Raw genomic sequence first — 53,032 nt, forward strand, 5'->3', positions numbered from 1 at the left:
CTCTGCCACGGACCAGCTCAGCAGCCAATTTCCCATTTTTATTTTCATTTCAAATCTATTGTGGTCGTGTTACAGCCAAAACATATGAGAATTGTGTCCCAACTCCCAGAACTTAGGGACGTGAATGTAAGTAAAAACATCTTGTTTTGGAGCAAACAACTTGCTTGCTTTTTTACCTCCACAATTTCACCATTCACACCCAGACGCCCTCAGTTCTCTCCATGAAGCTGAATGATATGCAATGCACATAGAGTGGCTTTTTTGCACCACATGCGTGAAATTATATGCAAGAACAAAATACATTAAAAAAATGCAGAATGCCAATGAACACATTTTCTCACCTATCTATCACACTATTCCCACACACAGTCACACCTTAAAATCGAGTAATGATAAATAAATCCACTGTTTGCTCTCATAGGGTGTGAATTATTATCTCTCTTGCATGCTATGTACTGAGTGAATATGAATCTAAAATATACACGATCAATCAACATTATGATCCAGTTGTTATATATATGATTTTTTTTCCTCTCATAACCCAGAGACGGGTGCTTACAGTTAAGACATGTCCGCAGCGGTGATGGGCATGTCTGGACAATGGTCCCCCTCCCGTGCCTGCACTTAAGTCAATAGTGGTGTGTGATCCTACATAGTTTAGCATCTCCGATACAAAGTTTTTTTTTAATTTAGTGTCGTTAATATAGAAATACTTTTATATTATTTTTTTTCTTTTATTAATTAATATTATTGTGAAATTGCTAAATCGTGTTTTTGTGATGTTTCCTGTTTCGTGCTTTCCACGTCTTTTGCTTGGTTCCCGGGGGTGACGTCGCCTTTAAGAAAGCGGAAGTGAGGCTGCGGGCTGTTGACGCGCTGAGGATATGGGCAGGAAATGCCATTCAAAGCGAGCAGAAGCGTGATCGCTTCTCCGGCTCCTCGGCGCACTTGCCAAATCGAGGTACCTCCGAAAATGCGCCCGTGTTGACGCCGCTGCCGCCAGCGTCCAGGGAGCGGCCACTCTCCCGCGGGGTCGCGCGCTCGGTGTGATTCTCTCTTGCGAGTCCGGGCGAGGAGGCAGCCTTCCCGGCCTGCTCGCCTCGAAGGCTTCGTCGAGGGACACAAAAAGGAGGTATTTGGCTATTTCCTCTTTCTCTCCGTTTGGCCATGAGGGAATACAAAGTGGTTGTTTTGGGCTCGGGCGGAGTCGGGAAATCGGCTCTGACCGTTCAGTTCGTGACGGGCTCCTTCATCGAGAAGTACGACCCCACCATCGAAGACTTCTACCGGAAGGAGATTGAGGTGGACTCGTCCCCGTCCGTGTTGGAGATCCTGGACACGGCCGGCACCGAGCAATTCGCCTCCATGCGGGATCTGTACATCAAGAACGGACAGGGCTTCATCCTGGTCTACAGTCTGGTCAACCAGCAGAGCTTCCAGGATATCAAGCCCATGAGGGACCAGATCATCCGGGTGAAGCGGTACGAGAGGGTGCCCATGATCCTGGTGGGCAACAAAGTGGACCTGGAGGCCGAGAGAGAGGTGTCTTCTGGGGAAGGCAAGGCGCTGGCCCAGGACTGGAACTGCCCCTTTATGGAGACATCGGCCAAAAACAAAGGCTCTGTGGATGAACTGTTTGCAGAAATTGTCAGACAGATGAACTACTCCACTGTTCCGGCCGGAGGTGACCAGTGCTGTTCATGTGTTTTGCTCTAAAAACAAAACAAAACAAAACAAAACACGCAATCAGATATTTGTGCTTTTTAAATCATGCCTTTTTACTTTTCAAGTATCTCTACTCACACTGTTGTCTTATGGTTTCGCACAAATGGACGAAAATCAGCGTTGAGGCTTCGCACAAGTGGATGAGAATCGGTGATGCGTAATGGTAGAAGTAATGTTACAAAGGGTGCACAATATTTTGGAAATATTAGTGGAAGCGTTCAATCGGTCATTTCATCGAAAGGCTTTTTTTCCCCCTCTTTTCTTTTAAATATCATCGCCCTCGTAAAATAACAGCCAAAGTCATATTTTAACAAATAAATATCGTTTTGCTTCAAACATCTCATCAATCTGGCCTCCTGCTAAAATCGGCTACATCTTTGGTGAAAGAGAATTTCAATTTTACCCCAGAACTGAAACGATTAGTAAATATAATATCAGGAGAATTTAGTTCAGATTTTCATTTTTTTCTGAAATGAAATGACTTTGGCCATTAAATAAGCAAGGTGATGAACGTGTTTTTTTTTTCAGGCAAACATACATTTTACAGCAGCATTTTTTTGTCAAATATAATTGTTATGGTTGTTTTTTTTTGTTTGTTTTTGTTTTTTTTTTAAATGACCCCCAATGAAGTTTCAGTGGGTGTCACTGATTTGTCGATTTCCATTATTCGTGGCCAGTCGCGTTCCTATCACTGTAAATCAGATCCCGTATGTGTGTGCATTCCAGCACCTGACATAATCCTCAATTTTTTGCTGGCAACAAAAAGCAGCAAAAAAACAAGGAAGTTTCATATTGTCGAGATCACAAATTGAAAATGATTACAAATCACGCTACTTGAAATGTGGATTATGCTCAAAATGTTTTCCTTAACTAGTGTGTCCACCCCACAATCATTTGCAAACAGTAAAAATCCGCAAATAATTGACGCTGACTGATAATAGACTTTATTTTTTTTATTTTTTTTTTTTATTTCAATGGAATATTGAAAATCCCTTTTAAGAGCCAACCTTTTAAAATTTCTGGATTATTTCCATTTATCCCTGTAAATTCTCATGGAAAGTTTGTAACTGAAAAGTCACAGAACTTTGCAACCTTAATAGTCTGGAAATGTGTTTACATGGTAAAGTACTTGAATGTTTTTTGGGATTTTTTTTTCTTCCAAATATAGCTTTCTTTGTACAATATTGACACTTCTCTGGAAATGTGCCTCAGTGGGAATGTCTTATCGTGAAACCTAAGAAGACTTTTTTTTTTCTTACGTACTGTTTTAATAATCTCTTGTGCTCAGTGGTGGAGTCAGTGTTATGTCGGTCGCTTTTAAGATAATTTTTAGGGGGCAGAAAATGAGGTGTGAAAGTCTATAAGAGTCACTGGACTAGGGATGGGCATTTTGACATTTTGGGAAAATTTTTCGTGAGCCCAATGAAATAATTGCCTCAGTCATTTTTTTTAACGTTTTCGGAAAACAAACCAAAAAAAACAAATTCAACAAAGCAGAAGACTCCAGTTACCGTGACTTCACCTCTAGCCCAAGGTCAACGGCTCCAGCGCACCTGTGCTAGAGCACAGTCCAATCCCCACAAATGAATTATGCTCATCCCTAGTGCACATATTAGTATGGATTTCGTTATTTCGAACGTTTCCGATATCTCGGAAATGTGTTAACAGTGGAACTTGGATTTCGTGCACAAGGACCTTAAGTGCGTTGCTGTCGCTGCATGCGGTCCCGTCACGTCACGTTGACCGCATGTTAAGTGCCTTCCTTGTGACTGTGCCAAGTGACGAGCCCTCTTTCCTCTGCAGTGCGTCTCCATGGCAATCAGAACTTTTTGTTTGTTTGTTTGTTTGTTTTCCTTATTTTTTTGAAGCAATTAGTTTCCAAGTTTTCCCAATCAGGCCCAATGTCGAGGTACTGCGGCGAAGAAGCCTTGAAACGATGGTGTTCAGTTTTTTCCTTGAAGATGTGATGAGAACTTTTTAATGTGATGATTTTACCTTTGGACAAAATCTGTGATGAACCTTGTCAGTTTTGAAACTTGTAATACAAAAAAAAAAGGCATTTTATGTACCCCGATGAGTGTTTGTCTCACTGAATGCAAATGATACTCACTGGGTGATTTACTGGGTACAATTCAAGGCTAGCCACTGTGACAGCTTGGGTTTGTGGTATTAATATTTTATGTAGATTGTTTGGAGAAAAAAAAAAATCTCACTCAGACTCTGGAGGGAGGAAAAGCAAAACAAAACGGCGCATTAAGCAAAGCAAAATAAGCTATTTTGTGGTGACAAGGTCTGGAAAGAAGTGGCATCAAAAGCTTTCACTTGTGATTGGAGTACGACGACGCTAATGCTAATGCTAATGCTAATCGACCCGCCAAAACGTGTTTCATCAATAGAGAATATTGATTTTTTTAAATTATTGTTTTGTGATGTTCATGAACATGGACCACAGCAACAATTTCCCCGCACGAGCTTTAACGTCGCCGTAGGCGCGGGTGTGTCATATCCACCTAATGTTTACATCGATGCTAATGACGGTGAGGCCGCTCAATTCCCAGAACGCGTTGCATGGCGCAATCGATTCATTTAATGACGTCACAAAGATGTTAATCCTTGTCATGTGTGCTTGGTTATATGTAAAATTGTGACATCCAGGTGAAGTCTTACGAAGGCATTAATGTAAACCGAGAAAATGCATGTTCATGGGTATGGTGACTGGTATCGGCTGCCGTTGTGAGTGTTCGATACCGATATCTGGGATCGCTAGTAACCCATGTCTACTGAATATAAACTGTGGCGCACCTTCCAATACGACGGCGTGAAATTTCGGGATTAGCTTAAAATGCACTAAAACGTAAAATACCTCATGTTAACCGTAAGTTTATCCCGCCAGTTTATTCTTTGATTTTCTCATGGCCTGCTCGATGCTGAAATCTACCTTTAGCATTTGTGACCTGAGAATTAATAAATTCCACCCCGTTTATTTTGTTTACAAAGCAAATAAATGAGCGAGGCCATCTTGGCTTGGCTCGGCTCGTCCGCGTCAAACAACCCTTCATGGACTGCTTTTCCAGGAAGTGTGTTTAGCCGAGGAGAGCCTCTTCATTCTTCCCGCCGCATGTTTTCTCGGCCGAGGAGCCCAAGGACAGAGAGGCCTCTTTGTTGCGTCCGTGGCCACCGTCAATCGGCCTCACACGCTATCCGCCGACATCTCTGGCTAAGGCCTCCTCAAAGCGGCCGTTGGGTGTCTCCCCCTCGTTGCACAGACTGGAGGTCAGAGTGCCAGCGGGAATGAAAAGACACGATTCGCACTGTGGAGAGAAAGCTCCGCTTCTCTCACTTCGCCAATGAAGCTTTTGTCCTCTTAACTGTCACCGTCGCCGCCGCCCCTTGTCAATGCTGCCGCTTGTCAAGACGATATGGATTCGTACTGCAGGTCGGCTGTGTTTTTCAGACACGCACCAAATGTGAGCTGCGTTATTTTGAAGGGAGAAATGTTAGCCATAGCAGGTCAAAAATAAACATCATATTAACGCTAGTTTGAAACATTACCCGGGTTTAAAAGATGAATTTGAAACATTAACCCTGTTTTGAAACCTTACTTTCAACCCCTAACCTCTTCTTTATTAGAATTTGAAATTTTGGTATAGATTTTAGCAAGTATCATGAAAGTTGACTTTTTTTATTTGCTTTTGCGGGCCACCTCAAATGATGTGGCGGGCCAGATCTGGCCCCCGGGCCTTGAGTTTGACACCTGTGGCATACAGGAAGTAGAGGGTAACGGAACACTTCCTGTGTTGCAACTAACTGTTAGTTCCTCTTTTGGTAAAATAAACGGCATTCATAATGTCAAATGTCGCTCCTCTTTGCAGGACATAAACTGCAGGCCGTGTCTGGCAGGTAACTCCAAGTAGGATGACCGTGGGAACGAACTTTGGGATCCTGGAAAAAAAAAAAAAAAGACGGAAGAAGAATGAGGACAAGTGTTGTGAGAAAGGGTCGACCGAAGTTCATTGCGGTGGCTCTGTCGATTTGATTTGACTAGAGGCATCAGAAAGCGGGTCCCATGACTCCACCTCTGTGGTCACGGCTGCACAAGTGTCAACTGCCTGAGAAGGCAATGTGCAAAAAGATCACTTCAACCTCGCACCGCCTACCAAAATACCGGATTTAGCACCTGACACGCAGTGGCAGTTGTATACCCAAGTGGCCTCATTTTTAGTGGACAACGTTTTCTATTTATCTGTTAAATCCTGGAAGGGTCCACAATTTTTCAATGTTCAAGTTTACAAAAGAAAAAAAAGGACCGCAAGGTATGTGATACTTCATGAGATGTTAATGAGAAGCGTCCTATAGATGAATAAGTGATATTAATAATTTTTTTTCTGCTTCTGTGGGGGTTTTTTCATGCGCTACTGTTGCAACAAAAATCAAATGTACCAGGCCCAGGTCTGAACATTTCACAATCAGGCATTTCCTAATGAACCGGACATATTTGTTGCTCAACAATCACATTTCAAAACAAATTTCCTTTTTTTATGGCCAAACTGCATGAACTTACAAACTCTCGTTTATCATAGTTGCGTTGATGAAATGAAATGTCGATTTTTATGGATTTGTTATGTATTGCACTCCGACTTCTTTGCCTTATGCTGTGAAAGTTTGATGTAATGTCACATTTGGTCCACTAGAGGGCAGAAAGATTCCGAGCACAATTGCACCGTGTCTGAAGTTTGAAACTGAGGTTCCGTTATTGTGCAATAAGTACAAAAATGATACGCATTAAAATATTGGAATTGTAACAAAAGTATTAAATAAGTATTCAAAAAAAGTTAAGTCAAATTCTGTAATTAACGGTTTGTCTTTCCCCAGTTAAATGTGTACACGTATTGCACTGACATATCTCTAAGTAACCATATTTATATGCCATACAGGAGAAAATGAGAATTCAGTAGCTTCACAAAATATGACATAATTTCTTAATCTGCTCTCAGGTAATTTTACCAGCGCAGATTAAGTGGATCAATTGCAACTTTCTTTGTGTGTGTGTATGTGTTTGTTTGTTTAAATGGCAGTGTGTAACAACAGATGTATTCTGATATTTCGGACAAAAATATCCCTGTGGCTTTGCTTGGCTTTCCTCCCAGACGAGCACGCTTGTCTTCCTGGAGCCGCCATGGGGCTCATGCAGATTCCTCCTGTGCCTTCCTTTGTCCGTCAACTAAGAATAAAGGTGACCTCACAGGTATGACCTACAGCTGGTAATATAGTAATGGCTGCTGCTGTGGTTGGTTGACATACTGTATTTCCTCTTATAGTGGTTGATCCCGATTGACAGAACTCATGTAGTAGTTTCCCGTCTGAGTGCATGATGGCGAATGTACGTTTATTAGTGTCGGGCGGAACCCATGAGGTTACAATTGTTTCGTGCTAATAATCACCAATAGATGGCGGAGGAACACTAACAAGGCAAACGACTCGATGGAGAATATAATGAGAGACAGTAACAGTATGTACTGTAATAGTACCGGTACGTACTGTTACAAGTTTAATAGCAGATATATTGATATGGTGGCTTTCAAAATAAAACCATCAGGAAGTCCCACCATTTTGTCAAGCGTAATGAACAGAGCATCTCAAAAGTCTTGTTTTCCGCATTTTATTTCCGCCATGATTCCTACAGATGTGAGCCAATGAGGTGATTAAAACTGCACAACAAAATAAAATAACACCAACGCCATTATCGAGTTTGTTGCCACACCGCTTTTACTTTTGCTGGAATTTCCAGGCGACATTCTATGCTAAGCATATGGAAGACGATCCAAAAAGTGTCCTGTCGGCCTGAAGGGGAATGATCCATGCCTACTGTATGTATTTCAGGATAGCTCTCGCAAAGGTGGGGGCCGCACAAGCTGGACTGCTACTGTCACACTTCCATCCAGTTTACCAGGCAAGGGGGGGAGTAGAAAGGAGCGACCAATGCTCACACTCCAGAATCCCTCCAGCTGTCCTCTAGGAAGCTTTGCAGCCAGTGGAGCTTAAGAGGAGCCTTTTTTTTTCCACGTGCTTGCGTCCAGACGTTGTACCAATATGTTCTACAGGTACTACACAACAATGTGCATGCCTTGATGAAATCCAAAAGCGTTTCATGTGCATACAAGTTTTTCCACTTCATATTTTGAATACAGTCATTTCCTGTATAATTTGCATGATTTATAAACGACCAGAAATACGGCTTAGAGTTGAACCTGGCTCTTAAATTCCAAACGGCTCCATCATATTCTGATGAGCAAGGGTCTTTCTTTATAATTCCCCTATAATATATATCGATGTAAAAAAAAAATCCAATGCTGGACTACGAAAAGCGCAAGAATTTGAATAAGAAACGAGGTAGCCAGTATAACCTTTTTCCAGGCCATTTATGCTAAGCTAACTAGTGTCGCATCACATGATTCTTTTTGTGTTTAGTTTGCTCTCAGTTCTCTGTCTTCATTATCGTTAAAACTGTACAGACCATCTATTTTATGAACCGGTTTATCGCACCCTACTAAATCCTACCCTTCGGTAGCATTTAGGCTGCACTGCAACCGCTTTACACATTCAAGAAGCAATAAAGTCAACATGCCCAAAGGCCAGACTCAGCCTGTGAGTCATTAATCATGAAATACACCGAGTGTATTTTATCAATCGTCGCTATAGGTGGTGCGGATAGCTCTGCCTGTACGGATAATTGGCCGCCTATGCTATTCAGTCGCTGTCTTTATAAAGCCGTCACATTGCCCTAAATGGCTTTTTATGCCACAATAAAGACAACGAGATGCGTCGTAAGAGTGCTAATGGGATGGATTCTTAAAGCCCTCTGTCTACTGAAAACATAAATGTCTTGAAAATGTGACATGCCACAGAGAAAAGTGATTTCAACCGCCCTGCCAAACTTGGATTTTTTAAAAAATTCACCAAAGGTGTAAAATGAGGCTTCAAAAGTGTGAAAAAAAAATCAAGTCATCTTTCTACTATCATGTTGGACTTCTCTCACACCATATTTTAATGGTGGGTGGGGGTGTGGGGGTGACCTATGAACTAGTGATGGGTCCATGAGGCCTCATGAGGCGTGTCGACACACTGACACACTGTGTTGATACTGTGCTGATACTGTGTCACTGACCACTGCCACCTGCTGGACCTTCAAGATCCCTGCAGCCAACCCACTTAACAGACTGAACCGACTGATACATTTATTTGTATATTGAACATATAAACATACAATTCGGTAATAAATTGGCAAAAAGTGAAGGTAAGATATAAAAAAAGGAAAAGAAAATAGTCATCATCACAAATATGTGTTCAAAGGAGTAGAAAGAAGTAAAAAACCTACCCCGAGTCCTACCCCTTCTAATATATGAATTGATCATTTTTCAAAATAGGAAAGAAAGTCTACATATCAACAAATGCTTTTACTCTTATGTATGCTGTACTTATACATTTTTACAACTTTAGGTTTGTATATACAGTACATAGTATGAACATCATTTTAAATGAGCTTAAGCTCAGCTCCATGAAATGTTTTGCGCTCAACTTGTTATCTAATGTTTGTATTTGGTGAAAACATTGGCAGCACCAACTAAGCTTCCTGACCAGATGTTCCTCACAGTGTGAGACAGAAGGTCAGGTCAACCCGGGTTTTAATCGAAAGCAGCGATGCCCAGAGTACACACAGCATCTTATCTACAGACTCGCTACGTTTTGTGACGATTGCGTTTTAGCCACAAAATTGACAAGACTCGATCATAGGGTCTCACTGGAGCAATTAAAGCAGAGAACTTAGCCGCTAGGTGAATGTTTCTTACCTCCGGGGACTCCAGACAAGAACGAAACGTCACATTCTATTTGATGATTTTGACTGACACACTTTGAAATGGGATCAACGTTGAGGGTGGCGTCGTTAGCCCCGGAGGCGCGAGTGGCACTTAGGATGATGGCTTGTCACAGGAAGACATGAGCTTTGTGATCGGGGGACTAAATGCTCTCTCCCTTGGGTCAGTATAAGCACTGAACTAAAAGAAAGAGTAGATACCCTTTCTTCCACAAAAGAGTTTCCCTTATTTAGTTATCAGCGGGAGAACATGAGTCGGTTTCACCAAAAATCGCGGGTTTATGACCAAAAAAAAAAAAGTTGAGAAAACAAACTTTTAGTGAAGAGAAACATGTCAGTTAGAACACTGTCTCGGACGCTAATAGCTATCCATCCATCCATCCATCCATCCATTTTCTGAACCGCTTAATCCTCACTAGGGTCGCGGGGGGTGCTGGAGCCGATCCCAGCCGTCTTCGGGCAGTAGGCGGGGGACACCCTGGATCAGTTGCCAGCCAATCGCAGGGCACACAGAGACGAACAACCATCCACGCTCACTATCACACCTAGGGACAATTTAGAGCGTCCAATAAGCCTGGCATGCTTGTTTTTGGAATGTGGGAGGAAACCGGAGCACCCGGAGAAAACCCACTCAGGCCCGGGGAGAACATGCAAACTCCACACAGGGAGGCCGGAGCTGGAATCGAACCCGGTACCTCTGCACTGTGAAGCCGACGTGCTAACCACTGGACTACCGGGCCGCCCCGCTAATAGCTAATAAACGCTAATAACACAAAAAAAACAAGACTGCGAAAGGGCTTCGCTGGCAAAATAATTATTCATATAGCGATTAAAAAAAAATACAAAGAAATGCGCCTTTTTGCCATTTACTTCACCATCCTTTTTCACAACTATGAAACAGACTTTTCTTCGACTTTATACCATACATACTCTGAGTATGAGGTGCCCAAACATCTTAACTTCCAACATGTTTGCATTTCTTTTCCTCTTCATCAACGTGACAAGCTGAGATTCACCTCGTAATCTTTATCTTCAACTCAAAAGCGGTGCTCGTCTCCAATCCGAAGCAATGCGACAACACCATCTCCAGGGATATGTTAGTCTGAAAAAAACATACTTGACATATGTGCATATCAGTGACAGTAAACGGTAAGATTCTCCATCGCAGTGAATGAGTTGAATATGTTAAGAAGAATATATTAATATTCTGTAAATTGAGGGTTCCCCGATTGGTTCGAATGTGTTTTGCTAGATAAACTTGGCTTGCCCTGTCCGACCAATCGGACGACAGAAAAAATCCTGACCATACATTGGGTGAACAGCTAACTGGCCCTCTGAGGGAAAACAGTCGTTGACAGAGTAGACTGACCTGGCATCACTTAGAGACTGAAATGTGATTGGACAGATTAAAAAAAACAAAACACCCACATACTGTAAACTAGCCCATACTGTATGTCCACCATTTTTTTTTACAAGGCAGATTTCTATTCTCCATGTCGCAGAGGCGGCCTGACGGCAACTGAGCTGCCCTTTTTTTTTTTTTTTAAATAGCAACACAAGTATTTGCCCTCATCAAACACAACCATGAGGATATAAATAAACCGCATTGGCCTGGAGGTACACGAGTGTTGAATGAAGCATGAAATCCTGCATTGTCACATTACAGCTCAGTGGTGGGTTGGGGGGGGGAGGAAAGTAAAGGCGCCTCTTCCTCAACTACTTAGTTCATCGTGCTTTATTTTCCTCGCACCTTTGCTTCACTCGCCGAGATGTGTACTCCCCCCCCCCCCCATCTGCCCATGTCTGACTCGCCCCTCCTTCGATTGGTACGCCATTTGCACCATGGGGCCGCGTGTCACAGATGGGACGAATTGTATTGTAAAGGCGCGTGTCGAGAAGCCGAGGCGTTTGGTCTCTGAGGGTATTTTCGAAAAGTATCTTATGGGGACGGCACATGTCGGTTATTCCGTACGCCACCTTAGCATCATACCAGACTTGCTTTCCCTGAAACAAATCTCCATCAACTCCCTCGAGCTTAAAGCACACCTCCTCTCTCTCTCTCTCGCTTTCTCTCTCTCTGGCGTGTGACACCACCGAGCAAAACGCCGCAGTTGTCCCAGTCAGACTCTCTCCATCTCGCGCTTCACGAAGCTCCGCCGCACGCTGCTCCTCGCCTCTCCTCTCCCCTCAAGTGAGCTACCATGCGTCTTAGTTTCTCTTCCTCTTTCTCACTGCTCATCTGACAACATTTCAGGGTCCTTTCATCATCAAGACCGGTGCTCTCGCTTGCGCGCCGGCATCGCTAAAAAAAAAAAACAAACCTCTTCCAGAGGACTTCTGGGTCAGGACGCAGCTGGTCTGTCGGGTCTGAGGAGACTTCGAAGGTGGACACTCATCAGTCAGCAATTTTGGTCCGAGACCCTTTAGTGACAACTGACTGCGTGTAAGGACACTTTTAAAGGAAGATTTTGGACTTGTGTTATGGTGATGCAATGATCTGCGTTTGTCCATGAGAGGATGTTTTAAGTTTTCCAGCAGCAGAGCTTGTTGCTGCGTTTTCAGTCGATGTACAAGTGTGGCTGGGCAGTGGCACTCTCTTTGTGTTGTGATTGACAGAAATAGAAGGAGGATCCCCTTGATCTACTTTTATTGTACGCCAACTTTTCCGGGATAACCGAGCTGTCAGGTGCGTTCCCAAATTTTTCAAAGACAAGTAGCAAAACCTCTGAGGGTGACAACGCAAGTCGAGCAATTCTGAGCTCAGGGACTACACCGCATGACCTGCATGATTTGACTCGGAAGATCAATCAATGTGACCATCTGGTTGCAATACAATAACCCCCCCCCCATGCCTTTTATGATTTTTTAAAAATGTATTTATTCCCGGCAGTCAAAAGGGGCCCAAGAGAATGACAACGCTGTAAGACGCCTTCGATACCGCTTACTTATCGATTTTGATAATGACACCAACCTTCCCGCGGAATATTTCCCATTTTATCCTGTGGAGGGAAAGGAATGTGCGATCGTTCGCTGGAGTTGTCTTGATGGCGGTGAGCAAGTCAAACCTATTTATGTCATATCTTGAAGGATGTCATCGTGTTGGAGGCTAAACGCCGACCCAAGTGCAGGGAAACGGCGAGGCAAGGCCTGGAAGCAAGATTAATCTCCCAAAAATGACTTGAGAAGAACAAAATAAAAGGCATGCGAGATTAAGGGAATATCGACACACTTAATCAGTGGTTCTAAACCCGGGTTCGATTGAACCTCAGCGGTTCGGTGAGTCGGTCTCAGGGGTTAAAACACACCCGACTGAAGATGGCAGTTAGTTATAACATGCCTGTCTGGCCATTACCAGCTGCAGATGATCACATGACATTGCTTGTCCAATCAGGGCTGCGGAAAATTGAGTTCGCTCAGTAGTCAAAGTGTGACCGTCGTGATTGTACGTCATGCGTCAGTTCAGTTTTGTGCTGTCTTGTCCAGGGAAACCAAGACAACAAGTATGATAGAAATGATGAGATTGATTTGAGAAAAAGCGTTCACAGATCTGTCAAGGGAGACTTCTCCCTCTTTGCGTCTTGTGCTCTCATTTTATCTGATTGGGAGGTGGTGAAGGTCGGCGCAATCAGCATTTTGAGCAGCTACACAGAGTACAGACTAGTGCATGCGCAGCTAACTTTGCGTATCCGCAAAATAACTGGTCAGCATTCAATCGTACGAACCGTTACTTCCATTTAGCGCCGTTATATGTCAGATTTCCATGACAGTGCACAATAGAAAAAAAACATACTTACAATACTTATGTCTAGAAATTGTATTTACTTTTTTTAGTTTTTAATAAATGTCTTTTTTTATGTGTTGAATTTATTTTTTAAAAAATCATATTTTTATTTTTCACTAATGACGAATGCGTATATGAACCGGTTGGGTTCAGTACCTCTAAGAAGGTTAAGAACCATTGCACTAAATTGCACTGCACAAGTTAAAGATAAAAAAAAGAGGAAAGGCGGATGATAACAACAGAAACAATTGACTGACAAAAAGCAGAGAACTTCATAGGAGGTGCATGAAGCCAAGACACGAGTCGCAGAAGGGAATTGATTGGTAGACACAAGGACGAGAAAAGATGGAAATAAAACCTAACAAGCATGACGAGACAACAAAATGGACACACGGAAAACATAACAAAGCAAGATACAAATCGAAATCCAATAGCTAGCGCTAGCCGTTAGCTAGCGCTAGCCGGTAGCCAGCGCTAGCCGATAGCCAGCGCTAGCCGGTAGCTAGCGCTCTGAATTTGAACAAAAAAATAAATAAAATCATAAATCCGAATAGACTATTAAGATATCAGCAGGAGACGGTGTTTTAATTTGGAGAGAGAATATAGGCATTATTAATAGACATGTGGAGACTACAATTAGGCAAAAAAAAAAAGAAGATCTAATTCCTTTCTTCTCCATCTTTTCTCACCTTTTCAGGTAGTCATCCTTTGGCAGGATTGCTTTTCTTAAGCCCTCACACACCAGAACCAGACAGGACGGCATGGCTGTGACATCAATTTGCGTTCTCCCCGCCCCGCAAGAATGACACTCATGCTCCTTTATTCGTGCCCGTGACCTCCATATGAGATTCCGCAACCCCGCGCCGAGCTGGCCCGGGCTTTCGGCTTCACGTCGTGATCAAAAGGAGGAGCGACCTCAGTTTCGGAGCGGCTCCAGCGGCTGCGGCGTTTGTTTGTTCCCACAGCCATGCAGGTGTCTTTCGCGTGCACGGACCATGGGCTGAAGGCCCCGCGCAACGGCGAGCACAGTAAACAAAACACCACCAGCCCCAACACCACCAGCCAGGCTCGGGCCCGCTTTCGCACCGTGGCCCTGATAGCTCGCAGCCTGGGTTCCTTCGCCCATCGCTACCAGCACAACCTCAAGGAGTCCACCGCCAAGCTCACCGGCATGAAATACCGGTAAGTTTGTTTTTCCTGTTCGATTCTAGCATGGTGGGGGAAGAGAAAATGAGGTGATTGCCGGAGGCCTGATTGTGAAGATGAGGATGAGCGGTAACGGGCTTTCAGTGAGAGGATGTGGGTGAGTGCCCACGTTGTCCGAGGAACCAGAAGAGAATCTTTTGGCAGATTGGAATGATTATTCATGACGTGAATGTGAAAACGCTGAACGACATTGCAGAACTTGCATTGTGATTTCCAACCAACTGTGCTGTGAGGGCTCATCGGGTGTGCTCGGGGAAAATTGTCGAATTTCACGTGATTGGTTAAAAAAATGCACTTTCGGGTGTTTGGTGAATGTAACAAACAATTGCACAGTTGCAAAATAGGAAGTGGAACAAGGAGCCGCTGTAGGCTAACGCTGAGACGAATAACACAGATGTTATTTTCAGGTTTAATGATCATCTTTTTTTTTTTTGCTTTATGGAGAGATTCTCCAACTTTTTGGGTCTGTTGACTCTTTTTGAGAAGAAAAAATACAATTAATATCGCAACTGTATGTACTTTAGAGCAAAGAATTAAGAAAAAAAATCCCAACTTTTACAAGAATTAAGATGTGTTATTGTCAGGAGAAAAAGTGGAAACAAATGTTTATACAAGATAATGTGGATAAATTGTCTCTGTCTGTCTCTCTCGCTCACTAACGAGCAGGCAGGTTTGTGAGATAGCTTACTAGCTTGCTAGCTAGCTGTATCTTTCTCGCGATCTAATATGATGCATTTTATTCTGCAAAAGAGGACAAATAGAGGTTTTGTTCATGATCAAATTAATATGATGTTGAAACAACCAAATTTATGCAGGGATGTAAAAATGTTAGTCATGTTTAGTTGGTCCAAAGCTAAATTGGGGGGATTACATATTCTAATTAGGGCTTTTTTTCTGCACACGGGTTCACATAGGTAGTTATGTACTTTTAAAAGTGTTCAGAAATAATTTTGCGAGCCGCCAAGCGAATTTTCGCGGCACCCCGGCGTGCTGTAAATGCATGTTTAAAAAGCAGAACGTGAGGTTTCTTCACAAAGAGGTACTAATTTGCTTGGCAAGCCTTCGATTGAGCAGATGATTTACGTAATAATATAGTGCTAAGTGTAATAGAGCCATGCGGTAGAGCCCTCCATGTGCACCCGAGTGGGAGTTGTAAAGAGGCTGAGCCGAGTAAACAACACTCTCTTATCTCAATGAGTGGGCTCTCAACTTGGAACATGGGGTGGCTTCCAACTTTTAACACTGTTTTCGGGCCTCAGGACCCAATAAGAGGATGGGGCTTGTAGTTAGACAGACACAATGACCAAAATGACAATAGGAGACAATCAGAAAAATGAAAAGTGGAAAACTTAAGTCAGCTGATAGAGCATATGAAAAGCAGTGGCGTTTTTTGACTAAATTTGTTGTGGGGTGGGGGGGCTGGCTGGGGACAGGTGTTTTGTAAGAGACGTATTTGTTCATTTGGCAGGCAGGACTTTTTATGGTAGCCTAAATTGCTGTGGTTTACCATTCTGCCCCACTGTCACGCGGTGTTCCACAGGCTTCTATTTGGGGGCCCCTGCTGTTTTCATTCTGTTTGCTGCTTATGGATTCCACCTTAAGAAAGCATTGTATATTTCCTGTCACAATTTTAGATTGGGGGCGGGCCGTGCTGTCCCAGCTGTCTTTGGGCAGTAGGCTGGGTACACCCTGAACTGGTTGCCAGCCAATCGCAGAAACAGCAATCCATGCTTTTGTTACAAGCTTATCTTGGATTGTTAGTGGAAGTCTTTGCTGGCTGTCAATGTACACACACTTCTGACTCATGTTTGCAAAACCAAATCATATGCAAGCCATTTATTTGTAAAAGCCAATGTAAAATGTGTTTGAAATAATTTCAAACTGTCGTGATCATGGTTGGTTGTGTATTTACAGTTCAAACTTTTAATAGCAAACAGTCCAGTTTACAATAAAGGCATGCTAATATTTAACGTGTTTAGTTTATAACAACCATATCATATGACTATTATAAACTCCTAAATCTAATGCCTTGAGAAACTCTTTCTCCTCTCCGAAAAACAAAAACAGGTTGACCACTTCCGAGAGCGTTTTTTATTTATTTATTTCCTGGCAGATGCGCCTGTGAGTGCTTTTTGGGAACTGCTGGCACTGACATACTGCCTTCCATAGATGAGCCAGTAATGTATTTGCACTGGATATGCGAGACACAGCGGGAGCATCCGAAGGCGTAGGAAGTCGAAGCAAAAGAAGATGCCGAGCATAAACTAATTATACAACCACCTGCAGTGTTTTTTAGTTGTCATGGCGATCCCAAAATAGGGCATCTCCAACTGCAGGGTCCCTCACGAGCAACCTTCGGTGGCAGTTTGACCTTTGCTTACTCATGGGAGAATACACACAGCTAAAAACTGGCCCAAATGTGACGTAGCAGAGGAGGATGCTGTTGTTAGATTGAAAATTCTCTGGTTTATTTCCATTTTCTTGTAGTGTGAACTGAGTAGGGCCCGATGAATATGATTTTTTGGGGGGGAGGGGGGGTCAGATGCACATTTATTCATGAGAAAAGACTGGTAGCTCAAATAGCAGGGTGTCAGTTGTAAATATATTGTTTAAAAAAACATTTTGGTTCTTGGCGTAATAATAACTATATAATAACATAATAATAATTCATGAACTTATAAGGACATTCATGCTTGTTATATAACATATCCCCGCGATAAGCAATCGTTCACTGTAATGGGTCCCATTCCTTTTTTGCTCTTAAAGGCATCAACCGAATACAAAGTACGGGACTGCTGTCAAAGCCGTCTGCCATCACTCACTGTTTGTATTTGATTTTAATAATGTTAACAAATGGATATGTGCATACATGCCCCGCTGCTGCTTGGCTGCATGCACGCTTGCGCATGGACAGAGCCCATCATGTGGCTTTTCGCCCCGGTGCACAGTTTCACTGAGCAATTACAGACAAAACTGTTCTGTTTGATTGCCTGTTTGGCCGTTTCTTCCAGATGGCACAATTTCTGTTTTTAATGTCTCATTCTTATTAATATTTAATACAGGGCACCGATTCAGTTGTGATTTTAGTGTCTATTAAAGAAGCTTTTTTTCAGAATGCTTTGACACACACCGGAGCTACTAAAGTGTTTAGAATTGATTATATAATTAATATAAACTGTAAGTAAACCACCAACCATGATCACAAAACAGTTATTTTAAACACATTTGATTTCCTTAAAAATAAATGGCTTGCGTGTGATTTGATTTTGAAAAGAAAAAAAAAAAAGCACCAGAAGTGCATGTGTACGTTCCCACCCGGCAAAGGCTCTCAATGACTTGCCATTAACGACCCAGGCTAAACTTATCTCCACCATGACATAAAAAGCTCATCCCTCAGTCGAGATGTATCACTTTCGCATACTTCCAAGACACCCAATTACTGTCTTTCAATTAGCCAGGTCTTTGGTGCCATCTTGTGGCATCTTTGAGCATTATAGAAAGGGCACCAAAAAAAAAAACTACGCAAATCGGTGAGTCTTACAGTGAATAACAGAGAGAAAAAAATCCTTCAGATGATGATGTTACCGCGAAAGTACTTCCTGCCACTTTAAAAAGAAAAGAAAAAAGAAAACAAATGTAAAGTGGTGTTAGAACACTGAGCACCTGAGCTCTGATCACGCGAGCCTCAAGCAAACAAGCAAAAACCTTTCACACACTTTGCGTTCTAATTGCAACATCGGTCGTTTTACGCAAACATGCAGAATGGCTTTCCAGTACAGTCAACTGGGTCTTGCTTTTTTTCGCAAACAGACTGTAATTACAAAGATAATTGGAAAGCATGGCAAAGATACGAAACGCAACTGCGGATGCCCTGAGAATATAATGACTTGTGCAAGCAGGCTTTGTTGCTGGGAATTATTTCATCTATCGATCGAGCCCGTTTGTCCATCCGCAGTTTACTTTTTAAGTTTTGTTTTGAAACCACACATTGGGAGATCTATTGACATACTTTCTGTGTGATAGCTTTCCAGTACAGTTGATGTATTTATTTTATTGATTGAATATGCATATTTTTTTTTGTAAGGCAAGACCTCCCACTGAAAGTCACAACACAGTGAATCAAGCACTTCAGATCTGCCCACACGTTCTTCAAAAAAGGATCAACCCACAGGCCACCAGCTCTCAAATACAGCGACTCAATGTGGGGAGATTTGTAGAAAAATGGCTGACGTGAACATGAATAGGGAAATTAGGTATGAAAGAGGGCGGCACGGTAGTCGACGGGTTAGCACGTCGGCCTCACACTGCAGAGGTGCAGCGTTCGATTGTGGAGTTGAAATGCTCTCCCGTTGCCTATGTGGGTTTTCTCCGGGTACTGCGGTTTTCTCCCACATTCCAAAAACATGTGTGGGAGGTGAATGGAACACTCTAAAATTGTCCCAAGGTGTGAATGTAGATGGTTGTTCGTTTTTTGCGTGCCCTGCGATTGGCTGGCAACCGGTTCAGGGTGCCCGAAGACAGCTAGGTTAGGCTCCAGCAGGCCCTGTCACCCTCGTGAGGATAAGCGGATCAGACAGTGGATGGACGGTGTTAAAGGACTTTCAATTGCATTCAAAGTTAAAGCTGTTTTGGAACCGAATACAAAGAATGCTGCCATATTTCTGCACGCTCACGCTCACGGCAAGCATGCGCACTGTGTAGGAGCCTCTGGGGAGCAGAGCCTGTCATTCTCTGTTTGTCGTTCTTTGTCATATAGAATGTTTTTTTTTTGCGTAGAGGGCGTGTGATGTGCTTCGACTTGAGGCTCGGATTTGCAGCGCTATTAGTCTGTTGCTTGTGTCTGCCCCGGTGCCTTTTTCTCCCGACTAATATGTTTTTGTCATTTTTTTGTGTTTTTTGAAATCGCTCAATTTCCCAACAGCATTTTATATGTTGCGATTGGAGAGATGTTTGTTTTCATGAGCATAGTGTGGTGGCCATTAGGGAAGTGAGCAGGAAGCGAAGAGGCGAGTATTGGAGAATCCTTTTCTGGCCATCAGTGTCGACTTGTGTGGGTTTGTTTTGTCTACAACCCACCGCACCCCCACCCCCAGCCCACGGGGGACATAAAGAGTTTTATCTGTTTACTTGACGAAAAAGTTCAATGCCATGTGGATAAGGAAAACTGATGACAAAAACGATAAGAAAGGCCTTGGTGTGACCATATCACACCTCACCAGGCTAATTTCTCTGAAAATGTAAGGACAATATCACAGCCAGATGTTGATTTATTCGCTGGATATCGACGTTGGAATGGAATCATGTCGTAAGGGAATCTCCATACTGGATAGCGGCTGGCTGGCGAGATGCTCATAAGCGGTGACAGGTTTTGTGTGAGTGGGCGTCTTCATGTGACTCATTTGTCATCTTTCTTCAAGGCTTCTTTGGGGCGCCATCCAACCGCGAGGGACGGAGGCGCAGTCGTTGGCTTGCAAAGTTGTTGATGTCTTCAGTTTGCTCAGTCAAGTTTGCCCTTCACGCTGAGTCTTCATCTGTTCTATGTTTACATAATGTTTATGTCTATGATTACATACAGTCAGCCTCGGGCTTCTTTGGCATTGCGTGAGGTCTCGATTGCTACTTCTAAATATTTGTCTTGGTCAGCGCATCTTGAGAAATAAACAAAATGTTCCCAAAATGTTATGATCAGGTGAAAATGTGATCAGTGACTTGGAGTCTGTCTTTCTAAAACTTCAAATGAGAAACCCGAGAAGGGAATATTGAACTCGGACCTGAATTTTTGCAGCCGTATTAAATTGATAATTTATTGATTGTTCAGGCGGCCCGGTAGTCCAGTGGTTAGCACGTGGGCTTCACAGTGCAGAGGTACCGGGTTCGATTCCAGCTCCGGCCTCCCTGTGTGGAGTTTGCATGTTCTCCCCGGGCTTGCATGGGTTTTCTCCGGGTGCTCCGGTTTCCTCCCACATTCCAAAAACATGCATGGCAGGCTGATTGGACGCTCTAAATTGTCCCTAGGTGTGAGTGTGGGTGTGGATAGTTGTTCGTCTCTGTGTGCCCTGCGATTGGCTGGCAACTGATTCAGGGTGTCCCCCGCCTACTGCCCGAAGACGGCTGGGATAGGCTCAAGCACCCCCCGCGACCCTAGTGAGGATCAAGCGGTTCGGAAAATGGATGGATGGATGGATGATTGTTCATTTTGTAATCAAAAATGTCATTTTTAGAACACTGAAACTCAGGCTCGCACCCAAAGTCCGCTATTTGTTTACTTTTTTAAGCAGCATCCTGAATCAACTCAAATTACTAATTGCCCTTTTGCTCATTGTCCAAAATTTTTAAAAATCCAATTTAATTATTATAATGAATGCAATACACACAAGCCTCATCTCCACTTTTTTGAAAACATATCCGATTGTAAGAAGATAGTATGTGTCGCACCCAGTAAAGCAGCCATGTCAACCTACAGGAACGTTTTCCTTTATAGCTTAAAAGAACTTCCCTCACCGTACACTGGCCAAAGGCAGAACCCAGTGTGGGTTTTTTTTTGCTCGCAAAGTTTTAAATCCATCTGTGTTTTTTGTTATATCATCTGGCTAGCACACAGATAATTTGGGAGGGTTCTTCTGTCCGGTCCAGCGTTCAAGTTTTTAAACTCCTTTCATCGGAGGCCATCAGCAAAGTAATGATGTTTTGATACACTGACACGAGAGATAGGCTTTTGAGACTGATTGCTTCAGGGTTTAATTTAATCTGCATTAGCCAGATTAGCATTCCCATACCCGCCAAAACAATTACGGGTGTCAGTCTCAAAGAATCCGCTTCACACTACACGCGGGTTGCCATTCAAACATTCCTGTGGCACTCGTACACACTACACTATGCTATGATTCAATCTCACTCGAATCTGCAAAATGTTTTTTTTTAACGGCCAATTTGCATCTCACTTTGAGTCACCGCCAATTCGTGCTTGCCCTAAAAAACACAGATGATAACATCTTTAGACAACAGCAGATTATGCTTCACAAAATGGATAATAAATTCCGCTCTAGCAAACATCGAGTTTCTCAAGGCCCGTCGCTCATTTCATGCTGCTTGGCTCCATGCTGCTCACCTCCAGCCGAGTCAGCCAAGCTCCCGTCACAAAGCTCGCCCGGCTTTCGTGACCCCGCCTCCGCCCCCCCGCAGGCTACCTGGTTGGACCTACCAGTCGTATTTTTTATGTAATCTCAAAGATGAAGCCATGCGTGTCGAAATACACACAAACCTCTACAATGAGAGTGCAAATGGTATCAGTAGTTCCTGTGATTGCTTCGCTGTTTCTTGGATAACTGTGCCAACTCTACAGCTAACACATTATACGCGCATAAAACAAATACCTGCCCTCAACTTCTTTCGCATGCAACAAATATCACTAGCAGCCTTAAACACAAGTGACATTAGTCATATTCTGTTTCCCTCTACAGGAATCTTGGGAAATCCGGGTTGCGTGTCTCCTGTCTGGGCCTCGGTGAGTACATTTAATTAGCATTCGAGAGCACATCTAATGATTTCACAAGCAGTCAAGTGCAAACTTGACTTGAGGGAGAATGAGGTGCAGGCACAGAAGGATGTTTTGTTTTTTTTTTTCATTCTTGTTACATCATGTCATCGCATGCATCATTCATGCACGTTGAATGTGAGACAATGCAAATCTGTTTTCAAGGTGTGAATAATTCCTCGTTAATTCTCTACCACAATCATCGCTCATTAAACATTTATTCATTTTAGTACGAGTTTTGCGTGTGGGTGCGCATACTCACTGTATATTAATGTCTGTGTATGCTCTGCGCTGCAGCATGTGTGTGCCAAGTCGCCTGAAGGACATGGTGTCTGTGAAGGCACCAAAAAAAAAAAAAAAGCAGCAAATCAATGAAAGGATATGGTGTTTTACAGATCCGCAAGGCCCTGAGGCATAGTTTTCTGACAGAAAATCTTTGAATGAGATTGGTAGTCATATGTGCAATTATATTTAAAGTCTTGCGGCCGCAGCACACAAAAAAGGGAGCTTTTTTTATACAGTGCGGTACATACAGGGTGTTCCAAAAAAATGTGACACAACTTGAAATATGATATCTGAGTACCGTATTTTTCAAATTATAAGGCGCACCTAAAATAATTCCATTTTCGCAAAAGCTGACAGTGCACCTTATATATGATCAATATTTTGATTTCTTAACGCTATATATTTTTTAAATGTTCTGTAAAGAGCTTTGTTACAGCTGCGGCGGTTGTGAAAGCACGATATCTGTAAAGCTGTATTGTATTGTATTCCTTTTAGCATAGCTCCATCTAGTGGATGCATAACGCAACCTCAGCCATTATTGTAGCCCCTCTATTCTAAGCGCCTTATAATGCGGTGCGCTCTCTATATGAAAAGTTTTAAAATAGGCCATTCATTGAAGGTGCGCATTCATTGATCCGCCTTATAGTGCAGAAAATACGGTAACTTAATTTCCTAGGGCAGGCAAACAAAAAAATTAATGGTGTTCCTGTTAGAAATAAAAGATTTCAAGTGACCCAACTAATTCGGTATGTTTTTTTGATACCCGAGTGGTGGCTTTTTGTGCTTTTTATTTTTCAGTCAATGACTTCATTTCCGAGTGTGTTCCACACCCACCACAGCTCCAGAAGTCGTATGTCGGATCATAACTTAAAAATCATTATGTGTGTTAATAAAAAGTTCCGATTACTCTCTAATTATCATTGTAAATGCTAGCGCTTTATAACCGGCAATTTCAAAGCAAGGGAAGAAGCTGTAGAATTATGCAAACGTAATCCTCTGTAACATAATGTAATGCATGTCTAAAGATTCTATTCAGCATTAGCATCATACACAAAACATATACTGTACATAGAAATGAATAATTTCCCTTCTGAGGATAAAAAGAACAAGGCTCAAAGCCAGCATCTGGTTAATTATCTCTGTTTTTTTTTTCCTTAGTGAAGTCTAAAAATAAAATTGACATTCTAAGACATGCCGTAAAGCTCCCGGGATTAAACATTTAGCTGCCCATAGTTTTAGCAATCCAAACGTTTTGACATTGATGTTTGGCTCAACAGGCACGTGGGTGACATTCGGCGGTCAGATCTCGGATGAGGTAAGACATCATGTCAAGTTCCTTCCCTCAGCAATTACAAGCCACCAGCAGATGTTCATTAATGTCACTAAACTGTAGCGACTGAGCTCTTGTGACACCCAATTAAATGCCCAACATTTGGCGCATTTGCAAAATGGATTCATTGAAAAGACAGTTGACCTGTAGACAATTCATCTGATCGCCATTTGAAAAAAAATCTGGTCGGCAAAAATGTTCAAATCGGAATTAAGCACCAATAAAGAATGCCCACAGTTCAGAGGTACCGGGTTCGATTCCAGCTCCGGCCTCCCTGTGTGGAGTTTGCATGTTCTCCCCGGGCCTGCGTGGGTTTTCTCCGGGTGCTCCGGTTTCCTCCCACATTCCAAAAACATGCGTGGCAGGCTGATTGAACACTCTAAATTGTCCCTAGGTGTGAGTGTGAGTGCGAATGGTTGTTCGTTTCTGTGTGCCCTGCGATTGGCTGGCAACCGATTCAGGGTGTCCCCCGCCTACTGCCCGGAGACAGCTGGGATAGGCTCCAGCACCCCCCGCGACCCTAGTGAGGATCAAGCGGCTCGGAAGATGAATGAATGAATGAATAAAGAATGCCATCATATTGAATTTAGCGAATCGATGTGTGGCTCCGATTAGCTGAAGGCCAAAAGAGACTTTGCCTCAGCTAGCGGCCTGCAGCCGTGACGGTGAAGTTCAATTCTTGAGGGAATTTCAAGGCCCGTGTTTTTGGAGCTTTTAGCCGAGCGGGCGGTTGCGTGATGTGACGTGTGATGAATATATTCCCTGTGTGTGTCAGGTGGCCGAGCAGCTGATGACTATTGCGTACGAGAGCGGGGTCAACCTGTTTGACACGGCAGAAGTGTACTCGGGCGGGAAGTGAGTGATCGTCTCTCTTTTTGGGTTTTTTTTTTTTTTATCTGAAGAAGGTTTAGCGATAAACCCGATTTTATTCATTTCAAAAAGCAGCAAGGGCCTTGTGTAAGTATTCCCCATATGGGGGCTACATAGTAGGGTTTTTTTTTCTGACTTTGATAGCCTCTGTAAATAATGAGCAGGAATAATATTGTGATTTTTGTCCGGTAAAACGGTTGTGCTGTTGATGATAATAGTCGCACACTCAAAGAAACGGCTTAGATGGAATCATCATTTATATCTCTTGTGCCCTGTGGTGGTTTTGTTTGTTTACAGAGCGGAGATAATCCTGGGAAACATCATCAGGAAAAAGTGCTGGAGGTAGCGTATATGCCGCTTACGCATTCCCAATACACTTGGGAAGCTAATATCTGTTAAGTATGAAGTTAATCAAACATCTAAAGGGTTGTTTACATGCAATCTGGCCTTTGTTTGACACAGCAACAGAAACTGGGTCGCGGGGTAGAGGGGCAGGGTGGGGGGTGGGGGCTACTCCTCAACCATACTTACACAATCGTTAAATTTTACACCATACACTTAATCACCCTCGACGACTATTCTTGTGCTGAAATTTCTTATGCGCAGACCCGTGCATAGTGCTTTATGCTTGTCGTAGGCTACATTTGGAGTTATCGACTTATGACGGTTGTGAATGTATGCACACATCGGAAGGGACATGGCGGAACCCAAATTTAAGAGAATAACTTGAACATCAAATGGTCGCATGGTTTTCAAACGTGTGTTTTGTCTTCCCTTAGGCGTTCCAGTCTGGTGATCACCACAAAACTCTACTGGGGAGGAAAGTAAGTGTGTCTGTGAATGTGTGTGTGTAAGAGGGACATGAACAGAACATTCAGTGCAAGCAAAACAAGCATGATGAAGAATTGTTTTGTTTTGTTTTGTTTTGTTTTAACCAACCGGCGACTCACTCCTTGTTTATTACCCTGGCTCAGACCAGAGAGAATAACGCATGGAAAACTTTGAGCTGGAGGAAAAATAACTGTAACAAACTCTTACGTCCCCAACAGACCACATGGAAGTGAATTAAAGGGCAAACGTAAGATAGAGAAGCATTTAGGAGCTCCCTCCAGAATAGCTGCATGAGGAAATTGAGCGTGCATATTGAATTTCAATTACAGCAAAAGCGGGCCGGAATGTTAATGTTGCCCTCAGTGTTGCCGTAAAATCAACATGGCAGACTATGATGATGCGCTTTTTTTTTCTTCTAGAGTTTGTTCAGAAATGAAATCAAATTTTGGGTCATTATGGCCAAAAAGTTCAATCTTGGTTTCATTGGAACCGTAGCACATTCTTCTGAACATGCAAGGGGAATTTAGATTAATCATCTTGGTCTCTCTCTTTCTCTTTTTAAAAAAAAAAATCTTTCTAAAAAAATCCAGCCTTTGAACCGGGGTGTGGAGACTTCTTATGTCCACTGGATGCCCACAGTTTTGCGTGTGTGTGTGTGTGTGTTCGCTTGAATTTCTTTCCCTTGTGGTTTAGGGCCGAGACGGAGAGGGGCCTCAACAGAAAACACATAATTGAAGGTAACAAATGTCCATTTTCCATTCAATCAATACATTTTTTTTTTTTTACAACTTCAGGGTGTGATCGACTCCTTTGCTTCTCTGACGCTCAAGGGCGAAATGAACCCCGAAGTCAAAGGCAATACAATGTTCCCAACGCGATACTTCACTTCAACGAAAGAAACCTGTGGCCCAATTCGCATGTATTCACAAGCCTCCTACCGAGATGCCTTCTGCGCATTGCACCTCTCTCAGTGACTCAGCTCTCACTCACGTAATTAGTATTCACAGCAACCACTCCAACTTTCTCCTTCAAACAAGTGAGAGTTTCTGTGCGTGGATGAAGGCGCAAGGATGGACGACGTTAAAAGTGGGCCGTGAGTTGAGGACATTTTCTGGGGGTAGAAATGGCTCGGAGACTGGCGCCACGTGAGGTGAACTGTATTGTTAGTATTGTCTGATTCTGTATCAAGAAAAGACATTTGAAAAGTCGCTCATAAGTTTGCCAGACACAAAGCTAGCTTGCAAACGATGCGCGACCATAGCTAGCTAGCTAAGCGATTAGCCACTGAAGTAAACAAAGGCACATATTTACAGGTATATATCACGCCAAAACCACTTGTCCATGCAAAAAAATTGTGAAATGGTGAATAATAGTCGTACACGTTAGCTCCACAACGGATTACACCTGGCAGCTCCACCATCATTATTATTATTATTGTCATCTAGAAACAAACCTCTGAATTCACTTTACAGTGTCTTCAAACGACACTGAGAAGAATGAAAACATTTTAAAAAGTCTAAGCTGCAATAAATGTCCATTCACCTTTTAACTCATTCAGTACCAGCCAATTCTGGACCAAGTCTGAAAAGACGTTTAAAAACGTCTTTGGGAGTAAATGAGTTAATGCGTATGTGAAGCCCAATGGGCGCCCGTAGTTAAAGAGATTGTTTGTGAAATGTCTTTTCAGTCTGTTCAGTCTCGTTAGAACAAGTGATGATATCAGCTGTGGCTGCCTATTTTCTCCTCAGCACCTCGCGCAGATGAAACTCACCAAGAATCTCATTTCTGCTGCTGTTTTGTGTTTGCAAACACTATTAATCACTACGCCCAAAGCTCAGGGCCGCAGGTGATCTTTGGTTGATAAATGAAGCGCCAAATTGAGTTTTGCCCCGTGACTCATCCCGAAAACGCTTTTGTTGAGGACTGCGGAATGCAGCACTGCTGAGGTGACTGCAAGACGAGTCCGTCTTGGCGCCTTCTCTTTGAGATTTACCACACGGGAGAGCAGCGATTCCTCGACTGCGTCATTTTTTTCAAAGACGCTTTCGTGGATTGCAGATATATTCTTCAACATTCTTCGACATCTTGTTTTAAGGTCCAAAAATAGACACCCCCCCCCACCCCCTCTTCAGAGCCACTTCAGCTAATCGACAAGACAGAAGACGTTGCTCGATTAGGATTCTCGTTTTGGGTGTTTGAGATTGCGGGAATGGCCAATGAGGAGCGACGGGAAGGCGGAAATCTCCATTGGGATTAGTGGCTGCTGAGGAAGCCTTCGGCACTAATCTACCGGGCACATTTATACAGTGGAATCTGTATGCGGCGTACGCCTTGACTCCCTATTAATTTGCTGCCCTCATTTGTGACCGCTTTTCATTTTCCGTCTCTTCTTGTTCATGTGTGAAAAGGGCCAGAGAATAGTCTGGCGGTACACATTTGTTTTAAAACTTCGGTATATGCCGTCCTTACATTTCTGATTAATTTATCTTCATTGAAAAACACTGTTTTTGAGGTGGCTCAAAACGTCTAACTGCTAGTGTAAATTTTGTGCAGAAGATGTTTCATATATTGAAAAAAAAAAAAGAAGAGAGTAATACGGAGATCTGCTGTTTGGGGCATTCCTGTGTGGAGTTTGCATTTTTTTTCCTTTTTAGTAGGCTCAAGCTAACGCTAACAGTTGTAGGAGACAGGAGTGGAAAAACATTACTCGTAAGACGGTCGTTCTACCAGTGGGCTAATTTGTCATACTGGTGAGAACAAAGACTTTACTAGTACATGAAGAAAGAATATTGAATGATTGCTCATATGGTTTTCCGTAATATGGGATTGGGGCCTATGTGGGTTTTCTCCGGGTACTCTGGTTTCCTCCCACATTCCAAAAACACGTATGGTAGGCTAACGGAACACTGTCAATTGTCCCAAGGTGTGAGTGTGAGTGTGAATGGTTGTTCGTCTCTGTGTGCCCTGCGATTGACTGGCAACCTGTTCAGGGTGTCCCCAACCCCCACCTACTGCCCGAAGACAGCTTGGGTAGGCTCCAGCACCCCCTGCGACCCTGCGGGGATAAAGCAGATCAGAAAATGGATGGATGGGATCGGCTGTGTATCTTCAGTTTTTCTTTTTTTCTTCCCACTGCAGGTTTAAAAGGCTCTCTCCAGAGAATGCAGCTGGAGTACGTGGATGTGGTTTTTGCCAACCGACCGGACAGCAACACCCCCATGGAGGGTAAGCGGTTGCCGGGCAGGGGTCGGGTAGTTAGTCGCCGCGTGGTCGAGGGTCAGAGCACGGACACTGTGCATTGTCCTGCAACTTGAGAAGGTGAGAAAATAGTGGAAGGGCCTCACCAGATCTGTAGCCTGAGAGGATTAACGTTTGAGTGGTGTGTTATCTATCTTTGTCACACACACACGCATCCCCGCTCATCGGACAATTTTGCCTGGACTCTCGTTCTCTATTTTTTGCCTTCCGGTGTCACTCTCTTTGTGTCTCGGTGGGATCGCCGCTTTCCATGCGGTCTCTGAACACTCCCTGTTCTTCAGAAGCAGGATTATCTGGTCCCTTTGGGGGGGAAGCGGGTGGATTTTTCCCTCTAGATTCAAGTCTTCTTTTCCTCTAACATGCCTTCATCACTCACTCACTCACTCGCCTTGAATTCCTTGCCCGCATGCTATTCCTTTGTGACCTCCTTCTTGCTGTCACAGGGTGCAGAGGGGTGGCGGCGGGGGGTGGGGGGCGGGGGGTTAAAATCAGCGAACTAAACTCTTGCTGTCCAGATAAACTGAGCTTCCAAGAGTTTTTGTCGTTTCTTGTTTGTAGTTGGGCATCTCTCAATTGTCAACATCACACATTCCAGTATGCGATCCTTAAATATCTCGACGTGTACCCCGTTAACAGCACTTGCACGATCTCATGACATTTAAGAGAGTAACCGCTTGGATGCGCATAAAAAGCAATGAATTCGTTTTAATCAGCTTGATGTGCTCCTAATTAGTAAAACAAAACAAAAAAAAAGGGAAAAATGGCAGCAAATTAATTAGTCACGCATGCGAATAAATGCAAAATTGAGTGTAACGGTCTCACAAAATCTGTCCCATTAAAAATAATACACGTGTATCAAAATGCTTAGCACGCAAATGTGCAGTGACAGACTTGAAGTGGAGCAAAACTTTCAATTCCCAGTGCACGTGCGTACCCGCGCACCACTTATTCGCAACCCTGTTTGTCGAAATTGTACAGTGTCATGTCATTCAAATGGCATGACTCCAAAAAGGGTGCCTCCATAAAAATGCAAACGCCTTCTAATAGTTGCAGTTTGTTTGTATTTGGTCCTGTGACTTTGAGTGTCCCTGACTTCGCGCGAGGCAACGCATGTCCCTTAAAGCATCAAAAAGTGATGTAATGGGGGCAAAGTCTTCCTTTGTTACAATCACCGCCTTTCTTCTCAGGACCACTCATCATCCTCTGTGCTGTTTTTCTTCTTTTTTCTCTTTCTTTACCCTTGCTTGAGCCTTGATAGCTTTTAGAATGACAAAGACGATCACCGCTTTGATCCAACAAGCTTGACAGGCGCAGGCGTGACATATTCTTCTTTCAGGCACTTTATTGTTGCACCTTTCACCATGACTCATGGCACAGTACAATCGAAAACAGCATTTCAAAAGTGCCACTTCAATCATTGTGTCAACCAACAAAACATTCCGTGTCGATGAGCGCGCACCTGATGGAAAATGAAAACCAAAGCATGCATCAATGTCATCATCATTTTATTGTTTTTAATTTATTCGATAGACGGCGTCGCGTTACGAAGCCGATGAGAGGACAGCCCTGTTTTTGGGAGCCGTTATTCCTTCTCCCACCTGCTTCACCCACACAGACAGACCGGCGCAAACACACGCACACACACACACACACACAGTCTCTCGCTGAGGCACATGATGGCAATCACATCCCGCTGTGTTCTCTTCTTGTACCGGTTTTCAATACTTGCATCCATAACTCTCATTGCCTGCATGGCAGCCGGTTTACGAGTGCATTTAAAGGTCGATTAGAGAGCAATATCCTATATATTTAACTCCCTCACTGCGTAGTTCATTTGTGCGCACACGCACACAAACAAAAAAAGAGACTATTTATAATGAACATGAACTGTTTTTTTGTATTCTTGCCCTGTGTGGATATGTGTGTGTGTGTGCATTCCTGCGCGCGTGTGTAAAGAGATTGTGAGAGCCATGACGCATGTGATCAACCAAGGCATGTCCATGTACTGGGGTACATCACGGTGGTCTGCCATGGAGATCATGGTAAGTTATTACGTCCATCTATCTCTTATCTGAACCGCTTATCGGTAAATCATGTTTTAATCGGGGAGGAGAAATTGTTCTTAACACTCCTCAGGTCACAGAATAATTGCTCAGGTTAATATTTTGGGGCCAGTTGTTCAACAGAATGCATTTTTTTAATGTTTTTTTTTTTTCAAAAGGCAAAGAGGCATTCTGAAATGAGATAACACACAGACATACACACACACACACAGTTTATAGTAGATTTTGTTCATTTTTGTGCTTAAGGAAATCAATTATAGTCTTCCTTTAACCCCATCTTGGTGCCAAGGAAACAATTTGAAGTGGGTTGAGGAGCTTCATAGAGACAAAATCAGGCCTTACTACATGGGAAAAAAAATCTGAATCTGAATCATAATCATCTTTTTTGGTCAAGTATGTAGAATCAGGGAATTTATCTACAGGCGATCTAGTCCCTCTTTCCTGGATTTTCACCGATCGCGTGTGACTCTGGAATGTATCCCCCGCGGCGAGCAATGAACAAACCCTCGTTTTACTGTTCCGAAAAAAAAAGAGCTGTGAATACCCAAAAAGGTCTTTAAGATGCAACAAAGCATTTTTTTTCCTACAAAGTATTAGACAAGGTTATGGCTGGGCTAAATGAAGCTCCTCCTTTCACTTCAACAGAAATTTGTGGCCCAAACCTCTCACAAGATGGTGGCAAACCAATATTTTAATATAATATTTTATATTATATTTTTATATATCAATAGTTTCCCCCTTAAAAACCCACGAGTGGGCACATTTGCAAATGCCAAACCTCAAATAAATAGGGTTTCACTTTATTTCACTTTCCTCTCTTTCTGTCCGTCCTGGTTTATGTAGGAGGCCTACTCAGTGGCCAGGCAGTTCAATCTCATTCCACCGGTTTGCGAGCAGGCCGAGTATCATTTTTTCCAGAGGGACAAAGTGGAAGCGCAGCTGCCGGAGCTCTACCATAAAATCGGTTGGTTTCATCATCCTCCCTTGCAGGCTTCCCTTGAAATCCTTCACATCCTTCACATGGACCCCCGTTGGTTGTTTAATCACAGGTGTCGGTGTGGTCTCTTGGTCTCCTTTGGCCTGTGGCATCATCACTGGCAAATATGACAATGGTGTGCCAGAGTCCTCCAGGGCCGCCATGAAGGTACGGATTGAACTTCCATCTTGCCAAACAGGCGAATGCACAAAACCCCCCCGGCGGGAGTTAGTTTGAGCTGTCCTCGTCTCCTTTGTTTGTTTCATCTTGAAGCCATATCAGTGGTTAAGAGAGAAAATAATGAGTGAGGATGGAAGAAAACAGCAAGCCAAATTGAAGGAGTTGGCTCATATAGCGGAGAAGCTGGGTTGTACGTTACCCCAACTTGCTATAGGTGAGACACTTTATTTCAAATTTCAATGTACTCGTGAGGGCTCAAAACTGCAACTTGTTGTTTGTGATCAAAATTGTAATACCTGAAATGCACTTGTGGAAAGAAAAAAAAAAAATCTTCCATTTTGGCCTTTGCAATATCCTGTTTGCCGATGCTTTAATTCGCCTTTGAGGATTTTAATAAAGTTGATCTTTCTCTTTATGTCCCCTTTTCAGCATGGTGCCTGAGGAACGAGGGTGTAAGTTCAGTTCTGTTGGGATCTTCGAATGCAAGCCAGTTGACAGAGAATCTCGGAGCCATTCAGGTTAACTGAATTATCGCTTTAAAAAATGCGTCTTACCGTTGAATCTCAAAATTCGAGCACCCCAAAAAGTTGTACGTTTTTCTAGCACGTCAAGTTTGGTGTTTTTCTCGACAGCTTACTCCCGAGATAAACCACTGATTAGCTGTAGGAAGAATGTTGTAAGAGGTTTTTTTTTTCTTTTCAAAACCTCCACTATTCCATCATAGAGTTTTATTTACAGACACACCAGTTCACATTCATTTCATTTTATTATTTTTTTTATGAAAATGGGGTTCATGTATCTCAAAAACTTGACATGATAGAGAAAACTGAACACAGTTTTACATTGCAATATGACATTTCGGTACAGATTTTAGCAAGTTGACACCCACGATTTGCTTTCGCGAACCACATAAAATGACCTGGCGGGCAATCTGGCCCCCAGTCCTTGAGTTTGACACCCGTGCTCACGACGCATGTTTTTCATAGTTTTCCAAGCGAACGTTGTCAGTCTTTGATCATCTATTAAAGCAATGCTGTGTGAACTCTAGGTGATTCCAAAGATGACAGCAGGCATCGCCTCAGAAGTGGATCACATCCTGGGGAATCGTCCACACAGCAAAAAAGACTACCACCATTAGGATGAGCCAACAGTCTCAGAAAACTGTCGCTGAAAAGTGTATCAAAGATCACACATACAGTACAGCCATGGTAGAACAACTAGTGCCCCAACTAGTGCTCGTGTGGCCCTGTGTGTGAGTGTGTATAATGTACTGCTTGGCTCCTCGGCCTCTTGTCATTATCATAAAACTGCGATTCTTGGCGAAGAATGCATGCTTAAAACCATGGCAGCGAGTCAATACGACAGGGAGAAAATCCTACGAGATCATTTCTGGAGCAGGATCATCCGTCTTTTCCCAATGTTATGTGCACAATGTTCTACGTCAAGAATCGAGAATAGTGCAAATTAATTCGTTATGAGGTGAGGAAAATCAAGCGACATCATTGCCATGCAGTGAGTCACTTAAAGTGGATCTATTTTTTTAAGATGGAAAAGTAGAATTTGGCCTCACTCGATGTTTGTGAGGTGTTGGCAACATCATGTAACCGGTGTAATTGGGCCTGCTCTCAGCAGACTCGATACTATACGTTGCATTTATTTTTGTTGCTCCACCTGAAGCAACGTGAGAAATTGTTGCCATATAGGATGAACTGAGAAGAGCTCAGCTAATATATTTTCCAAAACACCCGTGCTGTACTGACTGTAATGTGTTTTACTTGGAGAGCAGTTTTAGTCATCCTCCAGAAATGGTCTTCTCTCCTATTGTTTGCCTTCACTTCTTATTAGTTCAACTCTTGTGGTTAAACATTTTCATGGTTGGCGAGATGAAGGAGAGCATATTAAAGCCATATAGGCCTAGCTAATGAAAACACATATTGTTACGCTGTGCTCTGATGAGTTTATTCCAAAAACCATTCACTAAATGGGTCTTTGTTTTGCTCATTCTGTTCATTTGTGTTTTTGGCGTGGTTCATCAGAATTGTAAATAGGAATAAAGAGATTATAACTATCTTGTTCCAGGTGGGGTTTTTTTTTTGTTCCTTGACATTGTTTTATTTGGGATATAAAAGCTTGCGAACTAAGGCAAGTAAACCATGAGCAAACGTGTGAGTTGAATGAAGCTTACATACAGGAATGGCGTTACATGGTGCAGGTGTATAGCAGGCACGAGAATTATTTTCTTAGTCCCGTATGTATAGGTCACGCTCCCTGTTAGCCCTTGGGAAGAAAACAATTGTGTCGAATCTTTGTACATTTTCGTAATAACATGCAAATATTTACACATGGTCTCTTAGTACACTTAGTACTACTTAGTACACTTGGTAATCTTAGTGTGGCCTTTGTGTGTTGGAGTTCGCACGTTCTGTCGTTGCAACATTTGTTTTAATGTACATTTAAAACTGCATTGTCAATAGGTTTGAATGTTCGAGTTTTTTGTATGCAGGACGTTTTTCAGTTACAGTTTTGTTTTGTTCTGATTGAATAAAATAGAATTGAAATGATTGGGCAGTGGCGCTGTCACCACATAAATAAAGGCGGGTCTTTCACTTAGTTTATCCAATAAACGTTTACGGTTTCGAACAATGGCTTTTGATTGGTTCCAGGGCACTTCCGTATATCTCATCTGTTCAGACGATTGCGCGAAGCCCGCGATTTACGAAAAGGAAAATCTGTAAACACTATGTATTGATTCCAAACTTACCCCTGTCCGTGGTTTCGACGTCTTAAAAACGAGAGTGGCTGTTGCGACCCCGTTTGGAGCTCGCTGAAACGCAACTTTGTTTGAAGTGCGATTCGTAGACAGCATGCTAACATGTATAAGCTAATAACACAGGGGAGTTAGCGTTTCCTTGTCGACTGTCGTCAACAAACCGCGGCGTCCATTGTATGCTTCAAAGGCATCCAATTTGATTTGGTGAGTCTCGCATCAAATTTCTCTCACCCTAACGCGTTTACAAGACGGTAATTCAGTTCTCGTGGGTCACCGATAGCAGCCGGAGAACCCACAACAACAATGTCACTCGCCACCGAGTCTCGTTTTGAAGCCGCACGGCACTTCGCGGAGAAAGGAGCGACTATTTGCGTGGTACCCGATCTCTCCTCCGACCTGCTGGGGGACGAGTTCGACTTGAACAAGTCCTTCCCCTGTGCTCAGAGACCACTGCAGAAAAGAAACATGTTGGAATTGCAACGACGTTACTTTTGTAGACCATCCCCAGGTAAGCGATGGCCACAGAGGACACAGAACACCTTATGTACAAACGGCATCAGCTCTTTTTTATTTATCAGCCAGACCAGTGCCACAGACGAGATCTATAAAAAAAGAGAAAGAACTTGCTGTTTTTATTTCCATTAAATTGTGATAATTCCCAACATTATATTGTCTTCATTTCTCTTGGCTGCATTGGTGATGTTTGATTTTTGTTACATTTGGTGATGTTTTTTTTGCTTCAATAGCAGCAACAAAGCCCCCATTGTCCTGCATGCATCCTGACTCGGACACATCTATTGACGTCCTCCCGTGCTCATCCACAATGTCAGAGACAGAAGACAAGCTTTATAGTCAGCTTGTTTCAACAGATTTGGGGCTGCCCGTCTCGCTACTGGCACTCAACCCAAACAAAGTGCTTCTGACGGTAGATCGCAAAAGCAGAGAGGTACAGTTGTCTCGTGTTTAGAACAGTGATTACCCAAACGTTGCCGCAGCACGTTATTGATTCCACAGCAAGGAAATGTACTGGTTTTGGTAGAAAAATGATCATGTCCAATATGAAGAAAAACAACAGGCATTAAATCTAATATCTACCATATCTGTCCCTTAGCTCAGTAAAAGTTGGGAAACACTGTTTTAGAACATGTTAAATGAATAAAAAAAACTCATTATTATTGTTACTTATTATTATTAAATTTTTTTTAGATAATATCAGCCAACGATCAAGCCTACAAACTGTTTGCGTGCACCCCAGAAGAGTTGAACGGAACAAAATTGATGTCCATTTTGAAGAAAACCACTCAGGTCTTGGAAGATGCGTTGCCTGAGGACTGTCTGCTAATGGATGGCAGTGTTGCATCAGTATCTGGCCAAGTGGTATATTGCCGACCCTTTCAAGCATCTTGACCTTTGCCGCAAACAAATACTCGTCATCATTATTGGGAGATGTAGAATCTGTTCTCACGGTGAAGTGTATAGTCACTCTTGCCTTCCTCTTCTTGTAGGTTGATGTTCTGACACCGTCTGGCGAGATGCCAATGTTGGCGTGCACCCACCGAGCGTCACAAAATGGAGAACATCTCCTCGTCAAGATGGAGAATGTGGAACGGATTTCCGCTTCTCTGACGTTTACGCAAGATGTGAGTTGAGTTTTATGCAGCGGCCTTAATCTTTTTCCTACGTGCAATATCTCCGTCGTCGTACTGTTTTAACATGTTATTTGGCAGCAACCGCATTAGATTCACCTTCATAATGTGATACAAGAACTTAATGATAAATTCAAACTTGGAAGAAAAAAAAATCAGTGTGGTAACATGTACAAATCACACCCCTTCCAACTCCCAAAGTTTGTTCCTCCATTCCGTACGCAATCATTTTAGCTCACAGTGCCACCCAAAGTAGTCTGATTAATATTTTTTAGTATTATTATCAATTGATGACAATTTCTAAACTCATAGTTTGGGTTATAATTTAGTTTCCGATTACAAGTGCTTTTGGTTTTTATTCCCCTTCAGGGCAATATTCTTACCTGTGACTCAGCATTTGCTCATCTCCATGGATACCACCATCCGGAGGATTTAAAAGGACTCTCTGTTATGGAGCTAATCCCATCTTTACAAATCCCCCTGCACTGTCAGGCATTGCCCAAAGTAAGCACAATTTGCTTCCACACTCCACCACTCGGGAAAGGAAAGCCGCGTCCCGCAATATCTCTGTTTGGGTGTTCATATCAGACTTGTGCTTTCTTGTTCCCCCGTAGATGCTCAGGGTTCAGAGAGTGTGTGGTAGGAGTAGAGAAGGCGCATCGCTGCCGCTGTGCGTTAAGCTTCAGGGGGCGGTACAATGCGCAAGACCCCAACAACAGCACAGTGGGATGAGCCTCTGCAGAGAAAATGCGCACAAGGCAGAAGACTTGCGACCCGAACATTGTCAGCAATCTGGTAAATTGTTTTACTATCAGTGCGGTTCACCATCAAGACGCAGCGGTTTAATACTAGAGAATAAATTTGCAGTCAAATTTAATTTAGAACGTTTTCCACCTCATAGTCAGTCGTACGCTCAACATTTGAGTTGTTGCGGAGGGCAAAAAAAGTAGTGAAAGGAATTTCAATGATTTCTTGATTCGTGCACTATTCACACGAGTTGATTTTCGCCAGTCCTTGAAAAGTTTGACTCAACGTTTCATGGATTGTTCTCTTTTTTTTTAATGAGTTTACGCAGGCATCAAGGGAAACGGCAGGGCCCTCTCCGCCAGCCCCACACTGGAGTACAATGGAACCATCTGGGCATTTGCCCCAGTGTGCAGCCTCCTCCTGCTGCAAGCTGACGGCTCAATCTACAGCATCCACGATCGACAGGCACTCGGTCTGTTTGGCTACAACAAGGACGAGCTCCTCGGAAAGGTTCGCCAACGAGGGCGGCTGCGAGAGGCCGAATGGTGTGGCCTCTTTTGACAAGCCTCGTTTGTCAACCGCTGCTGTCTTGTCGTCAACAGTGTGTCACTTTCCTCATGCCCGGTTTTTATGGATGGATGTCCGATTCGGTCAGGAAGATCAGTCCCTTCCCCGAGTCTCAAGCAGAAGCTGTCAAAAGTACAGCGAAATCTGGTGAGCATTTACAGCGCACGGCTGTTTAACCATATCGGAAGTTCACATGGAAACATACAGCGGTGGGCAAAGTGGCCCGCCGTGTATTCACATTAGCAAGAGTCCTTTCATTTATTCTTGTAATCTATCAATGAATTATCCGTCAATAAAATAAAAAATATTGTAAAATAAAAAGACTATTACAATAATTATAATCAAGTTTAAATTTTCATTTATTAAACAATAAATAATAATGAAAATATTACCATGGTGTCGTAAAAAATAAACCCGTGTACGCTCAATGTTTTACAATGGTTCAGTATAACTTATTTTTATATTTTATCACAATAGATTTTAAATAACCTGGCCCATCTGTCTTTTTGTAAATAAAATTAAATGACATTTGACTTGAACACAAGTTTATCCGCCCCAAATGTGCCTTTGACCGAACGTTCATTGTTCCCTTGACCGCAGACATCGACCCGTCCTCGCTGGTGGCTGGAGACATGGCCATGGTACAGGAAGCCTGCCGATGGAGATCCTCCACGGGCAGAGGCCGAATCTTCACCGGCAACTGCACCAGACTTGACAAACGGGGAAGCGCTCTGTCCACGCTGTCTTCTCCCGCTGTCTCTTCCACACGTGTATTTAAGTAAGTCCTTTGGGCATCACAGTCATTTCATAAGGTTGTCTACCTGTTCTTTTTTTTTTGTTTTGTTTTGTTGTGCTCATTATAATCCCTAAAGGGATAAATATGTGTTGAACCGTTGAAAACCGTAGGGCGTGGGAGGTCATCACACTCAGACTTGCATGGATTGTTTTTGCAGTATATAGGAAATACAGAAATTGACGCCGTCTTCGGTTTATTGTCCTGACGCATACGATGTTTGCGCTTGTACAATCTGTGCAATATGCTTGGTAGCCCAGCGGCATATAAATATGCTGTCACGTCACCGCCTCATTTCCCTTTCATCATTTCAATGTTACATTTGTGTTTTCATAACGACTGGTCCTTTTTATTTACCGCAATTATGACAACACCACCTCATTATCTTGGGTTAGTAATAGACAACAGTGCGTCGTGACCTTTGTACATATTTTGGTGGCGTCCGTGCAGGAGCTGGAAACTGAAGAAGCCCCTGTCAATGAAAGTCACTGGAATCCGAACCATGAAATTGGAGTTCTTTGTATCTCTTACGCCATCTGGTGGACATGCACTGTGGCACGCTTTGTCAGAAGTCAAGTTTATGTCCGTAGCCGAGTGAGCAACATTTAACACAAAATGTGGCGTTGTACAATGTTAACTAGACTTGTGTGAGAGCCCATTAAAAAAAAAAAAACGACGCCGTGGACAAAGACCTCTCTGTAGAAACACAGTTAACTACTATCCATTTTCCCCCCCACAGTGCTAATGACACCGAAGAGCTGTTGCAGCAGGCAGCCCAGGTCGCTGCCGGTAGTAGCCACTCCTCAAGGACAGGCGAGAACACTGAAGCTCTCCTGAAGACGTTTGTCTGGGTGGACCAGCCCGAGGGAGATGCCGCCTGCATGCTTTCTAGTGAGCAACCCGTACAGAAACATGAAGAGCCGCGCCTGGAAAATGAAATCAGTGCAGGTATTGGCCAACATCCTGGTTTGCTCCTGATAATCACTTGTACATTATGTCTTTGCAAAATAACGATTTCTATTCCCGCCATCCTCAGGCACTCCCGCTCAGAACGAGCAAGCTTTTGGAAGTGCGGGTATCAAGTCTTCGGGTGTTGACAAAGACCCACGCCCGTGTACATCCGTCCTGCAAAACTCCAGTTTTGAGGTCATTTCAATGGAAAGCAGGTGCGCTTCTCACTTTTACCACCATTTTAATTTTTTTTTGTGTGTGTGTTTTTGAAATTTAACCACCTCTCCTGAGTGTTTTCATTATGCTCTTCAAAAGTATGCGTAAACGTCTCTCCTGTTGGATGAAAATATTCAGTACCGCCGTGTTCCAGGTCTTCCTCCGGCTTTTGCGAAAAGTTTGCTGGCCACGGCGGTTCCGGTCCATGCCGGGCAGAGATGAGCTGTTTCCTGGATCTCGACAGCAACGGCGACCTGGTGACCCGAGCGCTGGCTGACTTGGATCTGAGCAGTGCTGTGCTTATCAGCCTCCAAGGGGGCAGTGATGAAAACCGGCACTCCATGACCTCCTGCGATACGGCCGAGCTCCTGCGCACACCCTCTCCGTGCGACGTCGAACCCGAAGATCGGCCCGTCGACGCCAATAAGGAGGCCAAGAATCGCTCGGCGGACGGGCAGTTGGAGAACCGTGCTGGGACGGATCAGTGGGCCGCTCTTTCGTCCGTTCACAAAGAAAGCGAGCAGGAATTCTGCTTGAATGGGAATAAAGGCGAGGTGCAGTCGACAACGGACCTTCCCGCTACATCCACACCAAAGAAACAGAAGATGGAAACGGCTGCGCTCAAGTCAGATGCGCCGCAGTTACTGGAGGGACGTTTTGAAGGAAGCGCTTACCACAGAGATGGCACGAGAGTCGGTACGGTTTAATTCAACTTAATTCAGTGATTTAATTTCCAACCCCCCCCTCAAAAAATTAATGCCACACCAATTTAGTGAAATGGTTGGAATCAATGGATCAGATTACTCCGAGTGGTCTAACGTAAACTTTCACCAAGAGATGCAACGTCATAAAATACAAACATCCCACTGGCATTGCAATAGCTCAGCAAATGAAAACATTTTCTGGTCGTCTTACTCGAATTGTCCGCCTAATGATCGATGGTCTCGCTATTTAAATCCCCTCTCCAGAGGTGCAGTGTGATGTGGTCAGAGCCGACCTTTCCGATGGAAAACCAATCTTCTGCGTGTGGATGAGCAAGGCCGGCCAACAGTGGTCAGTGTCGCAAAGAGATCGATCCCTGCTCGACAAATCAGCAGCCAGTCTTGGAGAGGTCAGTTGGTTGAGAAGAAAAAAAAAATTATAACAATAATTCAAGTGATACATTCAGAGACTTATTTATCTGTCCCGTGTGACTTTATTCCAACATCCCTCCCTCAGAGAATCGGCGAGGCGTGTCACGGCGAGGCTCTGCGCTCCACCCTGGACCTCGAACACTCTCGGGCATGCGACGGGCAGTTTGAAGAAGAGTACAAGCCTATTAAAGCCGTCGGTAAAGGAGCCTTCGGTTTTGTCTGGAAGGCAATAAGGCGCTGTGATGGACAAGAGGTAAGAATATTCACATACGCCTGGCAAAAATACTGATGCTTTGTACAAAAGTGAAAGAACGGATACTTGTAAAAGTTCAAGTACAGATATATGAAAATCATCATTCAATGTAAGATACTCTGCTCTAGTGCTCGAAAAGTAGACTTGACCTTACCGAATCATTGACCTTTGCAGACAGTTGTGAAGTTCATCAGCAAGGCGAGGATCGTGAGCGACTGCTGGGTAGACGACCCGATGCTGGGCCTCGTCAGTCAGGAGATCGCCATCCTGACTCGAGTGCAACATCACAACATCGTCAAGGTAACCGCCTCGGCCTGCGTCAACCTCTCAATTTGAATGAAAAGGAGACGCAAAACCTTCGATAGAAAAAGTTGGAAAAGTACAAATTATTATAAGGCAGCCGCCGCATCGATGGCTTCATCTTTGTGTGTTTTTTGCTCGACTCTGCCGCCAGGTGCTGGAGGTCTTTGAGAACGGCAGTTACTTCCAGATGGTCATGGAGAAACACGGAGACGGTTTGGACCTCTTTGAATTCATTGACATGCAGCCACGACTGGACGAGCCGCTGGCCAGCTACATCTTTCGACAGGTGCGTACAGGATAACGTATCGAAGTTCCCGTTATGGCTTGATTGGAACTGCACCTTTTGTCTTTCACTCCACAGCTGGTAGCGGCGGTCTTCTACCTGAGGTCAAAGAACATCCTGCACAGAGACATCAAAGACGAAAACATCATCATTGACAAGTGTTTCCACATTCGCCTCATCGACTTTGGCTCTGCGGCGACGATGGCTCCTGGGAAGCTCTTTTTCAATTTCTGTGGCACGCTCGAGTACTGCTCCCCAGAAGTGCTTCAAGGAAACCCGTATGTGTATATCATCGCATCTTTGCAAAAAAAAAAAAATACATGCTTTTTTTTCCCATTTTGTTTTGATAACCGCAGCGCTGGCCCAAGTGTACAATTTTAGAGAGGATTATGTTTGTCATTGTTCTCCCAAAGCATTACGCCTGGCAACAGGATCCCACCGTGAGAGCACCGTTTCCACTCCTTTACGACTTTGACGGGCCATAAACTTTGATGACGTGCCTTTTAAATTACACGCGTACAACGATCATAAAAGTTATTTAAAACGTTTGCTGGATGTGAACGAAGTGATGAACACGCGTTTGCTTGTCGTCTCATATTGACACAACCAAGTTCCTATGAGATCATTGTGGCGGGTGGTTAATGTGTGCTGATGCGTCCTTTGTGTAGCTACAAGGGTCCCGAGTTGGAGATGTGGTCTCTGGGGGTTTTGCTCTACACGCTGCTGTTCAGCGAGAACCCCTTCTGTGGTGTGGCCGAGATCCTGGATGCCCAACTCAAGCCCCCTTTTCCACTCTCCTCAGGTATTTACATTGGCTAATTCTCGCTTGTTTCTCAAATCAACTTGTCCCATTGAAATGAATGGACACGTCATCAATCCGTTCTTGCGTCTCACCTGAAAGGTAGTTTAATGAATGGTACACGAGCACAAATTGTACTAACACCACAGTTGAACAAACAAACATGCACACTTGTACTATACGCGCTTTGTTTGTTAAAGACTTGTCCCTGTTGTATGGATCAGAACTGAACAGTGTGTTATGTGGGCTGCTGCACTCTGACCCCACCCTGAGGATGACCCTGGACCAGCTGCTTCTGCAGCCCTGGATCAGCCAGCCCATTTCGCTGGCCGAGTACACTTGGACGGAGGTGTTCCCTGCAACTCAAAGCAATTGTGAGTACTCGAGAATTGAAGACTTGGATCCAAATTATGAATTTGTGTCTTAAATGCAGCACACGCACACATTTGTTCGATACTATTTGTAGTACAAGGAATAACATAAAGCACATGACTAATTATCTGTGTTGCACTTTTTAATAGGCTCACTGCAGCGCCACGAGTCCATTCCCCAAAGGTATGGAGGTCAAGACTTGTTCCCAGATCAAGGTGATGACACTCTTCTGGATGAGGAGGACGAAGAAGACCAGTTGTCCATGGCGGCCTTGGAATCGGAGCTCCAGAAATACCTCCATGAAAACTAGAGACTGAATAAAGCCCAGCCGTCCAGCCAATGTTTGTTTTGTCTACGGAAGTTACCGCAACGAAGGTAAAATACATTTTGTGGAGCAACTTCTTAAGTTCATGTATTTTTTATTTATTCTTTTTAGGTCTTTTTAAAGCAGTAAAAGCTTAGCAGTACCTCACATATTTCATCAGTTCATCTGTATAATTAAAACCGTAAAAAAGATGAGACCTCAAAATGAAGTTTTTTTTAAATATCAATTTGATTTTAACACTAAATGGAATATAAATTATATTTATCTTATCTATTTATTTTTATCCACAACTACATATTTTACCTTGATTTTGAATGTTTGTCCTCGTCTGTAATAAATGAAATACATTTGTTTTGCAATTTGTACAAGCAACATGCAACACTATTTTACCTCGGGATGTTTTGATACAAGTCTGTGTGATTTTATAAAGATTAAAAATCTTTTTGGGGGAAAAAACTCCTGATTCCTCTTTATTTTTTGTCGGCTAACTAACTTGCCACACAAATACTATTTTGGTTTGGTTTTGAAGAGGCGTTGCTTTATAGTGGACAAGAGATCTGGAAAGGATGTACCTGTGCAGTCCTGTGGGAATATGTTGTTGCATCTGTTTCAACGCTACGATGTTCATAAAAGTTAGGATGCAGTTCAGCAGAACGCAAACCTCCACTGAGAGTTAACAATTCATTTTTAATACGTGTATAAAAATAAGAAAATAATTGTTGAAATGTGAGGCGGAACTATATTTCACCGTCACCGTTGATGCACGGACTTATTTAGGAGAGAGACGAAACATGACCGCTCGTTTTGCCATATATCGGGTGAGTAAAATATAGGTACAACTAAAACACTCAAGGTTTAACGGGTTTTGTACTTTATACTTGTTTGGAATATCATTTATTTAATTTATCTATTTTATTAAAGCTATATCTATTTTCATGACATTCATATTCGCCGATACTGCTTCTTGTGATCCGCCAAACAGCGTTAACCTTGATTTTACTCCTCCTAATTGGTAACTAAATCGGCAATATTAACAGCTATTCCGTCTTTGCGCAGGTCCTGTGCCATGTGACAAACACCACCACATCCATATTCAGTCCGCTTCAGTCAAGTAGATGCTTGCAGCGTTCCTGTACGCAGTGGAGATTGCTTTGTTCTCCGAGCAGAAACCTGCTGCCAAATGTTGCCAACAACGACCCAGCATCCCCGCAGAGGCACATCGTTCCAGAATTGTCCCTCCCCTGTCTGCTTGACATGGGCTTCACGCAAACACAGGCTGAGCAAATCTGTGAATTTGTGTGCAAAGCCAGTGGTGGGAATGCCACCAAGCACTGTCTGTCAATACTCACGGTTCTCTTCATGTTGGGCCTCAACCCCTCCAGCGTGATGAAAGTATTGACTAAATGTCCCACTATTTACACCATCAAGGAGTCACTTCTCCAGGAGCGGATAGGCAATCTACGCAAACTCGGTTTAGTCGAAGGTGAGCTTGTGAGCGCGCACTTGTTTCTCTCTTTGTTCAACTGTGTAAAAGGACTGTAACTCCATCCAGGCAGTCTGCAGCGGGTGGTGGTGCACTACCCTGCCATCCTGACGTTGCCGGTGAAGAAGATAAAACACGTGACCATGTTCCTCAGGGAGAAGTGTCTGTTTACCGTCCAGCAGGTCACCCAGATCCTCAGAGACAGTCCGGCCATCGTGCATGAAGACCTGGCTCAGCTGGAGTACAAGTTTCAGGTCGGAATTACATTCCAGTAGAGGTACCACGGTCAACTGCAGTACATTCTGTGAGACTTTCCAACTTATTCTGGTTTAAAATAATTTCCTGTTGAGTGCAATTATAATGCAAATTATTAGTATTGTTATTTTGTGTTAGTGTAGGTTACATATTGGACAAAAAAGATGAACCTTTGTACATTGGTAAAACTAAATTTCCTGTCCAATCAAACGGCGCTGAGCTGAGCTGAGCTGATCTGCTGAGGTAGAATATTAGCTTAGTGGTCAGCGAATCGGAGACATGGAGGCGGCATAGGTTCGGTCCTAGGAGTAAAAATGCCACCGGTTGCACATATCTGCCGCCAATCGTGGATGAATGCACATTTGTGGCATCTCCCCCACCCTCCTGAAGACAAAACCCCCCCAAAATACTCGATCGTGGGTTGCAAAGTAGATCTTGGGTCAGAAAAGGTTGGACGCCACTGTCTTGAGGCTCTTTTAACTGCAAGTCACGTGCATTTGTTTCACATCATGGAAATGAAGTCACATCATGATTGCGTCACTGCACATTATTCAATAAGTTACCGATGAATTTATCATAAGTTGTCTACATTAATTCGAATGGAATCAAGGGCAGCAAACATAAGAAAAGTCTGTTCCACATGTTAGACTGAAAACTTACTGACTTCCTCTCAACTCGATCAATCATTAAGTTGCCCACTACCGTTTATCGTCTTCCTCATTTATTGACCTTTACAAGGAAGCCGCCTCCTCCGTTGTCTTCTCTCAACACCTTTTTCATTTTTTTTTTCCCACAGTACGTCTACTTCCGAATGGGCATCAAACAAGCCGAGATGGTGAAGCACAGGTTGTTTCGTTCCACGCTGGAGGAGCTGCGCGTGCGCCACACTTTCCTGGAGCGCAGAGGCTTATACCAAACCCCCGACAAGAAAGGGCAGACCGTCATCGCCAACCCGAAACTGGATAGCGTCCTCAACATGGACCTGGATACCTTCCTGCTGGCGCACGCCGCCAACGCGTCAGTCGAGGAGTATGACGTCTTTCGGAGACTGCTGGCCAGAGAGTGGACGCAAGAGGAGCGTCACCACGGCGACCGCCAAGCGGAGATGGAGGACAGTGATGATGATGAGGATGAGGAGGAGGAGGAAGAGGAGGATGAGATGGAAGGCAAGGAAAGCTACAGAAGGAAGAGGAAAAAAAATAAAAGTAGTGACACATGAATGAGAGAACTACAAAGAAGACTCCATTGTACAGTCCGGACAATCACATCAAAGTGTTCACACTGACGATGTGATTAAACATGACAAGGGGCTGGATTTATTTTTATTTTTTTTGTGGTAATATTACAACAGTGAATTTACAAGAATAACGTTTTATAATAATCTATTAACTATTATAATAATCTTTATTAACTCATTAATAATTAATTAATCAATTAATTATTATTATTATTAATCTAATCTATTATTACATAATATAATCTATTCAATTAACTTGAGGGGGAGTTTCTACAACGATAAATTTGTAGAAATATGAACGAGCTTTATTCCAACTTGTGACCAGCCGAATGAAAAAATCTGGTTGTGATTTTGCGAGAAAACATTTGTAACTTCCTGGGGTTGGAAAAATTATGGAATTATGGGGCATGAAGTTAATAATTTTTCTCCTCAAAATGTTTGACACCCTTTCTAAAAGATTAGTTTTCTTGTCATACAATTTATAAAGTGAATTTAAGATAAGATAAGATATCCTTTATTCGTCCCACACTGGGGAAATTTACAGCCTCCAGCAGCAAGAATGTATGTAGAAAGAAGAGAGAGAAAAAAAACAACAAACATCTTTCAATTAAATGCAATATGAACACAAAATGGATAAATCGCAGTACTATTTACAATTTTCCTTCACATCATTTAATTACTATTTATAACAGTATTGTTGCAAGCGTGGCTCAAATGACCCCCGCCAAGGCCCAGCGATCCTAATTTGGGTCATTTCTGTGAAATCTGAATTTATTTTTTTATGTACTTTATACAACTTCTGTCATCCTCACCCTTTTGTTTTACGATGATAGGCGACCTTGTAAAAATCGGACTTTAATTGACGAAATATGTTTTAAAATATCAAGCTGGTGCCTGCGGTTTTGAACTCAAATGCATACGTCGAGTTCATTTTCCAGCAAATTCCCCGAAACAAATCCGCTGTTTAAAAAAAAAAAATCCAAAGCGTCTTGTAACAAACGTTGGAAAAAGCTCCACCCCGTTCCTATGTGACAGTTAAGTGGCCGCAGCTTTGCTTTGCATCTCTGCCATCATCCGTGCGAGTCAACACGGAACCCATCAGATAAGCGCAGGCGGCAGAAAAACACCCTGTGATTTACACAAGATTTCAACCCTAATGGACGTGCGTCGCACATCGCGTTCAAATGGACGTGAGGTAAGAAAACTGAACTTTGCCCGCTCAATTATTTCTTGATAAGGACGTTTAAGTCTCAATCGAAACATTTGATTTTTTTTTCCTTTGCCTTAAGTGTTTTATAGTGTAGTTGAGATAAACAGTCATTTATCCTGAAAGTATTTTCAAGTCAAAATGTGGTTGTGTTGATATTTTAAAATCAGATGTGCTATTTTTTTTTTTTTTTCCGCCTGAACCTCATAATGTATTCGACATTGCATATGATTAGATCCTGAATATTTCGCAATGATGTCATAGCAACCATACAATTGTGCCACGTACTCTGTGCGCCACCACATTATTTTAGTTTGACCTGCTCACTCACAAAAAATCACTTTTTATTCATCAGGGAGTTTTGATCGGTCACAATGCTGAATCAGGATAATTTTTTTTTTCAAACGGGTGTGTAGACTTTTTATGCTCACTGCATCTGATGCTAGTTTGTTTTTTTTTAAACGTTTGTTACCATGTGGGGCGGCCCGGTAGTCCAGTGGTTAGCACGTCGGCTTCACAGTGCAGAGGTACCGGGTTCGATTCCAGCTCCGGCCACCCTGTGTGGAGTTTGCATGTTCTCCCCGGGCCTGCGTGGGTTTTCTCCGGGTGCTCCGGTTTCCTCCCACATTCCAAAAACATGCGTGGCAGGCTGATTGGACGCTCTAAATTGTCCCTAGGTGTGATAGTGAGCGTGGATGGTTGTTCGTCTCTGTGTGCCCTGCGGTTGGCTGGCAACCGATTCAGGGTGTCCCCCGCCTACTGCCCGAAGACAGCTGGGATAGGCTCCAGCACCCCCCGCGGCCCTCGTGAGGATCAAGCGGCTCGCAAGATGAATGAATGAATGAATGTTACCATGTGCAGATCATCAATTTCAAGAAAAGCAATGTTAATTTCCATATATTTACTGTAGATATTCAGAGACGTGAAAAATGTTGCTGACGTCGACCGACGGGAAGCTGCCGGAAGACAAACTTGAGCAAGACAAAATGAGCGCCGAGCCCATTCTGATGAGCAACCTGACGCAGGAGTGGGTGGCGAGCCTTCGACGCTGGCACCTGGAGCTCTTCTTCATCCCCACCACCGTGGTGGTCACCCTGGCCACCATGCTGGTGAACCCCATCCTGTTGGCGTGCATCTTGGCATCGCGAGCCTTACGCCGGGAGACGCGCTACCTCCTGGTGGCCAACACCTTGGCGGCGGACATGTTGTTCCTCACCCTCAACCTGACTACCGCCGTCCTCAACGCGGCCCGGCTCGAAGTCCCGTGGCTGGCGTGCGAGCTGCTCACGGCCGTCACCGTCACGGCCTACTGCTGCGCCATCCTCACCGTCACCCTCATGGTGGTGGACACCTACGCGGCCGTGCGCTGGCCGCTGCACTACCACGACCTTCTCCCGCCCGCTCGAGCCCACAGAATCCTGCTGGGGGCGTGGGTACTGGCAGCGAGCTACCCGTTCACGCTGGTCATCCTGATGGAGATGGAGAGGGAGAACCTACGCGGGAACCCCGCCGTGTGCCTGGTCCTCATCTCCCTGGGTTTCATTCAAGCCCAAAACACGGCGGGGATTAACATCTATTTCTTCGTGGCCGCTCTCATCTGCGCCGCGCTCATCTTCTACTGCTACGTTCGCCTCTACATGGAAACCAGAACCCAAGGCATCTGGCAGAGTCGCTTCTCCAGAGCTCGGGTCACCGTGTTGGCCCACGGGGTCCTGCTCCTTCTTTACTTTGCCCCCGGTTTCGTCTTCACCCTGGAGCTGCTTCTGTTTCAGAGTGAAAACGTTAGCCAGGATGTCAGAGTGTGGGTGAGCACGGTTAACATGTGCGTGTTCATGCTTCTTCCCAGGGCGTTTGCTCCTTATCTGTACGGGCTACGCTACCGCGAGATCTCCGACACGCTGTTGCAGCTTCTGCAGCGGCACCGAAGACTCAGCCAGATGACTGTCGCGTAATCACGTTCAGTGACGTCGGCCAAAAACCAACATTGACGACCGTCCTTGGCCTCCGTGTGAGCTTCCGCCCGTGTGAGATGGGCACAAATGGCTCGCTGCTCATACTTCCGAAGAATTTGCGAAGATTTGGAAAACGCCCTTCGAAAACCAGCATCACTAACTTGCTCACATTTACAGACCAGGTACAGAGTTTTTCGTCATAGACTCGTCTCTGATTGAAATTTGATTTGCGGCTTCATGTACATATTTGAATTTAGAGGTCACTGTATAATTTACTCCCCGCTGCTCATGTTCATTAATACTCGTTTTAAACTGATCTGTTGAGTGTTTTATTTAGCCAACTTAATTTTCATGTGCAAGTGCAACTGCCATTTCTACTTTGGTTATGTTTCTAATCTTTGATCCCAATAACGTTGATACATTTGACTTACGATGTTGAGATAATACTTTAGCTCGTGTGTGAATGTATGTAGCGGGTAAATCGAATGACTTGCAGATATTTCCCTATCAACTTTGACGACCATAAGGAGTTTTTAGACGAAAAAAAACGACCATGTGTAGTATGGCGTTTTTAGCCGAAAAAAACGACCATGTATATATAGTAAGGCGTTTTTAGACAAAAAAAAAACGACCATGTATCGAAAGGCGTTTTGAGCTAAAAAAAAAAAACGATCATAAATAGTAAGGCATTTTAACAACAACAAAAAAGACAATGTATAGTAAGGCGTTTTTAGCCGACAAAAAAAACGACCATGTGTAGTAAGGCGTTTTTACCCGAAAAAAGAAAGCCCAATAATGGTGATACATTTGACTTACGATGTTGAGATAATACTTTAGCTCATGTGTTAATGTAATTTGTGTGACAAGAAAAATCAGTAAAGATTGCTAGCAGGTAAATCAAATGACTTGTAGGTATTTCCCGATCACCTTTGACGACAGGTGGAAGTGTGTTAAGTATTCTGCTCATAAAACAAAATCAATCTTTTCAATGCTAGCCTTCAGTGTTTATTTGATCCCATAATACAAAGGGACGGAAAAAAACTCATAACAAAAACCCTAACAAACAGTCCAAAATTCTGTTGCACTTACCCCAAAAAACTCTCACCAAAAAAAAAACGAGTGAATGAAAAATGGTAATAAAAGTACATCCCTGAAAACTCAAGATAGTTCCACATGAAAATGATTCAGTGAGAAATGAAATCGCTCTCCTCTCCTACCACTAGGTGTCAGGTTTTCTTCATATTAGAGTGAAACAACCTGTCGGGGAGAAGCCAATGGAGGCTTTCCAACCCAGTCGCATTTAATTTATCTCCACTTTGAAACACTCTTTAATTCCGTCTGATGGCTGACAAACAGTTTGGACGACGTGATTATTCTCTAATGTGGAGCAGCTTCACGGCCGTACACCGTAAATTCGTATTGACGTGGCAGTGCGGGCGGTGGCAATTACCCAGTCAGCAAAGGCATCTGGCCCGGATTCAGCATGAAGCTGGCACAGCTGGCCTTGAGTCGGCACTGGCATAATGCATGTAGGCCGAACACGGCCCAGAAGTGGCAAAGGAGGCACTGGCTTGACTGGCAAACCAGATGAGGAGTGAAGTATTTGGGACAAAAATCAATTTACAACTGCGGCCCGTAAATGGCCAGCCAGTATTGAGCCACCCTTAAATGCAGTTTCAGATGTATTTTTTCAACACACGCCTGAATTCCATTCATCACAGACAGACACACACACACACACACGTGCACGCGCGCGAGGTTCAATCAGGCCCGCAGGATAATTTAAACATGAAAAAAAAACGCATAAAAGACAGAATTAATATTTTTAATAAGGTGCAATTCATTAAGTATCCGCTAGGGACACTGTTTTGACTAGAGAAAAGGACCGTCACTGAGACAGACCGATGACAGCAGACGCTATCAATAGCACTCTCCTTAGTTTGTAAGGTGTAGGCAGGGATTACATTTAGAGTTTATTTAATATATGCACGTGTTAACGTCCTTTCTTTATAAATCTTGTTTAATCATAAAGTGCATAAGTATATGAAAATACACTTTGATCCTCTCCTCTTTCATCTGCAACTGCTTCAGACTACAAAGTGTATGCAGAAAAATGGTGAAGATTGCACGACTGTCTGTGTCCTATGTGTTGTGTAGTGTTATTTTTGTGATTTTGACTTCAAAATGGCGCAGCGAGAGTGGCTGCCTTTCCAGCAGCTCCTATATTTTGTTGTTCTACTTCTTCCTTTCATAACTTTGCTGCTGTGAATTGGGAATTTCTCCATTGCGAGAATAATAAAGGTTTTTCTTATCTTATTTTTCAATACCAATTATTTGTTAAAGTTTGTACAATCAGTGGGATCAGTTGCAATGCATATATGTGAATGATAAAAGTAAATTGCACATTTGTTGATGGAAATGTAAGGTGCTTCATGAAATGTTTTGTAAAAAATACAGTACGTTCATTAAATTTCAACATTTTCCAAATGTTCTTGTGCTTCTTTACACCAAAACAAAGGAAAGACATGTTGTTTTGGTTGTTTATAGCAAAGTATGGTATCATTTTAATGGTCCGGCCCACTTGACATCTACCGAGGCCGTATGTGGCCCACCATGTGAAATGAGTTTGACACCAGTGATGTATAGTAAGGCGTTTTTAGCTGAAAAAAAACGACCGTTTAATAAAGTGTTTTTAGCCGGAAAAAAAACCCAGACCATGTATAGTAAGGTGTTTTTAGACGAAAAAAATGACCATGAATAGTAAGGCGTTTTTAGCCGAAAAAAACGACCATGTATAGTCAGGCGTTTTTAGCCGAAAAAAACGACCATGTATAGTCAGGCGTTTTTAGCCCAAAAAAACGACCATGTACAGTAAGGCGTTTTTAGCCGAAAAAAACGACCATGTATAGTCAGGCGTTTTTAGCCGAAAAAAACGACCATGTATAGTCAGGCGTTTTTGGCCGAAAAAAAACGACCATGTATAGTAAGGCGTTTTTTGCCAAAAAAAACCGACCATGTATAGTAAGGCGTTTTTAGCCAAAAAAACCTGACCATAAATAGTAAGGCGTTTTTAGCCGAAAAAAACGACCATGTATAGTAAGGCGTTTTTAGCCAAAAAGACGACCATGTATAGTAAGGCGTTTTTAGCCAAAAAAAACGACCATGTATCGTAAGGCGTTTTTTCCCAAAAAAAACGACCATGTATAGTAAGGCGTTTTTAGCCGAAAAAACAACCATGTATATAGTAAGCCGTTTTTAGCCGAAAAAAACATCCATGTATAGTAAGGCGTTTTTGCCGAAAAAAAATGACCATGTATATAGTAAGCCGTTTTTAGCCGAAAAAAACGACCAAAAAAACCGACCATGTATAGTAAGGAGTTTTTAGCTAGTGTGCTCCTTTGGGCCATTTAGCTTGGTGGGAGATTAATTGCCGTTGGAAAAAGTTCTTTGGATTTGGATTTGTGCCGCAGAACAATAAACATTTGCGACGCCAGGCCATTAACAAATAAGCAAAACATTTAATTTAAGATGGGAGTGATGACAACTTTAAGGGCCTGTGACTGACAGGGCCCTTTTGGAAAAACACATTTTTAATTTGCCTTGTATTATGGACGAATGGATGGATGAATGGATGGATGGAGGGAGGGATGGATGGAGGCATGGATGGAGGGATGATGTTATGTGTTTTCAGGTCAACATGACAAACCGTTGCTACAGATACGCAGAATGAGGTGGGGAAAAAAAATCACGCGTCATGCATTGTCAACTGGACTAAAATCACCATCACTGTGCGTGTGCTCGTGCGTCTGTGTGTGACAGCACAGGGGC

General features: G+C 43.3%; 5 protein-coding genes across 11 annotated transcripts; all 5 read left to right on the plus strand.

Annotated features, from left to right (window-relative positions):
- The first annotated feature begins 845 nt into the window (after positions 1-845).
- LOC127616557 (ras-related protein Rap-2b-like) lies at positions 846-2,979 on the plus strand. Its single transcript, XM_052088219.1, has one exon. The coding sequence runs from the start codon at positions 1,168-1,170 to the stop codon at positions 1,714-1,716; it is 549 nt and encodes a 182-aa protein (XP_051944179.1). The 5' UTR covers positions 846-1,167; the 3' UTR covers positions 1,717-2,979.
- A 3,881-nt stretch (positions 2,980-6,860) lies between these two features.
- Positions 6,861-33,980, plus strand: kcnab1b (potassium voltage-gated channel subfamily A regulatory beta subunit 1b). Of its 4 annotated transcripts, XM_052088201.1 has the most exons (17): positions 6,861-6,970; positions 7,606-7,826; positions 11,853-12,041; positions 14,077-14,561; positions 22,046-22,089; positions 23,682-23,719; positions 24,510-24,589; positions 24,902-24,946; positions 25,384-25,428; positions 26,129-26,172; positions 28,574-28,660; positions 30,650-30,735; positions 31,600-31,720; positions 31,806-31,900; positions 32,006-32,126; positions 32,342-32,430; positions 32,961-33,980. In XM_052088201.1, exons 4-17 carry the CDS (start codon positions 14,347-14,349, stop codon positions 33,048-33,050), a joined length of 1,200 nt encoding a protein of 399 aa, XP_051944161.1. In that variant the 5' UTR covers positions 6,861-6,970; positions 7,606-7,826; positions 11,853-12,041; positions 14,077-14,346; the 3' UTR covers positions 33,051-33,980. The 4 variants fall into 4 exon arrangements, with proteins under 4 accessions (XP_051944161.1, XP_051944163.1, XP_051944160.1 ...); XM_052088203.1 differs by lacking the exon at positions 11,853-12,041; XM_052088200.1 differs by lacking the exons at positions 6,861-6,970; positions 7,606-7,826 and having other exon boundaries at positions 11,679-12,041.
- A 249-nt stretch (positions 33,981-34,229) lies between these two features.
- pask (PAS domain containing serine/threonine kinase) lies at positions 34,230-43,526 on the plus strand. Of its 4 annotated transcripts, none has more exons than XM_052088144.1 (21): positions 34,230-34,886; positions 34,963-35,190; positions 35,429-35,628; positions 35,889-36,059; positions 36,188-36,322; positions 36,698-36,832; positions 36,943-37,123; positions 37,395-37,585; positions 37,678-37,789; positions 38,243-38,420; positions 39,175-39,383; positions 39,472-39,601; positions 39,757-40,298; positions 40,571-40,713; positions 40,821-40,988; positions 41,163-41,288; positions 41,443-41,577; positions 41,653-41,852; positions 42,243-42,376; positions 42,598-42,747; positions 42,895-43,526. In XM_052088144.1, exons 2-21 carry the CDS (start codon positions 34,986-34,988, stop codon positions 43,053-43,055), a joined length of 3,606 nt encoding a protein of 1,201 aa, XP_051944104.1. In that variant the 5' UTR covers positions 34,230-34,886; positions 34,963-34,985; the 3' UTR covers positions 43,056-43,526. The 4 variants fall into 4 exon arrangements, with proteins under 4 accessions (XP_051944104.1, XP_051944105.1, XP_051944103.1 ...); XM_052088145.1 differs by having other exon boundaries at positions 34,966-35,190; XM_052088143.1 differs by having other exon boundaries at positions 34,230-35,190.
- A 190-nt stretch (positions 43,527-43,716) lies between these two features.
- Positions 43,717-46,123, plus strand: mterf4 (mitochondrial transcription termination factor 4). Its single transcript, XM_052088207.1, has 4 exons — positions 43,717-43,888; positions 44,127-44,553; positions 44,623-44,807; positions 45,605-46,123. Exons 1-4 carry the CDS (start codon positions 43,862-43,864, stop codon positions 46,025-46,027), a joined length of 1,062 nt encoding a protein of 353 aa, XP_051944167.1. The 5' UTR covers positions 43,717-43,861; the 3' UTR covers positions 46,028-46,123.
- Positions 46,124-48,181: 2,058 nt separating this feature from the next.
- LOC127616551 (probable G-protein coupled receptor 148) lies at positions 48,182-49,624 on the plus strand. The gene has a single exon (XM_052088210.1). It carries the CDS (start codon positions 48,182-48,184, stop codon positions 49,202-49,204), a length of 1,023 nt encoding a protein of 340 aa, XP_051944170.1. The 3' UTR covers positions 49,205-49,624.
- The last annotated feature ends 3,408 nt before the right edge of the window (positions 49,625-53,032 follow it).

Source organism: Hippocampus zosterae, chromosome 15 (genome assembly GCF_025434085.1).
Source record: "Hippocampus zosterae strain Florida chromosome 15, ASM2543408v3, whole genome shotgun sequence".
NCBI lineage: Eukaryota > Metazoa > Chordata > Actinopteri > Syngnathiformes > Syngnathidae > Hippocampus > Hippocampus zosterae.

Excerpts from the sequence above, each read along its gene's own strand:
- LOC127616557 (XM_052088219.1), top strand. The coding sequence starts at position 1,168 with ATGAGGGAATACAAAGTGGTTGTTTTGGGCTCGGGCGGAGTCGGGAAA.
- kcnab1b (XM_052088201.1), top strand. The coding sequence starts at position 14,347 with ATGCAGGTGTCTTTCGCGTGCACGGACCATGGGCTGAAGGCCCCGCGC. Across the intron at positions 28,661-30,649 it reads CAGCAACACCCCCATGGAGG|AGATTGTGAGAGCCATGACG; the intron begins GTAAGCGGTTGC and ends GCGTGTGTAAAG. Across the intron at positions 32,431-32,960 it reads AGAATCTCGGAGCCATTCAG|GTGATTCCAAAGATGACAGC; the intron begins GTTAACTGAATT and ends TGTGAACTCTAG.
- pask (XM_052088143.1), top strand. The coding sequence starts at position 34,986 with ATGTCACTCGCCACCGAGTCTCGTTTTGAAGCCGCACGGCACTTCGCG. Across the intron at positions 35,629-35,888 it reads TAGATCGCAAAAGCAGAGAG|ATAATATCAGCCAACGATCA; the intron begins GTACAGTTGTCT and ends AATTTTTTTTAG. Across the intron at positions 38,421-39,174 it reads TCTTCCACACGTGTATTTAA|TGCTAATGACACCGAAGAGC; the intron begins GTAAGTCCTTTG and ends TCCCCCCCACAG.
- mterf4 (XM_052088207.1), top strand. The coding sequence starts at position 43,862 with ATGACCGCTCGTTTTGCCATATATCGG. Across the intron at positions 43,889-44,126 it reads CTCGTTTTGCCATATATCGG|GTCCTGTGCCATGTGACAAA; the intron begins GTGAGTAAAATA and ends GTCTTTGCGCAG. Across the intron at positions 44,808-45,604 it reads AGCTGGAGTACAAGTTTCAG|TACGTCTACTTCCGAATGGG; the intron begins GTCGGAATTACA and ends TTTTTCCCACAG.
- LOC127616551 (XM_052088210.1), top strand. The coding sequence starts at position 48,182 with ATGTTGCTGACGTCGACCGACGGGAAGCTGCCGGAAGACAAACTTGAG.